The sequence below is a fragment of the Diabrotica virgifera genome, chromosome 5 (genome assembly GCF_917563875.1).
Source record: "Diabrotica virgifera virgifera chromosome 5, PGI_DIABVI_V3a".
Taxonomy (NCBI): Eukaryota; Metazoa; Arthropoda; class Insecta; order Coleoptera; family Chrysomelidae; genus Diabrotica; species Diabrotica virgifera.
Genome location: NC_065447.1, coordinates 166,185,893 through 166,257,981, shown reverse-complemented (window position 1 = coordinate 166,257,981; position 72,089 = coordinate 166,185,893).

The window sequence follows — 72,089 nt, the reverse complement described above, 5'->3', positions numbered from 1 at the left end:
ATTCCTTCTTCCAGTTTTTTATTTATACGACCACGCATTATTTCACAAGATTATATCACAAGAATAATTTAAGAATTTGGCTTATTAATTCTATTGTTCTGTATTCACTGCAATCTTTAGCGTTTGTGTTTTTAGGGATAGCGCAAAAGGTTAAGAGTAACCATTGCTTTGGTGTGTGTCCTGTTTTGTACACTGTGTTAAACAAGTCTACGATAATGTCTAAAGTTTCATCATTAATGCAATTTAAGCTTTCTACTAGCATTTGGTCTGCATCCATCAAATTATGCTTTACCATTTTTGCTGTTTTTTAATGCCGATTTAATTTCCTCTTTTAATATCTTTAAAACCATATCATCTGCTACTTCGACTTTCATCTGCTCTGTTCTATTGTGTTTGAACAATATAATTCATTTACGTATTCCGTCCATCTCTTTAATTTTTCGTTAGTACTCCACACAAGTTTTCCATTTGTATCTTTTAGTATTCCCGGTATTCTTTTTCTGTTGTTCTGAGTTAAATATTTAATTTTTTTATGTGTGTGAAAACTATCATGTCTTTTCTGGTGTTCTTCTATTTCTGTGCATTGTTCTTTTGCCTGATTAATTTTGCATTTTATTTGTTTATCCACATTTTTGTACATCTGATTGGTATTGTATTGTACAAAAGATATTGGACATATTGTTATAAGAATCACTTAGTTTTTTTGGACGAAAACAAAAGACTAATAAATGAAAAAATATTATCGTGACCGTTATCAACACAAATACATGTAAAAATTTTATCAGATGCTAGATCAATTTATTTAGGACTCATCGCCGTTACAGTACAAAGGAAATTCCTACTTAGTTTACGACTTTAGACACAATTAGAGGGTCAAGGTTTGAATATAGATGACGTGATTTGCGTTGATTGTGACCGAACTGCAACTACCACCGATTAGAAAGGTGGAAGCGGAATGCCAAATTCTTTTGTCGTTAATTGTAAGCTGAGTTTTGTTTTTGTGTTGGTATCATACACAGTATGGTCCAAATGAGAGGAATAAATTCGTTATTTCGTAAACCGGCGAGTTTAAGGAAAAATCCCGAAACAGGTCGATTTTTGTTTTTGAATTATGATATTTGGACATACCTAATATATATCATCCGAGTGACGTCATCCGTCTGGGCGTAATGACATAATCGATGATATTTTTAAATGAGAATAGGGGTAGTGTGATAGCTAATTTGAAAGGGTATTTAATTTTCTATTCAGTAATATAAACAATAACATAATTGCAGTAATGAAACACAGACTTACTCACAATCATTTAATTATACTTTGACGACCGGTTTCGATCTCTACATTGTTCAGATCATCTTCAGGTCGGCGTTAGAAGTAGTTAAATGATGCCGATTTAACTACTTGTAACGCCGACCTGAAGATGATCTGAATAATGTAGAGATCGAAACCGGTCGTCAAAGTATAATTAAATGATTGTGAGTAAGTCTGTGTTTCATTACTACATTTAATATGGACTCATATATGCAACTCATTCAATAATAACATAATTTTTTATAGAGGGTGTAAATACACCAGAGAAGACCTTAACACTATCAATTTCTTTACATGGTTTTTAATATTACCTGAAAAATACCTAATTTTACCATAATTTGTTAATAACAATTAAACGCAGCATATTTGGGCTTCCAGACCACTTCCATTGGATTCACCGACCCAAGAAACCTATAATACCACCATCAAATCACGGCGAGCTAGAATTTCCCACGGGACCCCCTATGTTGCGACTAGACTAATAGCGCGCTCTAAGGCCCAAGATCGGCTCAAGAACAGCGAAAAGGTTCGCGCGGTAGGTAACCTCTCGGTAACCTACAAATTATAATTTATATACGTATACGTTATCTTCATTTTTCATTTTGGAAGATTGTAATACTCACAATAAAACACTGAAAAACGTTTGTTTTCTATACTTCCACAAAATTTATTACAACTATGTTATTACTACAGCTATTTCGGCAAAGTGCCTTTCTCAAGTGATCATTAGACAAATAGCAGTAAACAATGGCTATAACGAACAAACAGTTAACAACATTTTAAACCAAAAACTTCATAAGAAAGCCTTGAAAGCCTTAGTGTATCCACCACCACAGAAAGAACCCAGTACCTTCTGCTCTCTCACATATACTGGCAAAATAACAACAAAAATAGCCAGATACATAAAAAAGAAAGGAATAACACCAGCTTTCAGAAATAAGAACAACTTAAGCAAACATATTAAAAACAATAAAAGCCGAAAGAGAAAGCAACTACAGAGTGGTGTGTACAAACTAACTTGTGGTGACTGTCCGAAAACTTACATTGGTCAAACTGGCAGAACTTTTGACAAACGGGTAGCAGAACACAAAAGGTCTTTCAACAATAGAAAAACAGACACTTCTACATACGCACTTCACCTTCTAGATCATAATCATTCTTTCAATGAAGAGTTTCAAATTCTACATATTCAAAATAAAGGCATTAAGCTATCACTTTTAGGATCAATGGAAATTAATAAATTGAAAAATACAGATATAATTCTGAATGACCAACTCGAGACAAACAGCTCCCCACTCCTCAACCTCTTCAGTTAAAACTTAAAAAGGCAAACACATTGTAAAATATATCACTTGAGAAAGGCACTTTGCCGAAACAGCTGTAGTAATAACATAGTTGTAATAAATTTTGTGGAAGTATAGAAAACAAACGTTTTTCAGTGTTTTATTGTGAGATAAAACGAACTTCCATCAAGTAACGGTCGAATCCATCAATTAGAGTGTAATACATTTTTGTCATATATTTCTTATAATTAAATCATCATAAAGTGCCTCGGATCACTTTTACTCTTTCTTCGATTTCTTTAACGAGTATAACTTTAACCGAATTACAATCAAAAAAGCTTCGAAAAATAATTATTTTGAAAATTGCAATTTGAATTAGGCACTAATTTACAATATCTTGAGTTCTAATTATTGGATTTAAGTTTGGTAAACGCCATTTTCTTATTTTTTTGTTAAGGACCAATTTTATTTGAAAATGTTATTATATGTCTTTTAGTTTATGAGCTAGAGTCTTATAAACCATTTATAAATAATTAAATTGTTTATAACCATTTTTTGTCCACTCGGATCGAAATTAACCCTAAAAATTCGTAATCAGTCGCCAAAAATCCATACGAAACCGTTGAGTTTCCCCACCAGAAATCAAAAGGTTACGGTGACCTCTATTTGGCGCCTCTTCCGTTTTCTTATTGAAAAACGTATATCAGCTCAACAGGCCTAAACTAATCCTTGGACGAAAATGTTCCTCCGCCAATTCTTGTCCATGGCTTTGTCGTCTGGTCTAGTTCTAGTATTTTCTTCTAGTTCTTCCCTGCCTTCATTATCCTGCTAGACTCCTGTTCAATATGTTCTGTTTTGCCCTTTCTTTGAGAGTCTTTGTGCATGTCCAGTTATTATTTGCTTCTTTATTTGCGACGTTATAGACGGAGTGTTAGTATTATGAGCACTGGTGCTACAAGGATACAGTAGAACTCCAACTTTCACAACTCTATTTCGTAAATCAGTTTTATGCATTGCCAACCATTACCAGTTTTGCTGTACCCATTTTTCTAGCATCTACATCATCATTCCTTCTAAGTTTTGGCCTACCTTTTCGTCTACTTTCCACTGGTTGTAACATAATGATTCACCTAGGAGGATTGTTCTGCTGCTATCTTGAAAGATATCTTGCACATTATAGTATTACTATTTTTTTGAGAACTATTACTAGTCTGGGCTGATAACCGGAGAATAGGCTATTTTTGGGAAAAGTTATTTACCAGCAATTTTATTTCTGGAATCGAATTATAAGATCCTATATATTAATAATATAGGTATGCAAAGTCCTCAAATAGTGTGCTACTTTTTTTATAAACAAAATGGCGCCCGAAAATCGTGTTTTTTTTTTTCAATTATTGCTCTAGAACTCCGAAGATTTTAACTTTACAACAAAAATACTCAAAGAAAAATTCACCGTGATTAAATTCTGCATAGAGGCGTGTTTTTTTCGATCTGCTCCGACGAAAATTTTCCTCGGAAAATGCGGGTTTTCCCAACAAAATCTTTAATTTTCAAATAAAGTTTTAGATAAGTAATTATTTACCAATAATTAAATAATTTGGTGACTTAAAAGTCTTCTTGGTTTAGATTATAGTTCCAGAAGCTGGTGAAAATTAAACGAATATTTTAGCAACAATTCAATTGTTAATTAATAATTTACGGTCGCAATAATAACCAAAATAATTATGATACACTAATCAAACTTTGAAATCTTATAAAGCTAAGATGCCTATTTAACATTTTGTCGACAAAATATAAATTTTTTATTTTTTTGCATAATGTTTAAATGTTTAAAAAATAATAGTTATAAACAAATTAACGTTTCTCAGAAAGTTTTTATTATATTATAATTTTAAAAAATAGCTAAAATGCGCATTTCAAATATCTCGAAAATAAATGCTTTAAAACTTTTTTGCAACCATTTGCAAAAAAGTTATGAAACAGCAAATAAACATACGATTACTACGGTGTTAATAATTTTTTTTAATTCTTTCAAAGCGTAGAAGTGAGTTTAAAGTAAAAGCTAATTATTTATAAAACAATATCGATTATCAGCTTAATGGTTATATTTTAATTAAAGATTATAAATATATTTTTTTGTAATTTACACGCGCGAAAGTAGAATAATACAGTACTGTAGCTACCCGCCCACATACACAACTCACGCGAGTTTAAGCGTGTCAGTCGCTTCGAGTGAACATTTTATCTCCGGCTCTGTATCAAGCCTACTTTCGCGCTAAAAATTACAAAAAAAAAGTATTTTTAATCTTTGATTAAAATATAACCATTGCACTAGTTTTTGACATTCTTTGTGAGTAATTAGATTGTACCATAGACTCACTTTTAAGCTTTGAAACAATTAAAACAAATTATAAACAATGGAGATATCGTATATTTATTTTGCTGTTTCCTAACTTTTTTGCAAATGGTTGGAAAATTTTTTTAAAGCATTCATTTTCAAGACCTATGAAATACGCATTTTAAGTATTTTTTAAAATTAGAATATAATAAACAATTTCTAAGAAATGTTAATTTGTTTATAACAATTTTTTTTAAACATTTAAAGATTATCCAAAAACTGAAAAATTTATATTTTGTCGACAAAATATTAAATAGGCGTCACACCTTTATAATCTTTCTAAGTTTGATCAATGTCTCATGATTATTTTGGTTGTTATTGCGACTGTAAATTGTTAATTAACAATTGAATTGTTGCTAAAATATTCGTTTCATTTTAACCGGCTTCTGAATTTATAATCTATACCAAGAAAGCTTTTATTTCACTAAGCTATATAATTATTGATAAATATTTACTGGCCCAAAAAATTTATTTGAAAATTCGAGATTTTGTTGGGAAAACCCACATTTTCCGAGGAAAATTTTCGTCGGAACAAATCGGGAAAAACATGCCTCTATGTAGAGTTAAATTGGGGTGAATTTTTATTTGAGTATTTTTGGTGTTTTGGTGTAAAGTTAAAATCTTCGGAGTTATAGAGCAATAATTGAAAAAAATAGGATTTGTCGGCGCCATTTTGTTTATAAAAAAAGTAGCACACTATCTGTGGACTTTGCATACCTATATTAATAATATATAGGATCGTATAATTCGATTAAAGCAATAAAATTGCTGGTAAATAACCTTTCTTTGTACTTTACTAATTAGGCCAACGTATTATAACTATTTTTTTTCAAATTTTAAAGATTATGCAAAAAAAAAGAAAAATTTATATTTTGTCGATAAAATATTGAACAAGCATCTTGTCTTTATAATCTTTATAAGTTTGATCAATGTATCATGATTATTTTGGTTATTATTGCGATCGTAAATTGTTAATTAACAATTAAATTGTTGCTAAAATATTCGTTTAATTTTCACCGGCTTCTGGAATTACAATCTATACCAAGAAATCTTTGATGTTACTAAGTTATTTAATTATTGATTAATAATTACTTACCTAAAACTTTATTTAAAAATTATAGTTTTTGTTAGGAAAACCCGCATTTTCCGAGAAAAATTTTCGTCGGAGCAAATCGTGAAAAACATATCTCTATGCAAAATTTAATTGCGGTCAATTTTTATTAGGGTGTTTTTGTTGTAAAGTTAAAATCTTCGGAGTTATAGAGCATTAATTGAAAAAAATACGATTTGTCGGCGCCATTTTGTTTATAAAAAAAGTAGCACACTATCTGCGGACTTTGCATACCTATATTATTAATGTATAGGATCTTATAATTCGATTCCAGCAATAAAATTGCTGGTAAATAACTTTTCCATGAATTTTGCTAATTAGCCCCGAGTATACATCTTTACTACCAGATATCTGTTTGTTTTTGTGACTTCTTATAGCGGTACCTCCTTCTCCAAAGTACCGTTTTCAGAAATACCACCGAATATTCTATTTAGAATGCTTCATTCAAATAAAAATAAGAGGTGTTTTATCTGTCTTGGAGGTAGTCCATGTTTCTAATCAGCACTGTCAGCACCGGAAGTATTATAATGACTGGCTGTTTTATAATAATTGCATAATTTTCCTGACTGACCTTCTCGAACATATTTCTTCTACCGTTTTCCCTTCGTAAATTATTCGTAATTATTTCCTTTTCTACTTCTTATGATTTTATTTGGTATACTTAAGTTTTTCATTCGTATGTATAATTGGATTTTCTGAATCCTGTCATACACCTATTTAGAGACTATGAGTACAGCATACACGTATAAAAATTATATTCATAGGTTTTGATATTGTATAACCTACTTGATAGTCCTCGACAGCTTTTTTTGTATATGTATCTGCCAATCCTTTTTTCACTAATCTTGCAAAAATTTTGAATACTACACAGAGCAGAATAATTATTGGGTAGATTTTGCAAAATTCTATTATTTCCTTTCTTTGGATTTAGTATTAATGCCGCTTCAGACCATTTTGTTCGTATCGTTTCTTCTTTTATTAGACATTAGGTTGGGGATTCCCAGCTATGATAAGTTTCAAGCGTAGTCTTCTGCTTTTGGTGCCTATTCGTTTCGAATATTGGCGATCATTCTGGCTATAATTATTTTATTAACTGATGCTTTAAATAGATTTGTTGTTGTTGTGGAAAACCATTTCCTTACGTTCTTTAACCATGATATTCTTCATCTCCCAATTCCTCGCTTTGGGAATACTTTCCCTTGAAGAATTACCTCCAATAATCTGTATTTAGTGCCGTTTCTCATTATGTGTCCGAGATATTCCAGCTTTCTCTTTTTATTGGTATACGTTCTTCGTAATACGGTCTCGTTGGTTATCTTGTCCGTCCGTCCATTATATCCTTAGGACTCGCCTGTATAGCCACATCTCGAAGGCTTCAAGTTTTTTCTCCATCGCTTCAGTGAGTGTCCAGAATTCAACTCCGTAGTGTAATATTTAGAAGATATAACTTCGTGGTAGCCTTACTGTTATCTCCAGATTAAGGTTGTGGCTGTTAAAGAGTTTGGCAATGTTATGGAATGAACTCCTAGCCTTCTCTATTATATATTTTACTTCTTTTGAGTGATCCCATTGTTCGTTTGAAAAAAATGTTTGTCGAAAAATTCCTAAAGATTGGCTTAAATCCTCATTTGTTGTACTACCAAAAAAACACAGAGCCACAAAATGCAGCGACTATCGCACCATCAGCATAATGAGTCATGTATTGAAAACGTTTCTTAGAATCATTCATCAAAGAACATATAGAAAAATTGAGGAAAGAATCTCAAGTACTCAATTCGGTTTTCGCTGTGGCCTTGGAACGCGTGTTGCAATATTCGCAACCCAAGTTTTAATTCAAAGATGCAGAGATGTAAATCATGACGTTTTCATGTGCGCGATTGATTTTGAAAAGGCCTTTGATAAAGTTCGCCATGAAAAAATGCTACATATTCTCAAAACTACCGGTCTGGACGGTAGGGACATTAGAATAATCGCAAATTTGTATTGGGGCCAGGCTGCATGTATTAGGGTTGCGAATCAGTGCTCTGAAGAAGTAAAAATCAAGCGCGGAGTTCGACAAGGCTGTATATTGTCACCAATGTTGTTTAATCTTTACGCTGAAACAATCTTAAATGAAGTCTTGGAAAACGCAAAAGAGGGAATACTCATTAATGGTATGCTTATGAACAATATCAGATACGCAGATGACACCTTGTTGCTGACTGGATCAATTGAACATTTTCAAGCGTTATTGAATCGAATGGTGGCATTCTGCGCGATATATGGACTCAAACTCAACGCAAGAAGAACAAAGTATATGGTTATTAGTAAACAGGCAGCCGTAAATAATAATAACTATAACGTAACAATCGGTAATGACTCAATTGAACGAGTAAGTAATCTTGTATATCTGGGTACTCATATTAATGAAAGCTGGAACCCTAGTACAGAAATAAAAAGTAGAATTGCCAAAGCAAGAACAAGTTTTATGAAATTTAAGAAAATCCTGTGCAGTCATGATCTAAATTTGGAACTTCGCATAAGAATGGTCCGATGTTATATATTCCCAGTACTACTTTACGGGGTTGAAGCATGGACACTGACAGAATCGCTTTTAAAAAACCTAGAAGCATTTGAAATGTGGGTCTACCGCCGTATTCTGAAGATCAGTTGGGTAGAAAGAGTCACAAACGAAAGGGTTTTTGCAACGTTTGAATAAAAGTTGCGAAGTAGTGAACACGGTTAAAAGGCGCAAATTGGAATACTTTGGTCATATAATGCGTCACCCAGAAAAATATGACATACTTCACCTTGTCATGCAAGGTAAAATAATGGGAAAAAGAAGTGTGGGCCGCCGTACAACTTCTTGGCTTAAAAACCTACGCCAATGGTTTGGGAAAACTAGCACTGAACTATTTCGTGCGGCTGTAAATAAGACAATGATTGTTAATATGCTGCGCAACATGAGAGCCAACGATCGACAAGCGGTCTCGGCACCTTAAGAAGAAGAATTGTTCGTTTATTATTGTTTCAAGATAGGTATACTGTTTCACTCGCTCGACTGGTGTATTCTTGATGAGCAGTTGAGCGTCTCTAATTTTATTTTTGCTGATGACCATAAATATAGTTTTTGGATATGTTTACTTGTAGTCAAAATCTTTCATTTACTTCATTCACTTTGTTTGTATTAGTTGCTGTAAACTGTCCAAACCGTCTGCAAAAATAACTGTGTCGTCTGCATAGCGGATCTTGTTTAGGCGTTTTCCATTTTAATTAGGAGTATTCCATGTTTGCAATTTTCCAAGGCTTCACTAAATATTTTCTCTAAATATAGGTTAAATAATATAGGCGAAACTATACATCCTTGTCTAATGCCTCGTAGAATGTGGATCGCTTCCGTTGGTTCATCTCCAAGATTTGTTCTTATCGTGGCTGATTTATTTCAGTATAAATTTTGTATTATACGTCGGTCTTTATCATCCCTTTGTGCTTTTGTTAGAACATCCATCATTTTCGGTGTTGAACTGTATCAAACGCTTTTTGGTAGTCCACAAAGCAGGTGTAAATATCGCAAGTCATATCTCTGCATCTTTGAAATACATAATACCTGTAGACTAAACAGTGCATCTCTTGTCCTACGCCTTTCGTGAATCCAAACTGTGTGTCTTGAATTCTATCTTCGCGTAGCTTGTATATTAAGTAGTATAAAACCCTCAAGCGTAGTATAAAACCTTTAATAGTCGTATTCATATAAATTTATATATTATTTTTTAATTATCTCATCATCTTCTACCCTCTCCTAAAGTTATCTCATCAACGTTCGTAGTTAATTATTTTTTACATATTTATCAATTAAATTAAAAGTAATGTCACAGTATTAAACGAAAAATATCAAAGCAGTAATCGCTGAATCCTTTAAACCAGGGGCAAGTGTCTAATAGGAAAAATTAAAATAAAAAATTGCCCCTGAGGGCGTATGGAAATATCCCGACATTATATATTCCCTTATTTTCTGGGTGGAGGATGATAAATTACGTTACTGTAAAGATAATAACGGATCAGAATTTCCAACAATATAAAAATAAGCTGTGGATTATTTGCAGCAGGATAGAGGTGGGCAATTTGATGGTAAAAAATAACTATACCTCCTTACTAATATAAAGTTTTTGTGTAGTGATGAAAGCGGTAAAAAGTACAGTGTAGTGTACAACAGGCCCTACTAAATCAAAAAAATTACAGATGATTAGAAAATATAAATCACGTGAATCACATCGGTAAAATATCAAAACTAGTGAAGAAAATAAATTTACGCAGTCTAGAAAACTACCCCTAAAAAATGAAAAAGTATATACCACAAGAAATAGAAGGCTGTAAGTGTAATAATATCTGTTTTTCGAAATGTTTGACTTCGAAATGTTTTTATTTAAAATTAATATTTTATTCGTTAAGTGTTATAATTTAAATTCTTAATAATTATCGCGACATATCATATTACTATTATTAGTGCGGCAGATTCGTGCAAATATTATAATAATTGTGCATTTAATGATAGAAACATATAATTTGGACCACATATACTACACATATAAAGGTTTAAATTTAGATACGAGGCCATCTCATATTTTACCTTTAACAAAAATGGCGGGCATTCAAACTGGCGACGATACATATTATGTGGCTTATAGCACGATAACTTTTGAACGAAAAGTCCGACTTCAACCAAATTTGGTATATGGATTCTTATTTGGTGTATAAGATTGAGCTCTTAAACCGGAAGAATCGGTTTACCAGAAGTTGTGTCCTTCCTGATTTTTTCTGTAAAAATATGTTGTTTTTTTTTTCAATTCTTTCACCCTGTATATATTAATTTTTCAAAAAGGTAATACCGGCATTAATAGGAGCGTAAAAATATTTTTTAGTAAATATCTTGAACTTTTTAGTTATGTTAATTACCATTTAATAAATGCATAACTTATCTTCACATGTACCTATGTGCGGCAGATTCGTGCAAATATTATAAGAATTATTGTGCATTTAATGGTAGAAGCATATAATTTGGACCACATATACTACACATACAAAGGTTCAAATTTAGATATAAGGCCATCTCAGATTTTGCCTTTTACAAAAATTCAAAATGGCGACTATACGTATGTGATTAATAGCACGATAACTTTTGAACGAAAAGTCTGATATCAACCAAATTTGGTACATAGATTATGTTTTAACGTAAAAGATCAAGGTATTGAACTGGAAGAATCGGTTTACCAGAAGTTGTGTTTTTCCAGATTTTGTATGTAAAAATATGTTGTTTATTTTTTCAATTCTTTCATCCTGTATATATTAATTTTCCAAAAAGGTGATACCGGCGTTGAAAAGAGCTTATATCTTTTATTTAGGAATTTTTTTAACGCTTTAGTTATGTTAATTACCAGTTAATAAATGCATATCGTATCTATACATGTACCTAGGAACCTATGTGCGGCAGATTCGTGCAAATAATTTAAGAATTATTGTGCATTTAATGGTAGAAGCATATAATTTGGACCACACACTCTACAAATATAAAGATTCAAATTTAGATATGAGGCCATCTCAGATGTTGTCTTTTACAAAAATGGCGGGCATTCAAAATGAATCTGCCGCACATAGGTACATGTGAAGATACGTTATGCATTTATTAAATGGTAATTAACATAACTGAAAATTCAAAATATTTCCTAAAAAATATTTTTACTTCCTTTTCAATGGCGGGATTACCTTTTTAAAAAATTAATACATACAGGGTGAAAAAATTGAAAAAAAAAACAACATACATTTATATAAAAAAAAACAGTAAAAACACAACTTCTGCTAAACCGATTCTTCAGGTTCAAGACCTCGATCTTATTCATCAAAAAAGGAACATTTATGCCAAATTTGGCTGAAATTGGACTTTTCGTTCAAAAGTTATCGTGTTATTAACCACATACGTATAGTCGCCATTTTAAATGCCCGCCATTTTTGTAAAAGGCAAAATCTGAGATGGCCTCATATCTAAAATTTTAACCTTTGTATGTGTAGTATATGTGGTTCAAATTATATGCTTCTACCATTAAATTCACAATAATTCTTATAATATTTGCACGAAACTGCCGCACATAGGTACATGTGAAGATAAGTTATGCATTTATTAAATGGTAATTAACATAACTAAAAAGTTCAAAATATTTACTAAAAAACATTTTTAAGCTCTTTTTAATAGTGTTATGAACTTTTTGAAAAATTCATTTATACAGGGTGAAAGAATTGAAAAAAAAAACAACATATTTTACATAAAAACCAGGAAAAACACAACTTTTGGTAAACCGATTCTTCCGGTTCAAGACCTCGATCTTATACATCAAAAAAAGAACCTATATACCAAATTTGGTTAAAATTGGACTTTTCGTTCAGAAGTTATCGTGCTATTAGTCACATATGTATAGTCATTTTGGCTGCCCGCCATTTTTGTAAAAAGCAAAATCTGAGATGGTCTCGTGACTAAATTTGAACATTTAAATGTGTAGTATATGTGGTCCAAATTATACGTTTCTATCATTAAATGCACAATTGTTTTACATATCGGCTGCACATATGTATTGTCTACATTCTAAAGTCCGTTCGCTCAACTCAGACGCATTTTAAAAGATTAAGGGCCGGTACTTTATGTCCCGGTTAAACCTCGGTTAGCTAACCGGGGTTTAATCGGGACAGAAAAGTACTTCATAGAGCCTCTTGCGTTGTAATAAAAGCAATTATAATTATCATTATAATTACTTATGAATATAATAATAAGTATAATTGCGTTTATGTCTATGTTATGCATATATTTCTGTCCCGATTAAACCCCGGTTAACTAACCGGCTGTTAACGGAGACATAAAGTACCGGCCCTTAGAGTAGAAAACCTACGGGACAAAAATTCCTACCTGACACTGTTAAGAGCACAAATAAACTAAGTTGCCATCTAACAGTCTGTATGTAGAGACATATTATATCTACTTGTTTAGCAACCAACGTGATGGGGGAGTCATGCTGTACCCGTTGGCTTAGTTCTTTTTAAATGTTATCCATCCTAAGGAATTTTGAGTAAAGATGCTATTATAACAAACTTTTATACCATTTAAAGGGTTCATACCTTGATATTTCTGTGGTGGCTCAGCTTGTGATCAACCAATTCTAAATACTGATGATAATTTTAGTAAAAAACGAAAACCTTCTGTGACCTATAGAGGAGTCACTGAAGGTGGATATGAGCTATTACCTCCGATTTCGTTGAACTTCAATCGATTTTCATGAAAATTGGTGAGTAGTTAGAGAATACCTCAAGGAACATGATGTGTCGTGATGCCAACTTGGGCTTTTATCCTGGGGTGGATGCCACCCCTTCTCGAAGGTAAAAATTATTTTAATTAAAATAATACCATAAATCGATAGAGGGACAAATTATAAGTAAAATTTGTTATATAAAGTTATTAAAATAATTCAAAACTTTTTGAGTTATTAAACAACAAAAATTTTAATTTTTCGTGAGAAAAATCCATGTTTTTAACCGATTTTTCATAAATAACTCAAAAAGTGTAAGTTTTTAGAAAAAAGTTATAATTATCAAAATTGAAGCTAATAAAAAATGAAATAAATGAGTTACTAAAAAACATTTTAGTTTTAATTTAAAGTGAGTTATAGGTAATTGAATGTATATTTTTTCGGCGAGTCTCCAAATCCAAATATTCAATCTGAAATAACGGGAAAATTATGCATTTTATAAAATAAAGTAATAAATATTTGTCAAATTACTTAAAAATATCTATCAAATGAGTCCACCAAAAAGTTGATAGCGTTAAAAGTTTATGCACCTAAAAATTTTTCAAAATTTACCTTTTAAAAATTTTTCCAAAAAATGGTGTTGTTTTTTTTTAATAACTCTGTCAGTTTTTACGATATCAAGTTCGCCTAAAAACCATTTGAAAGCTAATTTCAAGGGATAATAAACCAAGTCAAACTTATACTTTTAGCCCTCTTACTTTTTTTAAAATAAAAGGTTAAATAGTCCCGATTACATGGTTGTCGCAGCAAAATTTAAGATTTAAATGTTTCTATCTCGGTTATTTTCGGTTATTTGGGAAATAGTAAAAACGGTACAATATTTGGTACAGAAAAAACTAAAATTTGATTAATTATCATTTTTTACGTATATTGAGTATTTTTGGAGTTATTATCAAAAGAAAATGAAAATTACAATAATTTTAAAAATTCTGATTTTCTTAAATTATATCTTTTTTTCAAAAATATGCATTCGAAACCGGTCAAAATTATTTAAATCATTACTATGCTAATATAAAGAAATTATAGTAAGGATTACTATAAATTTTAATTTTTGTGGAAATGGCGTATGTTTTATTTTTCACTTTTCCCTAAAAAATTCGAAAGGGCTCTCTTATTTTCATCATAATTTGCTTAATTTTGATGCTATTAACTTTTCCTGGAGCTTATTTGATAGGTATTCCGAAGTGCTTTAATAAGTGTATAACACGTACATTTTATAAAATGGATCGTTTTCCCGTTATTTAAGCTTGAATACTTAGATTTGAGTACTCGCCTAAAAACATATACATTCAATTACCCCTAACTCACTTTCAATTAACATTAGTTTAGTTTCTTAAGCTAGGAATTTATTTCGTTTTTGATTAGCTTCAGTTTTGGTAATTAAAACTTTTTTGTAAAAACTTATAGTTTTTGAGTTATTTATGAAAAATCGGTTAAAAACGTGGATTTTTCTCACGAAAAATTAAAATTTTTGATGTTTAATAACTCAAAAAGTTTTTATATTTATATATAATATATATGTAACATATAATATATTAATATATAATATATTATATTAATAACTTTATATAACAAATTTTGCTTAGAATTTGACCCTCTATCGATTTATGGTATTATTTTTAATAAAATAATTTTTACCCCCGAGAAGGGGTGGAATCGACCCCCAGGATAAAAGTGCAAGTTGGCGTTATGTCACCTTTGTTCCTTGAGGTATTCTCTAACTACTCAGTAATTTTCATGAAAATCAATGGAGGTTCAACGAAATCGGAGGCGAAAACCTTCAGTGACTGCACTACTAGCCCTTAAAGGGATTTTTATAAAAAAAATTTATACCTTCTACAAAAGATTGTCCATTCAATTTTTCTGATTGATGGTATACAGCCAGCTAGAGGAAAAATTCTTTCTTTTCCTTGTGGATTTAATAAACTTAGATACTCTTTTATTAAAAAAAAAGAATTATTGGAATTAGTGGGACTGTATACAAAACTCATACAACTCATACAATTTATCCAATTTTGTGAAATTTATTTTCTCAAGGTATTTTTATTTTGTACTATAAATAATTTTCGTATTTGTTTTCAATACAGGGGCAAATAAATCATTATTGATTGACGTAAGATTTATGTTATTTATGTTGGTTTACTGTTAATATTGTCTATGAGCATAATATGCTTGGTTGTATAGTAATTTCCAGCCTTGTCTAATTTGTTAAAATGTAACTAACTTCCCAAAAAAAATATTACTAAAATTACTAAACAGTTGTGTCTGAGATGAGAGAACCGACTATAGTTATTAAATAGTTATCAATATGAGTTCATTAATATCTAAGCTCTAGAAGGGTAACTTTTTCATCAATATCAGAGATATTATTTCTGAATACTCCTGGTAGCTATACTGAACAATAACTCAAAAAAGACATAAAACAGAAAATTCACTCATGGGTGACAAATGAGAAATTACGCAAGAAAAGTGAAAATATGCAGAGGCTAAAACTAAAGTAGTGCATAAATAACAAGATGGGAAACTTTGGTAACAGAAAAGTGTTTTAGATGCATTTTTTTAGAATACAGCGAAAACTAATAAGTATTTTTGAAAAATTTAAACGCAGAATGAAAGATCGCATTATTACCGATGGCTGAAAATCCCTGAAAACTTCAATAATGTTTATTTTAATAAGTTACAGAGGTGAAAAAAAAGAGAAAATTTATTGTGATTTTTAATTTCAAATATCTCATTCAAAAGAAACTTTTTGGTTAACTCAAGGTACTTTAGGCGCTCGGTAATAATGCAGTCTTTCATTATGCGTTTAAAATTTTCAAAAATACTTATTAGTTTTCTCAGGATTCTAAAAAAATTAATGCATTCAAATAGCATTCGACCAAGATTTTGCGCTTACCCCCTTAAAACACAATATAAAAGAAACACCATATCTTTATATATAAATAAAAATGTAAATCAAATAGGAGTATTACAAAGTTATAACAGATAAAATGTGAATCACTCGTCATTTTTTGAAAGAAAAGATGGCACACTTTTAAAAGGTACGCATAAATGATAAAATGGAAACAAAGAAAAATGTATTCAAGAAATTTTTGGATACAAGAAAAAGAGTAATACATGTGACAGTTGAGTCAGAACAGAGCCAATAATAAGCAGAAAAATGGAATAAATAAAAGAATCTAAACGACTTAAAAATAATAATAGTCCGTTCTTTAACGGTAAAATATTGCAAAATTTCTGAATTTTAAAGAACCGCTTGGATTGACATGAAATTTGGCATACACATAGCTAACAAGTCAAAGAAAAAAAGTGATATTGTGCCGATATGTGCTTTTGCCTGGGGGTGGTTTTCACCCCCTCTTGGAGGTGAAAAAATATTCGTCCAAAGAAAGTCAGGAAATGGATAAACTGGCTAATTTTAAGTAACTTTTTTTCTATAGAGTTTTTTCACTAAGTCAATATTTTTCGAGTTATTTGGCAGTGAATATGTTCATTTTTTCAACAAAATAACCACGCTTTTAGACGGGTTTTCGCAAATAACTCAAATAGTAAGTATTTTGTCGAAAAACATTCTCAGCAAAAATATAGCCTGTAAAAAATTAAAAAAAATGGTGTATATATCACGTCTCTACACCTAGTAGGAGCAGAGTTATAGCTAATGAAAAATAGGTTCATATTCGTCAAATTCCAAATGGAATATTTTAACGTGAAATAACCAAAAATGAAGCACATTTCGGGGAAAACTCATTACAACTTATTTAAAGTGTTTAAAAGAGCTTCATTTTTGTTTTATAAAAAAAATTTCTAGCATCAAAATTAAACAAGTTACGCTCAAAATAAAGTTAGTCCCTTTTGGTTTTGGTAAAAAAATCGAGAAAATCACCCCTAATTAGTATCTTAAATGAACTTAATCGTTACGACTTCACAAGTTTCTTGACTCATGTATATATTGTTTATATGATCTGTAAGTTTCATCGGTTCAAAGTCCTTATTATTGAAAGGGCTGTAGTTAAAAGGGGTTGAACGAGTCACTGATCACGAATGTATGCAAATTTAGAAACACCAAATCTTAATCAATTTTTGTCCAACAGAAAAACAAAAAAATACATGATATTCAGAAAAGCAAATCTGACTTTTTTTGTTTTTCGAGATTTTTGGTATCTCTAAAGATTTTTGAGTTATTTTGAAAAAAAGCATATTTTTCAAAATTTAAATTTTTAAAAATTTTACTTTGAAACCAAATTTTTTCAAAAATGAGCACTTTGAATCGATGAAACTTACAGATCATATAAACACAACATAAGTAAAATATTTTGTGGAGCGGTAACGATTAATTTAATTTACGTTGCTAATTAGGGGGTGGTCTTCCCGATCTTTTTTTTGCAAAAACAAAAGGTACCAACTGTATTTTGAGCGTAACTTGCTTAAATTTAATGCTAGAAACTTTTTGTAAAAACATAAATAAATCTTTTTGTAAACAATTTAAAAAAGTTATAATAGATTTTCCCCAAAAAGTGCTTAACTTTTTGGATATTTCACGTCGAAATATTCTATTTGAAATTTGGTGAATATGAATCTATTTTTCATTGGCTATAACTCTGGTTCTACAAGATCCAGAGACCTAACGCGTACACCATATTTTTTACTTTTTTATATGCTATATTTTTGCTAAGAACTTTTTTTTCGACAAAATACTTACTTTTTGAGTTATTTGCGAAAAACCGTATAAAAATGTGGTTATTTTGTTGAAAAATAAACATATTCACTTGAAAATAACTCGAAAAGTGTTGACTTGGCGAAAAAGCTTTATAGAACAAAAGTTACTTAAAATTAGTCAGTTTACCCATTTCCGGACTTATTTTGGACATATATTTTTTCACTCCCAACAGGGGGTGAAAGTCACCCCCAGGACAACCGGCACCATATCACTTTTTTCTTTGACATGTAAGCTATACGTATGCCAAATTTCATGTCAATCCAAGCCGTTCTTTAAAATTTAGAGCAAAAACCGTAAAAGAATGGACTATAAAGCTATCTTCATCTTGGTTTCCGTATCCGTGACGAATGTTAGCGATCATCATGGTAGTCCTCATCTTATCAGAGCGAAAGTGCACTAATACACAGATGTTCTATTGAACCAGGTTCTGAGGTTTTTTAACCAGGATATTCTTCTTCCTGGATCTCGCTTTCTAAATATTTTTCCTTGCAGCATGGCTTGGAGGAGGGCATATCTGGATTAACTGAGTATAATGTGTCCAAAGTATTGTAACTTTCGAGATTTGATGGTGGTCACGACCTCTCGGTTCTTCTTCAGCCTTCTGAGGAATTCGTTATTTGTGACTTAGTGAGATCACAGGATCTTAACTATTCTCCTATATAGCCACATCTAAAATGCTTCCAATTTTCTGTGCATATTTTCGTTCAAGGTCCACGATTCAATATCATAAAAAAGGACAGAGAAAACGTAGCAACGCAATGTCATCCCTCATCCCAAAGGCCCTCATCCAGTTGAAGTTGGATCTAGCTTTTCCGCTGCGCGCTCCATTATCTTGGTTTTGGGTCAATTATATTTATTAAACTGGGATTTTCTTATATAAATTCTTTATTCTACAATTTCTTTCTACTGGGGTTTGGTTGACGTACAGTTGACTTTCGGTTATCTTTTTCTTGCTAATTATCAAGAGTTTTGTCATCTTTGCGTTAATATTAAGTCCATATTGTTGACTCTAATACGTGATTTTTTATAAGGACTGGTAGGTCTTTTAGGTTCTAGGTTGTCCGAAAGTACTATAATGTTATCTGTATATTTCATGTTGTTCCAATTTCTTTAGTGCCTATTAGTTTATTTCCTATACAACACATTTTATTTGGAACTCTTAACGTCTTATTATTTTTCTTATATCAGCTCTTTTCAACAGACTGTATGTTTTGAATATGTTCTTTCTTGTTTGTAATTCAGACGTCATTATTAATCTTACAGTGGATTTATACATTATTAACCTAGCAGCAAAGTTAACGTGTAAGTTTCGGCTTATAGTGTTTATTCAAGCTTCCTGATTAGCATTTTCTACTTTATTTCTCACTTCTCAAAGGAATCAAAATATGTTAGCATATACAGTCGGAAAAATGAAAGAATACCCATGAACGAACATCTAAAACACGCTGTATTTTCCTGTCACCGTGTCATACAAATAATTGGCCAGTGCAAGTACATGTAATAATTATTATTACATGTACTTGCGCTGGGCAATTTTCTTTGTGACACGGTGACAGGAAAATACAGCGTGTTTTATATGTTCGTTCATGGGTATTCTTTCATTTTTCCTACTGTAGATACTTAGTGACACCTGTCCAGCACTGATGCAACGGTGTTAAAGTTGTTCTAAAACAAATTATTGAAATAATATTATTTTTGTAATATACATATTATTTCGAGGTTCTTTACGTCAGTATCACAATGGATGAACTGTGGATACATCACTGCAATTCGGAATCAAATCAGCAGTCAGCTGAGTGGACAGCATCAGGAAAAAGCTGTCCAAAGAGACCAAACTCGTAACAAACCGCCGAAAAGATTGTGGCCTCTGTATTTTGGAACCTGCTAGAAACTATTTTCACAAACTATTTGAAACATGAAAAAGCAATCAACATCGACTACTACATTGGTTTATTGAAGCATTTGAACACCGAAATAGGTAGTGTACCTACAGTGTCATAAGTCGATGACAACGATGGCAAAAATTGCTTTCGCACCAACCGTATAGTCCATTATTAATAATTAATAAGATTATTAATAACCGATCTAAAAAAATTGCCCGGTTGCAAAAGATATCTCTTCGACGAGGAAGTAATCAAGAAAACTAAAGATTACTTTGAATAAAGTTACAAAGCAAATATAAATACAAAGGCGCCATCATAAAATTATAAAAGCATTGAAATAATTGTATCGCCGTTAAAGAACATTTTTTGATAAATTTAGAATAATTTTGACAAAAAAAATATTTTTATAATGGCACTCAATACATATAGTCCAGGAAATGAAGCTTTTCACCTCGCAATTTTTACAGAATGGATAGATTTGCTTGAAAGTTTGAGAATAAGTAGTGGATAGTCCGAGGATCAAAATCTATATGATGCCGAAAGCGCTTTTACCATGGGGGTGGTTGCCACCCCATCTGGAAATTTTTTATTATATCATGACTGCAAAAGTTGATAAAAACATTCATTCTAAGCAAAAAATGTTTCATAGATTTTTTTGATAAAATTAATAGTTTTCGACTTATTCGCTATCGAAAGTGTACGTTTTATATCGAAAAAATCAATGTTTTTCGATATATACTCATTTACGGTTCACTCAGTTTTTGCCGTAGAAAAAAATGTTTTAAACCAAGTTGTGGGTAATTAAATAATCTACAATTTTATATTAAAATATTTTTTCGTATCTCTGATGCTAATATTTCTATTCTGAAGAAAATGGGATTTTTGACCAAACTACAAAAATTTGTTATTCGCTTTTAACTCCAGTTTTTTAAAAACTAATCATTCTAAGCCAGGCAAACTTCTAGAATCTATTATTAATACATAAATAAAGAATAATAAATAAGGCCAATGACTAAAAACAGCACTAATTTATATTATTATGTTTCCAATGGGATTTCCCTTTTTGTTTTTCAAAAAAAATTATTGATTTTTTAACCGTAACTTCTTTATTTTTTATCTTAGAAAGTTTGGTAAAAAAGAATTTTGTAGATTTTTACAAGATCTATAAGCCTATTACTTTACTTAGACCTAAGTCTTTCTACCTTTAGGTGTAAGGCTTATAAGCCTATTAATATTAAATATTCTTAAAATCCTCAGTCGCAAAAAGAGGTGACTTTGAAAGGGTTGGTAAAGATGGTTTTTGGCATGATATTACAAGTTTTAATTGTCAATAGCTTATTCAATTTTTCCCGCAGAAAAAATTTTTGCAAACCAAGATCTTGAGAATTAAATAAGCTACAATTTCTTATTCAAACATTTTTCTTTATCTCTGATGCTAATCTATGTATTCTGAAAAAAATACCATTTTTTCCAAACTACAAAAACTCGTTATTCGCTTTCGACTCCATTTTTTTTAAAAATAATCATTCTCGTAAGCCGGTCAAACTCCTAGAACCTATTAATAATACATAAATAAAGAAGACCAAATAAGGTCAATGACTAATTTTAATTAGGGTAGTGATTAGGTGCTTACTTCCGATCACTTTTTCGCTGAAAAAAAAATAGAGACTAACATTCTTTTCATTGTAAGTTACTTCATTTTTGAGCTAGAGTCCTTTTTTTATTTCTGGAGATAGATATTTTTAACTACTTTAAATTAGTTTGAATAAGTTATCCTCGAAAAATACATAGTTTTCCCGTCTTTTGACTTTGAAACTACAATATTTAGCATTTGACGAAGAAGAGCTAACATATAATAAAGTATAGCTCGATTACTATTGGTCTCAATGAAAATAAAAACGAAACAGTTTTGTTTATTTTTTCAAAAGGTACATTTTTGTTAAGTAAAGTTGTTTTGGTAAAACGAAAACTTTTGGAGTTATTAGCAGAAAACTTGTTAAAAACATTGATTTTTTTTATATAAAACAACATTTTCGATAGCGAATAAATCGAAAACTATTAATTTAATCAAAAAAATATATAGAATGTTTTTTGCTTAAAATGAATGTTTATAGCAACTTTTGTGGTCAAAATATAATAAAAAATTTCCACCCCCGTCATGGAGTGGCCACCACCCCCATGGTAAAAGCGCCTTTTGGCATCATATAGATTTTGATTCTTGGACTATCCACTACTTATTTTCAAATTTTCAAGCAAATCGATCCATTCTGTAAAAATTGCAAGGTTTTGTCCTATTTTAAGCTTCATTACTTTGACTAATAACTAAAAATCATAAACTAAATTAACCGCAAGTTTATTAAAGTATTTAAGTGGTTAAAATTAATCCCCCGATAAGCCTAGGGAATTTACATAAAGTATCTAATTAGTAACAGTTCCCAGAATAACTTATAGAACTCCCACCTTTATTATTTCCCTATGTATCTAGTAAAAAATTTAATTCATTTTCTCGTATATAGTCGTTTTGCAAGAATTTCTGACGGGTTGCATAAAAAAATAGCAGTAGAAAAACAGACTGGTAATTACATGATGAGCGGATGTAAAATGAAAGCGGTTAATATGTACTTGTCACATGCTGTACCTTTTTCATGTTTTTAAAACCAAAATGTAGATGATGGTTTATTTGTGTATTTAGTAAATTCTGCAGGATTGTGCAGATAACTGCTGCAAATTTAAATCACATTTGTGGGAGATACACAAGATAATAAAGCAACCGGTTAGCTGTTTCAATGGTCATTTAGGAAAATATGAAAGAGAATAGATGACATTTTTTTCTCTATATTTCAATTGAAGCTTTTTTCACGTGCACTCATAAATTTATTGTTGTAATGACTTTTTCTGGTACATAGATTACAGTTTATGTCTTAAGAGCTAAGGCGCAAAATTTCTTTCCAATTCTTTTTAAATGCATTGTTTCGAATCTTGAGAAAACGAATTAATATCATAGACCAGGGGTCAACAATTAGTTCCCCTGAGGGTCAGTTTCGAAAACATATGACACTTCCGGGGTCCGGATTTATACTGCCTGTATCTGGCTGTTCTGATTCGTATTCTTTGCGGATTCTTGTTAAAAAATATTCCCTATAAACAAATCAGAAGGGTGCCGGGCGAAATTTTTGGGCAGAAATTTTTTACCATTTTTTTTTAACAAATTCAAAACATCACCTTTTTTGTCCCCGAAAATAAGTTTTTAGCATTTATGGGCCATCTTAAACAAAAAAGATCTATCATTTTATTAAAACTTAAGGGTTTTCAAGCATCTCAGATGCTTATTTTCGCATTTTTCAGATTTTAAATCGCTTATAACTCGAAAACTATTAACTTTTCAGAAATATGACAAGAGACATTTTTTGTTTATAATTACCCAAGAAATCTAAGAATACATTTTTCGAGGCAAAAAAGTAATTTTGAATTTGCTTAAAAAATTGTTTCACCCGGCACCCTTCTGATTTGTTTAAAGGGGACATTTTTGAATAGGAATCCGCAAAGAAATCAAGTCAGAATCATTTTTCATACGAAAGTGTCCTCACACATGGACTAATATGGAAAGGAAATCTAATAATATCTGATTGTTTCTTGGTTACTGTATACTTTTCTGTAAGTATTCCTGATACAACAAATAAAATATAAATTCATTGTGTAATGTTTTGATGTTACTTTGTATCAGTATATTTTGAAAACAGCAGTATTGTAAATTGTTACTGGAAATATTTTAAAAGTTAGCAATTTATATTTTGAATGCTAATGCAGTTTTTAGACATCTTCAATTTTGTAGAAAGGAAACTGAGGAATTTAAAATAAATAATCATAGTACAAAATGCTAATTAACATGTTATCTTTTCTACATTAGTTTCAATGCAAGGTGTTTGTTGCAAACTTATTAAATCTGAAAATTATTTTAACTAAATGCACATCTGAAAGTAGAGAGAAAATGAATATTATAAAAAAATGCACATGCCAATTTTTTATTACAGTTTATTTAATTTCAAAATTAATGATTAGGAAGAATACATTCTTACTAAAAAAAACTCTTTATAAAATTAAATTATCAGAGAGAATAATGACATTTTTTTAAGTACAAACTCTCTGAAGTTTGGAGTGAGATTAGTGCAAGTGAGTGTCATTAGGGAGTTGAGATATTCATCTGTTAAGTGAGATCTCTACCGATTTTTAATAAAGTTCATTCTTGATAAAGCGGCTTCGCACACATAAGTTGAGCTAAACATAGTACACAATTTCATGGCAAAACATTTTCAAAATTGCCAAACACTAGGTATACTCTGAATTTATTAACGGTCCGCACAAAACTAGCCCACGGTCCGGATGCGGACCGTGGGGACTATTTTTATGGGACTTCTATACTGTTTTTACTCTGTAACTTATTTTAATAAGATAGAGAGGTAAAAAAGAAGAGAAAATTGAGTGTGACTTTAAATTTCAAATCTCTTAAAAAACTGTTTGTTTATTCTAAGAGACTTTTTATCGTCTGAATGATGTAATCTTTCATCCTGCGATTAAATTCTTCAAAATTATTTATTATTAGTAATTCCAGGATTGAAAAAAAATGAACACCATGTCCGTGGTGATATTTTCCAAATCGAACATTCGCTATCTTTGTGATACAACGCACTCAGTCGAACAGAATGATCCGCAACGATCTCGGAACCAGATAAGACCTTTTTGTCTTTAATGTACTGGCACAGAGTTAATCAGATGTCAACCAACATGTATGCCTGCTCTCTTGACTATACTAAGGCCTCTGACAATGTTAGGCACGGGAAGCGACTGGAAATCTTAAAAGAACTAAACTTTGATTATCAAGATGTATAAAGAAAATAATATAAAGATTATATTGGTATTAACGGCAAGAATAAAATTCGAAGGTTTCCTGTCAACGAAAATAAGTATTCAGAAGGGTGTACAACAGGAATGTATTATCTTCCAATACTATTCAATTTATATTGTGAATATGTTTTCCGTTAAGCATTGGAAGATGAGTTAGTTGAAATATGGATAAATGAAATTCTTATCCAAAACATCAGAGATATTGACGATACAACTATAACAGCCAACCATTTGAGAGATATCCAAAGATCAAAAAAAAATATTTATCTTTACATTTTTTGCATCTATAGATCACCTGACTCTTCCGTGGAACTATTTTTTCAGAACCTGCTAAATTTGTTAGATGACTTGACTCACAAAAGCAGAAAAATTCTATGCGGAGACTTCAACATAAATTATGCTGCTGCTTGTGCTACCCAAATGTTCTTGGTCAACATATTTGAATCATATGGTCTCTCAATGCACGTTAATTCTCCTACAAGGATTACAAAAACTACATCTACCATAAACGATTATACTGTCTCCGATTTCTCACCCCTTGATGTCTGCTCTACAGTTATTAATGCGGAACTATCGGATCATGGGGCAGTATATACGAAATTAAACATCTTCAGCAAACTCTCCTCGAAAACCCGACGTTTAGGTAGGATTTTTTCTGCTCGGAAATTTCATAAATTCCAAAATTTATGTTTAACTTCTGACTAGCATTTTCCTTCTACGGACGTGGACAATAATTTTAGTGATTTTTTAGAGCAGCTTGTCTGTATCTTCAATAAGGCATTTCCTTTAATTACGATTAAGCCCAAACATCGCAAACCCTGGGCTACCAAAGGTATCCGCATATCAGCCAAAAATATGCGTTCACTACTGTATATCAAGAAATTTACTACCAACGTCTCTGTCACTCAATATATCACCAATTATAGAGTCACTTACCTAAAACTCATAAAATCAGCTAAAAAAGCCTACTATTGGTCCATAATAAACGATCTTCGAAATAAAACCCACGCAGCTCAAACATTTACCCTTTTAAACCTTAAAAATCTAAACGAATACTTCATTAACGTGAGTAAAAATATAACATCAACTAGGGATGGCGGTTTATGACAAAACACCGGTTTTCGGTTATACCGGTTTTTTTCTTACGGTTTAACCTGGCGGTTATAACCGGCCAAAAAATTCGGTTTTTTTTAATCCAATAGGTTACAAAGTCACATTTACAATACACTTTAGTTTGCGATACCTACTCCATTCGACTCGATATCAATATGATCAAAATTAGTACTATCGAAAGAACATGTATTACTTTTAACACGTTTGTATATTTGTAGAATAGGTACATTTTAACTCATTTAATACTTCCTGTATGAGTGTATCGTTTTGAAAACGTAGCGAAATTCTTGGAGATTCGTATTCGTAATCAGTAATTCGATATTCATAGTCAGAGCATTATTTTTGGCAATCAGAAAAAGTCATTCACCCACTTTTAATGTCAAGAGTTAAGTGTGAAAAATAGATGATGTTTGCGTCTAATTCAACCAGATCACTTCTTATGTAAATATTATGATTAAAAATACCTTTTCAAAGAAATATTATAATAAAACCTGTATTTTATAAAATAAAATAAAATTTGAATTATGGTTTTCTTTGGAATAATTACTTGAGAATAATAATTATGATTGGGATCCAAAATAATACCTAACCTAATCCTAATCACCGTAAAAACCTAATAACCGGTTTTTACTTTAAAAAGAAAAAACCGGTTACAACCGGGACACAAAAACAACCGGTAAAACTGGTTTTTTGCAAAGTAAAAAAAACGGTTTTAGGTTTAAACCGGTAGGTTTTTCCCATCCCTAACATCAACTATTCAGTCTCAACAAGATCCCATTTCCTATCTCCCTAATTCAGGAATTGTCTCGAATTCATTCTTTATAAGACCAATATATAAATATGAATTATATATAAATCAACAAGATCCCATTTCCTTTCTCCCTAATTCAGGAATTGTCTCGAATTCATTCTTTATAAGACCAATATATAAATCTGAATTGATCCAAACGATCAATAGTATCAAAAGCAAATCATCTTGTAGTACTGACGGACTATCCATAAAAATCTTCTCAAATCTCACAGATAATATGTTAGAACTCCTCGTCTCACTAATCAATGATTCCTTTGAAAATGGTAAATTTTCAGAGTGCCTAAATACAGCCATTATTATTCCTCTTCATAAAGGTGGCGAAAAATCTAATGCCTGCAACTACAGACCAATTGACCTACTACCGGTACTCTCCAAAATTATTGAGAGGCCCATAAAAACCCGACTTATTAGTATAGTATAGTTAATCCAAAAGATGGCATAACCCAGACATCCCAAGTGAAAATTATCCTTCAACACCAAATTGTTCTATATGGTCCACACAATGCCCAGAAAAAAGTCACACCATTTTGAGAGTCGGGTTTGGGGGGGAGAGGGGGGAGAAATCGGTAAATTCGTAGTTTTTTAAGTTTTTCGCCAATATTTCTAAAACTATGCGGTTTAGCATGAACAACCCTCTATACAAAATTGTTCTACATTAAATTTGAAATAAAAAAGGCCCTACGCATAATCTTTCTAAAATTAATGGTTCCAAAGTTACGGAGGTAGTATAGTATAACTGGTCCAAAAAAAGGCCTAACCCAAACATCCAAAGTAAAAGATTCCCTCCAACACCAAAATGTTCTATATGGTCCACATATTGTTCAGTAAAAAGTTACACCATTTTGAGCGTCCGGTTTGGGAGGGAGATGGGAGAGAGACCGGTAAATCAGTAGTTTTTTTAAGTTTTTCGTCAATATTTCTAAAACTATGCTTTAGCGTAAACAATGATATATATACAAAAATGTTCTACATGAAATTTAAAATAAAAAATACTCTATACATAATTGTTATAAAATCAACGGTTCCAGAGTTACGGAGAGTGAAAATTCGAGGTTTTCAATACTTTTTATATTTTTTGGGCAATACTGTATGTGATATAACTATACCAAAAACCCAGACATCCAAAGTGAAGGTTATCCTCCAACACCAAATTATTCTATATGGTCCACATAATGTTCAAAAAAAGTCACATCATTTTGAGCGTCGGGTTTTGGGGGGCGAGGGGGGAGAAATCAGTAAATATAAAAAGTATCGAGAACCTCCACTTTTCACCCTCTGTAACTCTGGAGCCGTTGATTTTATAACAATTATGTATAGAATTTTTTTGTTTTAAATTTTATGTAGAACATTTTTCTATAGAACATTTCTTACGCTAAAGCATAGTTTTAAAAATATTCACGAAAAACTTAAAGAAACTACTAATCTACCGACTTCTCCCCCATCTCCCCACCAATCCGGTCGCTCAAAATGGTGTAACTTTTTACTGAACAATATGTGGACCATATAGAACAATTTGGTGTTGAAGGAAAACTTTTAATTTGGATGTCTGGGTTAGGCCTTTTTTTGGACCAATTATACTATACTACCTTCGTAACTTTGGAACCGTTCATTTTAGAAGGGTTATGCATAGGGCCTTTTTTATTTCAAATTTAATGTAGAACAATTTTGTGTAGAAGATTGTTCATGCTAAACCGCTTAGTTTTAGAAATATTGACGAAAAACGTAAAAAACTACGAATTTGGAGATTTCTACCCCCTCTCCCCCCAAACCCGACGCTCAAAATGGTGTGACTTTTTTCTGAACATTATGTGGACCATATCGAACAATTTGGTGTTGGAGGATAACTTTCACTTTGGATGTCTGGGTTTGGGTCTAACTATACCATACTATATGTCCTTTCTCTTTGATAACAATATTTTATCACAAAATGAGTTCGGCTTTTTAACTAATAAATTACTGCTGATGCCATGTTTTCTGTACTTCACGAGGTTTACCAAGCACTAAAGAATAATCTTTATGCTGCCACTGTTTTCTGTGACTATGCCAAAGCTTTTGACTGTGTAAATCATGGCATTTTGATTAAAAACCTAAATTTCTATGGAATTCGAGGTATTTCTTTAAATTGGTTCAAATCTTACTTAGATAATAGGAAACAACTGGTTAGAGCAAATGATACTTACTCTAGTCTCAAAAACATTGTATGTGGACTACCACAAGGTTTAGTATTGCGTCCTCTACTTTTCCTTATCTTTATAAATGATATCACTAATTTAAAAATCGATGGAAAAATTTTTCTTTTTGCTGATGATACCAGTATCACTTGGAGCAACTCAACTATTGCAACTCTTCATGCAACTATAACTTCTGATCTTCTTACGATAAAAACCTGGTCTGACTCTAATTTACTCTCTTTTAACGTGGATAAAACGGTAGCATTATCATATAAAGGTGCTCTTCAACCCCTGCTTGTGAATAACAGCCAGATCTCTACCGTTGATTCTGTAAAATTTCTTGGTATTCTTTTAGAGAGCAAGCTCAAATGGTCCCTTCATATCGATTTGTTAAGTAAGAAACGCCTCAGCCTGCTATGCCATAAGATCTGTTTCGAAGGAACTTAATTTAGCATCTTCTAAAATAACATATATTTTTCTTTGTTCTAGTCTCATCTTCGATATGGTCTTCCTTTTTGGGGGTCTAGTACAGCTGCCCAATTTAATGTTATTTTCAAATTACAAAAAAGAGCAATAAGATATCTGTTTGGCCTCAGAAGAACAACCTATTGCAGAAGTTACTTTAAATATCACGAAATTTTAACCCTTCCATCTTTGTATATTTTAGAAACTGTTTGCTTAATTCGTAAACACCTGCATGTCTTTCCAGCAAGGCCTTATCATGACTACTCCACCAGAAATTCAACTTTTGATGTCTATTTACCGATCCCGTCTTCTGAGTTAGTAAAGAAATCTATAATATATTCCACAAAAAACTATACAACCATCTCCCTTTACAACTTAAATCTGCAACATCTTTCCACAAGTTCCGTAAAATGACAAATGCTCATTTATCTAAAAGACCATATTATTCAGTAGAAGAGTTTCTTAATGACTAACTAAAAAATTACAGTAATGTACAAGTAACTAAAGTATATTTATATATATTTGGGTGTCACATACAGCAGCTTAAACTTATCAGTTCCCTTGTTTGTGTTTTATTATATCTTGTATGTTCAATTTTGCAATTTATAGTAATTTTGCAATATATTGGTTTTGTTCTTTGCTTCATTTTTTAACTTGTTTATATTTTTTTTATTGACGATTTATCTAATTTCAGAAAATTGTATTTGTTATTGTTATATATATTTTTTGTGACTCTATGTTATTAAGCTTTGTCCATAAAATTGTATAATTTTCAGTGACAATAAAGCATATTTCTATTGTATTCTAAGACTTTTGATAAAATACCTATGGTTAGTATGACGCATGGATTATAAAAAAGTTAACAAAAATTTTGGATATTAGTTTTAAATAGTCAGGTCTTTGTGGGGGTTTCTAAGTACAAAAATCTTGGAAGTATTGTTAACGAGGCCAACCAATCTTCAGAAGAAATTAAATTCGATCACACGTTAAATAAGCACGATTTGCGTTCGTCAAAGAAAAAAAAACTGTTGACAGCACCGTATGTGTTCCATACTGCTGTTTCACATTATAAGAATTTAAACGTGCGAGGGTTAGAACGCACGACAACATTCCAATGGTGGCTCATGTAATCATACGGGCTGTTTCACATTATAAGAATTTTGAACGTGCGAGGATTTTCTCGTGCGATAGTTTTGACGCACTTGTCCTTTTCACACAATAAGAATTGAGTCGTACGAAGATATTTTGCTGTGTTGTTTGGTATATTAGTTTTATTAACACTATATTATTATATAGAAATATATAAAGATAGAAACTTGACGAGAAATGCTTGGAATGGTGTATACCGTGCACTTAACAGTGAATTTGACGAATTAGGTTATAAAGAAAAAAACACTTTCGGTAAGCACAGCAATAGTATATTACTTTATGAGGCGGAGAAGCATGACTTTTCTTGACGCGCCCGATATTACGCGCCGAACGAAGTGAGGCGCGTAATAGAGGGCAAGTCAAGAAAAGTCGCTTCTTTGCCGAATAAAGTATACTATTTTTTCTTTAAACGTAGCAATTTTCAACCATAAATAGTACAATTTATAAGCTATTTTTACTCGAAATTAACTGTGACAACTATCAAAGTCGTCTAGATGTTAGAAATTAAAATAATTAAGTCGTCGGTGGGATTTGCGTCTCCCTGGTTACAGTTGTTTGACAGTTATTTGCAATTATTAAAGACAGCTTATTTTTGTTGCAACCGCAAGCGCAAATTTAGTGCGAGAATGGAAAACCTAAACGAAATTAAGTCCGCGGGTAATGATGCAGTAGCACGTTTGGGGCCCTCCAAGTCCGGAATAAAGTATCGGTTAGCGTACAAGCACTTCCAAGAGTGGTGCGATACAAGAGGAGTACGGCAAGTTACCGAAGACGTTTTACTGGCATATTTTAATATAATGGAAAATGAAAATAAATGGAAATCTTCTACAATGCGGTCACGATACTCTATGATAAAATCCGAGTTAGTTATTAAAAAAATGTGGATATAAGCAAATTTTTAAAGTTACGTGCCTTTCTGAAAAAGACAAGCGAAGGATATACTGCAAAGAAGTCTAAAGTTTCCACTAAAGACGAGTTTGATAAATTTTTGTTTGATGCGCCAGATAAGTTGTATTTAGGATTAAAGGTAAAAAAAATTATATTGCAAAGCATGTAGTATACTCTACTAAATTATAAAAATATTTCAGATTGCTTTGTTAATTGGGGTTACCGGCGCCTGTCGATGCGACGAAAGGGTAAAAATGAAGACTGTGGACATTGAGGATAAAAAAATGTAATAATTATCAAAATTCCAGACAGTAAAACACGACAAATTAGATCTTTTACGATAATTGGTCAACACTACATTAAACTGTATAAAAAGTATGCATCACTGCGGCCTGAAAATTTCACAGAAAACCGATTTTTTATCAAGTACCAAAATGGAAAGTGTTACCGAAGCGTCATGAGAATACATTCGATCAGCGCAGTAGCCCAAAAAGTCGCTAGTTATTTAAATTTAAACGATGCAATCGCATACACGGGTCACTCTTTACGACGAACTTCAGTAACACTTTTAATTGATGGAGGCGGAAATCTAGAATGCCTCAAACGACATGGGGGCTGGAAATCAACCACGGTTGCCGAAGGATATATAGAGGATTCAATAAGAAATAAGAACGATAATGCTCAAAAAATTTTAAACCCTCATGATTCGCCAACATCGGGAATGATTGCTGAAAGTTGTGCTCGACAATCAGTATCATCAACAATTACCAATGCGTATCAAGAGTCGGGAACATTTTTGCACGGTTTCAATTTTGAAAAAGCCTCATTAACTAATTGTACTTTTAATATTACTATAAATAAAAATGATGTTTAATTGTTGTTAATGACATTTGTATTGTTGCTTTGTGACATGTTTTATATTGTTGCCATGACAACATTTTTCCCTCCGCCGTAAAGAAATGGGAAAAAAACTGCTGCCGGCGGAGACATCAAACTTTGACAGGATCAAGTTAGATAAGTAATGTCATCATTATTTGACGTTTGAAGAAAAAATTAATTATTTGTTACTGATAACAACAGTAATTAAAACTGCTAAATTATAATTAACTTTATTTTACATAGTTGCAATTAACGTTGAGTATAGCGGGTGTTCCATCAATATGTGTGAATATAAAAATCTATAAATCGTATCTTTTTGCGTTCATAGGATGGGCCCAATGAACTCGGTTCCTCTTATTTCTCTTTCTTCGACAATAAAGTAACCACAACGCTGTAATGTGATTTCGCTCCTTATAATATAACTATACCTTTTATTCTACGAAATTATATTTAGTTTTATAAGGTAAACGACTCGGAAGACTGGAATAGGGCGGCCGTCGCGTCTTGCGTGCAATTATCTAAAACCAACATTTAAAACGAGGGGAACAAATTTTAAAAACGAGGGGATGACTTTTAAATTCTGTACATAAAAAACATAGATTGTAATGTTGTTCTGAAGCTATTTCCTTGTGTCATTTTTGTAATAAACTATTCTAAATGGAAAATAAGCCACAATTTAACTAAACAATGATTTTATTAACGTTTCTACGCCCAAATCGGATGTCAAAACGTTAATAAAATATTTTTTTAGTTCAATTGTGTCTTATTTCCCATTTAGAACAGTTTTTTACATATATTGTATGAACTAATTAGATGAGCTAATCCAAGATCCCACAAATAACTTATAGTCTGGGCTGATTATCGGAGAATAGGCCATTTTTGGGAAAAGTTATTTACCAGCAATTTTATTGCTGGAATCGAATTATAAGATCCTATATATTATTAATATAGGTATGCAAAGTCCTCAGATAGTGTGCTACTTTTTTTATAAACAAAATGGCGCCCGAAAATCGTGTTTTTTTCAATTATTACTCTAGAACTCCGAAGATTTTAACTTTACAACAAAAACAATCAAATAAAAATTCACCATAATTAAATTCTGCATAGAGACGTGTTTTTCCCGATCTGCTCCGACGAAAATTTTCATCGGAAAATGCGGGTTTTCCCAACAAAATCTTTAATTTTCAAATAAAGTTTTAGATAAGTAATTATTTACCAATAATTAAATAATTTGGTGACTTAAAAGCCTTCTTGGTTTAGATTATAGTTCCAGAAGCTGGTGAAAATTAAACGAATATTTTAGCAACAATTCAATTGTTAATTAATAATTTACAGTCGCAATAATAACCAAAATAATTATGATGCACTGATCAAACTTTGAAATCTTAAAAAGATGAGATTCCTGTTTAACATTTTGTCGACAAAATATAAATTTTTTATTTTTTTGCATAATCTTTAAATGTTTAAAAAAAATAGTTATAAACAAATTAACGTTTCTCAGAAAGTTTTTATTATATTATAATTTTAAAAAATAACTGCGCATTTCAAATCTCTTGAAAATGAATGCTTTAAAACTTTTTTGCAACCATTTGCAAAAAAGTTATGAAACAGCAAAGTTAACATACTATTACTACGGTGTTAATAATTTTTTTTAATTCTTTCAAAGCGTAGAAGTGAGTTTAAAGTACAAGCTAATTTACTATGAGATCTCTCACGCGAGAATTTTAATGTCACCGTTGCATGTGGTTGTCTTTTTAAAGACAGATCACATGCTATGATTTTTTTTGTGACGGATATTCTTGAGTTGGGGTTGATTTCATGTAATCGAATGAACTATCTTTCAGTAAAGTCGTCCCAGGAACGCAACTCATAAATATTGGCAATATCATTTTAAAGTCTTCTACTTTAAAATGTATCATATGTATCTGAATTGCCGATATAAATGAGTCAAATTAAATAAATTATTAGAAGAATTTTTTTACTAAGCAACAACATTTTTGTTTATATTAATAGTATTTTGTATTTTGACAACGGCACCCGATTTGGGCGTCGAAACGTTAATAAAAATCATTTTTTAATAATATTGTGGCTTATTTCCCATTCTAAATAGTTAAAATTGTAAAAATGCCACAAGAAAATAGCTTCAGAACAACATACAAGCTAATTATTTATAAAACAATATCGATTATCAGCTTAATGGTTATATTTTAATTAATGATTATAAATATATTTTTTTGTAATTTACACGCGCGAAAGTAGAATAATACAGTACCGTAGCTACCCGCCCACATACACAACTCGCGCGAGTTTAAGCGTGTCAGTCGCTTCGAGTGAACATTTTATCTCCGGCTCTGTATCAAGCCTACTTTCGCGCTAAAAATTATAAAAAAAAGATTTTTTAATCTTTGATTAAAATATAACTATTGCACTAATTTTTGACATTTTTTGTGAGTAATTAGATTGTACCATAGACTCACTTTTAAGCTTTGAAACCATTAAAACAAATTATAAACAATGGATATATCGTATATTTATTTTGTTGTTTCCTAACTTTTTTGCAAATGGTTGGAAATTTTTTTTAAAGCATTCATTTTCAAGACCTATGAAATACGCATTTTAAGTATTTTTTAAAATTAGAATATAATAAACAATTTCTAAGAAATGTTAATTTGTTTATAACAATTTTTTTTAAACATTTAAAAGTTATGCAAAAAAATGAAAAATTTATATTTTGTCGACAAAATATTAAATAGGCATCACACCTTTATAATCTTTCTAATTTTGATCAATGTCTCATGATTATTTTGGTTGTTATTGCAACTGTAAATTGTTAATTAACAATTGAATTGTTGCTAAAATATTCGTTTCATTTTAGCCGGCTTCTGAATTTATAATCTATATCAAGAAAGCTTTTATTTCACCAAGCTATATAATTATTGATAAATAATTACTGGCCCAAAAAATTTATTTGAAAATTCGAGATTTTGTTGGGAAAACCCACATTTTCCGAGGAAAATTTTCGTCGGAGCAAATCGGGAAAAACATGCCTCTATGTAGAATTAAATTGGGGTGAATTTTTATTTGAGTATTTTTGGTGTAAAGTTAAAATCTTCGGAGTTATAGAGCAATAATTGAAAAAAATACGATTTGTCGGCGCCATTTTGTTTATAAAAAAGTAGCACACTATCTGTGGACTTTGCATACCTATATTAATAATATATAAGATCTTATAATTCGACTAAAGCAATAAAATTGCTGGTAAATAACCTTTCTTTGTACTTTACTAATTAGACCAACGTGTTATAACTATTTTTTTTTTCAAAATTTAAAGATTATGCAAAAAAAAAGAAAAATTTATATTTTGTCGATAAAATATTAAACAAGCATCTCATCTTTATAATCTTTATAAGTTTGATCAATGTATCATGATTATTTTGGTTATTATTGCGACCGTAAATTTTTAATTAACAATTGAATTGTTGCTAAAATATTCGTTTAATTTTCACCGGCTTCTGGAATTACAATCTATACCAAGAAATCTTTGATGTCACTAAGTTATTTAATTATCGATTAATAATTACTTACCTAAAACTTTATTTGAAAATTATAGTTTTTGTTAGGAAAACCCGCATTTTCCGAGGAAAATTTTAGTCGGAACAAATCGTGAAAAACATGTCTCTATGCAGAATTTAATTTCGGTGAATTTTTATTTGGGTGTTTTTGTTGTAAAGTTAAAATCTTCGGAGTTATAGAGCAATAATTGAAAAAAATACGATTTGTCGGCGCCATTTTGTTTATAAAAAAAGTAGCACACTATCTGCGGACTTTGCATACCTATATTATTAATATATAGGATCTTATAATTCGATTCCAGCAATAAAATTGCTGGTAAATAACTTTTCCATGAATTTTGCTAATTAGCCCAGAGTATTAGTAGAACAACGATTATAAAAACAAATTAAGACTTTTAATTAAAAACATAAGAAATAATAACTGACAAAATAGAAATTGCAAATGAATTAAAAACGCATTACAGTACATTGGGACAAAAGTATGGACAAAATACCCATCTGTAATGATACATTTTAATGATACATATCAGACATCGTATCATGTACCGACCTCAGCCACAAAGTGTAAATAAAACTAATATACCAAACAACACAGCAAAATATCTACGTGCGACTCAATTCTTATTGTGTGAAAAGGACAAGTGCGTCAAAACTACCGCACGAGAAAACCCTCGCACGTTCAAAATTCTTATAATGTGAAACAGCATAATATTCCAAGATACGACATAAGATCTATCTGCACTGATCTGTTTATAAACAATATAAAACAATTATAAAATCATCTGTAACACTGTACGATCTGTAACAATTATAAAAAAAACAAGAGTGCCCGATCTAATTTTGTTCTGACTATAATTAATTAATAATTAAAAAATTACTTTTTTATAAATTAAAAAAAAAACTTCGACCCGTGCAGATATTATTTCAGATTTTTTGAATCATTCTAAACAAAATAGGTCTTTTGTAATTTTTCTCTTAAATTGATCGTTTTCGGGATATAAACAGTTTAAAATTGAAAAAAGAACGAAATATGACGATTTTCGAGGCTCGAAAACATAAGTAAAAAATATAATTTTTAAAATTACGAAGTACCTATATTCAAGTTCAAACCTTATTCTATCAGTTTATGATAAGTATTTTAGACTTTTAGACTTGTTTAATTTTAAAGTATTGTTTTTAGCTGTTAATAATTTGTTTTCCCATAAGGGGCCTGAGTAACAAATAAAAATATATTTTAGCATAAAACATGACAAAACATATTATTAGTGCGGCACATTCGTGCAAATACTATAAGAATTGTGCATTTAATGATAGAAGCATATAATTCGGGCCATATACACTACACATATAAAGGTTCAAAATGAGGCCATCTCAGATTTTACCTTTTACAAAAATGGCGGTCATTCAAAATGGCGACGATACATATGTGACTAATAGCACGATAACTTTTAAATGAAAAGTCCAAATTCAACCAAATTTGGTATGTATATGGGTTCTTTTTTGATGTATAAGATCGAGCTCCTGAACCGGAAGAATCGGTTTATGAAAAGTTGAGTTTTCCCTGTTTTTTATGTAAAAATATGTTGTTGTTTTTTAAATTCTTTTACCCTGTATATATTAATTTTTCAAAAAGATAACACCGGCATTGAGAAGAGCGTAAAAATATTTTTTAGGAAATATTTTGAACTTTATAGTTATCTTAATTACCATGTAATAAATGCATAATATAACTTATCTTCACATGTACCTATGTGCAGCAGATTCATGCAAATATTATAAGAATTATTGTGCATTTAATGGTAAAAGCATATCATTTGGACCACATATACTAAACATACAAAGGTTCAAATTTAGATATGAGGCCATCTCAGATTTTGCCATTTACAGAAAAGGCGGGCATTCAAAATGGCGACTATACATGTGTGACTAATAGCACGATAACTTTTAAACGAAAAGTCTGATTTCAACCAAATTTGGTATATAGGTTATTTTTTTGATGTATAAGATCAAAGAAGAATCGGTTTACCAGAAGTTATGTTTTTGCTGATTTTTTTTGTAAAAATATGTTGTTTATTTTTTCAATTATTTCACACTGTATATATTTTGAACAAAAATATTTTGAACCTTTAGTTATATTAATTACGATTTAATAAATGCATAACGTATCTTCACATGCAGATACCTAGGTGCGGCAGATTCGTGCAGATAATAATATAATAACTATAATTTGTACCACACATAATACATATACAAAGATTCAAATTTAGATATGAGGCCATCTCAGATTTTGTCTTTTACAAAAATGGCGGGCATTCAAAATGAATCTGCCGCCCATAGGTACATGTGAACATACGTTATGCATTTATTAAATGGTAATTTACATAACTCAGAAGTTCAAAATACTCTTTTCGATAGCGGTATTACCTTTTTGAACAATGTATATAAGCAGGGTGAAAGAATTGAAAAAGAAACAACATCTATTTTTACATAAAAAACAGTAAAAATACAACTTCTGATAAACCGATTCTTCCGGTTCAAGACCTCGAGCTTACTCATCAAAAAGAGAACCTATATACCAACTTTGGTTGAAATCTGACGTCTCGTTCAAAAGTTATCGTGCTATTAGCCACATATGTATAGTCGCCATTTTGAATGCCCGCCATTTTTGTAAAAGGAACAAAAACTGAGAAGGCCTCATATCTAAATTTGAACCTTTATATTATGTATAGTAGGTATATGTGGTCCAAATTATATGCTTCTACCATTAAATGCCCAATAATTCTTATAATATTGGCACGAATCAGCGGCACAAAGGTAGAATACATATGAAGATACGTTATGCATTTGCATTTATTAAATGGTAATTAACACAACTAAAAAGTTCAAAATATTTCTTAAAAAGTATTTTACGCTCTTTTCAATGGCGGTATTTACTTTTTGAAAAATTAATACATACAGGGTGAAAGAATTGAAAAAAAAACATATTTTTATATAAAAATTAGGAAAAACGCAACTTCTAGTACACCGATTCTTCCAGTTTAAGACGTTATGTTTTATATCTTATATAAAAAAAAGGAACATATGTACCAAATTTGGTTGAAATCTGACGTCTCGTTCAAAAGTTATCGTGCTATTAGTCACAAATGTATAGTCGCCATTTTTAATGCCCGCCATTTTTGTAAAAGGCAAAATCTGAGATGGCCTGATATCTAAATTTGAACCTTTATATGTGTAATATATACAGGGTGTAACAAAAATACAGGTCATAAATTAAACCACATATTCTAGCACCACAAATAGTTCGAATGAACCTAACTTACCTTAGTACAAATATGCACACAAAAGAAGTTACAGCCCTTTGAAGTTACAAAATGAAAATCGATTTTTTTGAATATATCGAAAACCATTAGAGATTTTTTGTTGAAATTGGACATGTGGCATTCTTATGGAAAGAACATGTTAAAGAAAAATTATAGTGAAATTTGTGCACCCCATAAAAATTTTATGGGGGTTTTGTTCCCTTAAACCTCCCCAAACTTTTGTGTCCGTTCCAAATAAATTATTATTGTGGTGCCATTAGTTAAATTCAATTCAATATTTTTAAAACTTTTTTTCCTCTTAGTATTTTTCCGATTAGGCAGTTTTTATCGAGTTGCGGCTTCTTTTTTAATATGTTTACATAAAAATTTTATGAGGGTTTTGTTCCTTTAAACCTCCCAAATGTTTGTGTACGTTCCAATTAAACTATTACTGCGGTACCATTAGTTAAGCACAGTGTTTTTAAAACTTTTTTGCCTCTTTGTATTTTTTTGATAAAGCATCTTTTATCGAGATGGGGCTTCTTTTTTAATATGGTTCAAAATATACTTAAAAATGTAAATCATAATAAATAAATTTTCATATTATTACAAAGTCTCCATAATCGTACTTTACCATATACAAATATGTGGTGGATTTGACAAATATTCAAATATCTCGATAAAAACTGACTTTTGGAAAAAGTACTAAGAGACAAAAAAGTTTTTAAAAACTTGTGTTTAACTGATAGCGCTACAATAATAATTAAATTATACCGTACACAAAAGTTTGGGGGGGTTTAAAGAACCAAACCCCCATAAAATTTTTATGAGGTGTCCAAATTTCATTATCATTTTTTCTTAAAATACTACTGCCATAAGAATACGACATGTCCATTTTCAATAAAAAATCTCTAATAGTTTTCGATATATTGGGAAAAATCGATTTTCATTTTGTAACTTCAAAGGGTTGTAACCTTTTTATGTTCACATTTTTTTACTAAGGTAAGTTATGTTCAATCGAACTATTTTTGGTCCTAGAATATGCGATTAAATTTATTACCGGTATTTTTTGTTACACCCTGTATACGGTCAAAATTATATACTTCTATCATTAAATGCACAATTGTTTCACATATTGGCTGCACTATATCGGGACCTGATAGAAGAAGGTTTGAATTTGAATTTAGATACTTAATAATTACAAAAATAATATTTTTTACTTATGCTTTTGACCCTTCTTGAGTTTTAAATTGTCTATAACTCGAAAACGATTAACTTAGAGAAAAATTGCAAAAGACCTTTTTGTAAATATATAGTTCAAAAAATCTTAAATAATATCGGCTCGGGTCGAATTTTTTTTATTTTATAAAAAAAGTCATATTTTATTTATTAATTAATAATTATAGTCAGAACAAAATTAAATCGGTCACCCCTTGTTTTTTTATATTTGTTGACATAATAAATTAAATACAATAATTTTTATCCATTAAACAGATCAGTGCAGATCGACCTTACATAGGATCGTCTACTATAAGTAACGCCTTAAAAATATGGTTTAAATGTGGACGCATTCTCAGAGTGTCCTGGACAGATTATCAGGACAGTGGACAGGGAAATAAGGCAGTGCTGGAAAGACCGAATATTGAACCTAAAATTATATTTACTGTAAAGACGAGAAAACGAGCTTCTTATAATGCAAAGAAAGATAGTTGGATGAAGAAGCATGGGACGTAGAGAAAGGACCAGGCAACACTCCTTATGTAAAAGTGGTCCCGGTCAAATTTGATGAAAGTTTGGTCAATGATATTTCTTGATGTGTAGATTAAAAAAGTCCATGGCACCTGGGTCTGAATAACTACTATTCTCGAGTTACAGCCTTCTGAAATTATTGGATTCGGGTGCTCGGTTTACGTTAAGTGCACTAATTTACGGTCAAGTGAACGAAAATATTTATTATTAGAAGAAGAGAAACTCATGTTCTTCATACATACTTGCGTGTTTTATATGAATTTGTGGTCAAAAATAGTTGGATCGTATTTTAGTCTTCAGAAAACCTCCGAAAAGTCTTCAGAAAACTAAAGAAGTGCGGTATAAAATGTGCTGTTAGATCGATATAAGCATTATCATATTTTCATGAATGCTTCTCAGTTATGCAATACCAGCAAAACTGCAGTTCGGCTTTATCTTTAGAAAACTACTGAACAGTGGCGGATCTAGGGGATAGGGGTAATTGCACCGGTAACATGTTCCAGAATTAATGAAATAACTTTATTTAACGAAAATGAACGAGATGGAGCCATCAAAACACATTTATAACTAAAGAGCGGATAGTGTGACGAAAAGACGTAAGCCCAGAGCACGGGTGCCCATATAAAAATTTTTAGGGGGGTGGCAAACGTGAAGATGTTGCACATTATAGTTTGTATACTTTGAATAACCATATATAATTCAAAGCACCCGAAAAGCCAGGGGGTCACGGCCCCCTCTGCCCATGTGTATGGGCGCCCATGGCCCAGAGTACGATTTAAGGACCAGAGAAGATGAGTTACGGGTGTTAAGAGTACGAAATTTGAAAACCAAGGCGGAGGATAGAATGGAATGGAAGCTGATTCTCGAACAAACCGAGGTCCACCAGGGGTTCTACAGCCAATGATGAGCTTTTTAATACAAAATAATATGGAGAATAATTTTGTAGGGTTATTTTTATAACAACTATAATATTCATACTTAGGTATAATCATATAGAAGAAATGGTCAATGGAGAAGGCTTCATAATGATGATTTTGCTAACTTTCCTGTTTTCGACTTAGACTACCTAAAAGACCTTACGATTGGGATATATCAAATTAAACTGGCACCATCTTACATACAAGATAAAATAATAAGAGGAAATGACGAAGACTTTCAAATTGATGAGAATATGGATAAACCGGGATTCATAAGAGTTCGAATGTTTTCTAGGTTTCGGCAAGCTACAAAACACCAAGTATTCATTTCCTAAACGATTGATGAAGATAATGATGAAGGTGAGCCTGTAGGAGAACCGATTAACGGGTACTACTGTACCTGTCAATCTGGTGCGAGAACTGTAGGTATTTGTGCTCATATCACCAGTGTGTTATGGTTTTTAGGCTTTGCAAGACATAAACCCAATGTTAAGTATACTGATAGGTCGTTAGTTAACACGACGTATGATGCATCTAACCGAAATCAGCAAAATGTTAACATACGAATAGTCGAAGATGATTTAAACCCGATTTTTCCATAGACAACTGTAATTAATATTTAACATTTACAAACTACCATTTACTTTGTTTTTTTTTGTATTGAAATCAAGTCCATGTTCTCTACCTGTCTTATATCTGATATCCGGGACAAGTTCAGGTCAACTAATGTATTTTTTTGTTTCAAAAATTTTTTCTTTATTTATTCTGGAACATGTTACGAGTGGAATTACACCCATCCCCCCTAGATCCGCCACTGTTCAGCAGTTTTCTAAAGATAAGACGAAACTGTAGTTTTGCTGATATTCCATAACTAAGAAGCATTCATGAAAACATGATAATGCTTATATCGATCTAGCAGCACCTTTTATACCGCACTTCTTTAGTTTTCTGAAGACTTTTCGGAGGTTTTCTGAAGACTAAAATACGATCCAATTATTTTTGACCACGAATTCATATACAACACGCAAGTATATATGAAGAACATGAGTTTCTCTTCTTCTAATAATAAATATTTTCGTTCACTTGACCGTAAATTAGTGCACTTAACGCAAACCGAGCACTCGGATCCAATAACTTCAGAAGGCTATAACTCGAGAATAGTAGTTATTCAGACCCAGGTGCCATGGACTTTTTTAATCTACACATCAAGAAGTATCATTGACCAAACTTTCATCAACTTTGACCGGGACCACTTTTCTATAAGGAGTGTTGCCTGGTCCTTTCTTGGCTACGAAATCTTCGTGAATGGTTTGGAAGGACAGTCGGGATAACCATGATGGTCGAATAGTCCGTGCAGTAATTTCGAAAGGGCAAATAGTCATGTAGATCGGCATCATCCAGAGTAGACACCTAATGCAAGAGGAAGAAGAAGAGGAAATGAATTGCCAATAACACGAGCATGAAAATGTTTAACATCAATAGTTATTTTCGTCTCGTATTCTTAAAAGGGCGAGAGAAATAATTTCCCCATTAATTGATATACAAAATATCGAGATCTTGTTCCTTTGATAAAATTATTTTGCTATTATTGCAGTAAGTTTATGAAAGGGATCCCTGAGGTACGTTATACGTATAAAAAAGACGAACAAAAATAAAACAAAAATGTTACATTAGAAACCAGTGAACCAAAATACAATATTAAAAGCGTTGATTCGAAAACATATAAATCAAGTCAGTTGATACCTTCCCTATAGAAGAGCCAAGTGATATTTTTCAATTTCTCAGTCTCTACAAAGTGAGACAGTTTAAGTAATGTTTGGGACTTGGCACAAGCGTAGGTTTTATATAAATTGTTGACCCAAAGCCAGGTCATGTTGTTAATATTAGAGTAGAAATAAATTATAATGAAAATTTTAGTGAGACTATCCTTTATCGATCGAAGAATTAGTTAATAGCGTTGCAGACCGAATGCGGATATCTACGGACGGATAACATTTATACAGGGTGATTGATTATTAGGGTAAAGCTCATTAGCTCCGCTATAGTAATAGATAGCAATAAAAGTTAATAACAAAAATTTTAGCCATCTTTGAGCTTTCACATTACAAAATTAGTTAGAATGTTACAGGGTTTTCGGTAACACAGTGGCCGACCAAACTTATGTTTTTTTAAATGGAACACCCTATATTTTATTTTAAATTCGAAATACTGTTACCTACTACATCACAAAAATATAAACGTTTGTTATGTTATACAGGGTATTTAGAAAGTTATAACCAATTTTATATGAAAATCGTAACAAGTTCAACTCCCTGTATAAATAAAAATGAGCAAAACAACAATGGTTTATTAATGCCATATTTTTTAACGTATTGTCGAAATTTTCAAGAATGGTCGATATTGCTAATTTTCTTTATATCAAATACAGGGTGAGTCAAAACGCAAGTACATTATTTTCTCAGTAATTTTAAATGGAATACCCTGTATTTTATATCACTATTGAAAAGTACCATTACCGTACTTTAATTTTTAGATAACATTCCCTATGTCTAAATTTACTAGTTTTCGAGATATTTTCATTTTTCAATGGACCAGTAGCGTGGCCACCCAAATCACCAGAATTTAATAAACTGGACTGATTTTTTTGGGGTTACGTTAGTAATGAAGTTTATAAAATACCTCCAACAAAAAGGGATGAGATGAACAATAGAATACAAATTGTATTTCGATGTGTTAATTAACAAATGCTTTGTAGAGTAAGTAGCTCATTCAATGATCGTTTTTAGGCGTACATAAATGTGTTAGGAGGTAATTTTGAACATCTTATGTAATTGAATATTAAAAATATTTTATTAAAAGTAGCTTCTAATTTTTTCAAACATGTTTTTTTTTCAAAATATACTACTGATAAATTATGTTTCGTTCTTTATTTGTTACATTGTTATATATACATACAAAAGTAGTGTTTAATTGTCTTCACAAAATATTGTATTTTGTGTTTGTGTGTTTTTTTGTAAAATTTATTACTAATTTTATTTGTTTATTTGTTGCATTTACATAAAAAGATAGTTTTTAATTGTTTCAAAAATGTTGCATGTAGTGGTTGTGTTTTTGTTTGTAAAATGTATTACTAATAAATTATTTTTATTCTTTATTTGCTACAGTGTTACATTGATTACCGGATTGATAATCGGTAATCTTCAATTGTCAATTCAGTCATGGCTTACTTAAAATTTAGATAAATTTTTACACCTAAAATAATTTGCTCCGAAAAATGAAAATATCTCGAAAACTAATAAATTTGGGCATAGGGAATATTATATAAAAATTAAAGTACGTTAATGTTACTTTTCAATAATGATATAAAATACAGGGTGTTCTATTTAACATTACTGAGAAAATGATGTACTTGCGTTTTGACTCAGCCTGTATTTGATATAAAGAAAATTAGCAATATCAATAATTCTTAAAAATTTTGACAATAAATAGAAAAATATGGCATTAATAAACCATTGCTGTTGTGCTTATTTTTATTTATACAGGGAGTTGAACTTGTTACGATTTTCATACAAAATTGGTTATAACTTTGTAAATACCCTGTATAACATTACAAACCTTTATATTTTTGTGATGGAGAAGTTAACAGGATTTCGAGTATAAAATAAAATATAGGGTGTTCCATTTAAAAAAACATAAGTTAGGTCTGCCACTGTGTTATCGAACATTCTGTAACATTCTAACTAATTTTGTAATGTGAAGCTCAAAGGTGGCTAAAATTTTTGTTATTAACTTTTATTGCTATATTATATTACTATAGCGGAGCTATTGAGCTTTACCCTACTAATCAATCACCGTGTAGATGATGTTTTAATGATTTTAATTTTTATTCGTGTAGTAAGATTTTTCATCACGTGTTTAATTCTGTCTAATCAGATTATTATTATAGTGGGAATTTTCTATTTAGATTATTATAATGAGAATATGTTTAGGTAGATTGTTTTTGTTTATTTACAATGAATTTCCTAGTTTTGAAAATTGTCACATTTAAGAAAATGAACCATAATAAACTTTTAGTTCTGCATCTATTGTCAAATTATCACGACGGTATCACAAAGCTTTAATTTTAAGCGCTCGACTGTACTTCTGTCGACTGTATTTATAAATAATTTTAAGCGATATTTTATTGATATCTTTGTCTGAATATTTACTAAACTGTGCTGTTTACTTTGATAAGTTGAAAAATTAGTGTCACATTAATTGGGATAATTTTCACTGAATATTTTTATAGAAAGACTTGAATTTTGTAATATAAGTAGTAAGAAAAATAATCTGTCGTATATCACACGATGGTAAGAATTAATAAGAAAATAATGCTCCAATTTTTTTCTTAAACCCATTTCCAATCGGCAATAGTCTTTCGAGTCCTCCGGGCTCTCGTGTCTATTGCCAGGCAACAAATTTTCGAAAAATTGTTGCATTCAGCCCTATTCTGTAACTTTTAACAAATCGAATAGAAATGTCCAAGTCGAATCGTAATTACCCGAAATCGGAATTTTTGATATCTATCGTGCATTTTCGTGTTTGGATTGGCATTCTGTAACTCACATCGTAAGCAGGTTAGATCGAAATCGGCAATTTCTATTTCACGCGGTCAAGAGGATGTGGCAACCCCGCATTGTCAAGCGAAATTAGTGTTCTGTGGCCTGTTCTAAATTTGAAATACCACACCGTTGCCTATCATGTCTAATCTGATTAAAATCTTTTGCTTTTTTTGCTCTCTATTTGGCTATTTTATATATCTTCGTTTCGCTTTCCCTGGTATCAAGTTGATCGTATAGGTTTGAATACGCTTCTGCTTTAGCTTTTGCTACTGCTACTTTCGCTTCCTTTTTCGCGACCATATAGTTTTGAAGATCTGTGTTGTATCTGGTTTCTTGCCACTTTTTATATACCTTTCCTTCCTCTTTTATTTTTCCTTGAACTTCGTTTGACCACCACCAAGTCTCTTTATCCTCAAACTTTTTCCTGACGTTTTCCCCAGTATTTCAATAGCAGTTTATCTAATACTACTGGCCAATTTTCTGGCCATTTTAATTGTAGTAGGGCTTGCTTTCATGTTCCAACATATTTTCTCTACTATTCTTTCTCTGAATAGACCTTCTTTCTCATCTTTTAGCATCCACCACTTGATTTTTTGTGGTCCTCTCCGATATTTTAGTTTAGTTTCACTTTTTACTTGGATGTCCAGAACAAGCAGCTTATGTTGTTGGCTTACTGTCTCACTAACTATTACCTTGCAGTCCTTGCATTCACGTATGTCTTCTTTCCTTATCATGAAATAGTCATTTGGGATTGATGTTGTCCACTTTTGTACGTAATAAGTTGAGTCTCTTTTTTTTTAAGAATATGTTGCCATATCTAGTGCTGTTGCTAATTCAAGCATTTCTAGCATTTCAAGCATTCAAGCATTTCAAGCATTTCTAGTGTTAAGTTAGATGACGTGGAAATTGAAGTTGTTGACAGCTACGTATAAAACTTTTATCAAAATAAAACAAAATTCATGCTAAGTAACACAAACACGAGAGCCGGAAATATCGAAGTAGATCTAAATTTTCAATGGCCAAAACTTCGAAGTGGTCAAAAAGTTAAAATATCTAGGGACATTGGTTAACACTAGTAATAGCACATCAAGGGTAATAAAAAGCTCCATAATTGTAAAATAGATGCTGTTATGGTCAATCAAAATAATTAGCTAACAAACGTCTGTCTCAAAAAACTCGTATAAGACTGTATAGAACAATGATAGTCTCCCTTTTCACATATGGATCAGAGTCATGGACCTTAACCCATGGGCAAATAGTTGAATCCTTTCTATCGTTTTGTGAAAGAAAGGTACTACGTAAAATATTCGGAGAGATCTATGAAAACGAAATATAGAGGCGTAGATATAATTTTGAACTGACTTGAATAGGATAGGAAATGAAGTGGAAAACATATTAGCTATTAAAAGACGGAAACTTGAGTACTTAGGACATGTGATGAGAGGGAAAAAATACTTACTATTACAATTAATTATGCAAGTCAAAATTCGAGCAAACCGAAATGTGGCAAGACGAAGAATATCCAGGCTTAAGAAGGAAATAGTTTGAATGCAGTAGTACAGCACTACTTCGAGCGACGGTCAACAGAGTCCGCATAGCCATGATGATCTCCAACTTTCGATAGAACATAGATCTTAGAAATTAAAACTTCGAACATAGACCAAGAAAAACGAAAAAAGAAAATTGTGCAGCGCACAATTAAGTAAATGATTAAGAAGATGTAAATGTATTTTGAAACTCATATTTATAATTTATAGGTTTTGAGATGGTATTCAATCAAACAGACAAAACACGCTACTATATCATATTTAATGCAATAAAATTTGACCACTTTTGTTTCAGTATTTGAAACTCTGTCAGTCAAATCTGAGTATGTATATATGATGTGTAAATTAACTCTCACTGTAGCTTCGGGAATATTTTTTGTATGCAGGTTTTGATAGGGAATTGAAATGGATTCATTAGTTAATGCAAAATTGCATGCTCAGAATTTTTAGCTAATTGACAAAGTTTAAAATTTAATTGCAGATAAAAATTTCCCAAATGATTTTACACAAAATTTTCAAAAAGCCTAAAGGGTTTAATTTTGAAACATCTAGGTGAAAAATTGTATACATATAAGGAAAAAATTATTGGCAATGCTGGCAACATTGAATAAAGAATAAACAAAAATATATGAAACGCCAAATTAGAAAAAGGTGTAATTTAACTTGGGGAAGGATCACTACAGGAGCAAGTGCCCAATTGCGGCAAAAATGTTACCCCGTTGGATTAAGCGCTACAACTAACACAGCCACACTAAGAAGTTGCAGTTACCTGAGGAAAGGAACGCCAAGATGTTTAAAACATAAAAAGAATGTTGATTAATGCGAGTTCAGATTATAGGTATAGATAACGAAAAAATTATGGGCAATGCTCGCAACATTGAATAAAAATACACAAAAATATATAAAATGACGTAATGCAACCGCAGACACGTGTTTCTGACTACTTAGTCGTCATCAGTACGGTATAGCCAAGTTAGGCAAAGGTGGAATTTTATCTTGGGTAAGGATCAATAGGTACAGGAGCAAGTGCCCAATTGCAGCAAAAATGTTAGAATCCAAAGGGGGCTTCTAACGAAGAAAAATCCCTTGTCAAAAAATAAATTTGTGTATTTTTACTCCTAAAAAAATTGATATAACTCTATTTGTTGTGGCTCTTTTCCAAACGTACGGCCCTAGAAAAAATATTGTTCCTAACTCATGCGGAAAGTGTTTTTCCCGCACTCGACTGCTTACCCGAACTCCGCTATCGCGTCGTTCGGGTCATCGGCAGTCTCGTGCGGAAAAGTATCACTTTTCGCACTAGTTAGGAAAATAACTATTTCGTAAAATGCGTCGGAAAGGAGATATTCCCAAAAAACTGTTATTAGGCGCCATTTTTTCAATATGGCGGCGCGAGCGGCAAAGGTACGTGGTAGCAAAGTTGAAATTCGAAAAGAGCATACTGAAATTCATAAAACTACCAATTTTCAAAACACCCGGAAAACTCTCCACGTAAAACTACCAAATGATTGGACTATGTAGTTAACTTAATTTAAATGAAAATAATAAAAAATTACAAAATAACTACTACAAAATTTTGATGCGGTTATTACTAAACAACATTTAGTACACGAGGATCATAACACAAAAGAAAATTAGTTGACTGGTTATAACTAAATCCTGCTTTAAAGGGCTTTCTAGATAAAACGCTTTAAATATTATTTAGAGTAAAAACTATCACAAGTGGATGTAATTAAAAAACTCAATTATCTATGTAGTACTCGAAAGTTGCGTTAAATGCTGCAAATGTATTTAAGTGGCCACTTATCTCTACAAAAATTCAAATAAGCACGAAGCTGTTATAATTGCTGAAGCATTCTCTATCTAAATACACCCCTTTTAAAAAGGCACAATAAGGGGCTATATTTTTAATTTTCCCTCGAGTCGTTTTATTATACGACTGGCATTTGAACAAATTGAAACGAGACGTAGAAACAATGAAGCGAAAAATCTTTTTGTTAATTTTTCTCCGTTCGGGGCGATATAAGGACATATTCAAAAAATAAATTAGTTCATTAATAGCACTGGTGTATAATTACGCTTTTTTCTTGAACACGGATTTATGCTGTTATTGTAGAGTGTTTAATTTACGTTTCGGGGTGATCAATAATGTGCTGTAGCTGTAATACAGTCGGAAAAATGAAAGAATACCCATGAACGAACATATAAAACACGCTGTATTTTCCTGTCACCGTGTCACAAAGAAAATTGTCCAGTGCAAGTACATGTAACAATAATTATTACATGTACTTGCGCTGGCCAATTTTTTGTGTGACACGGTGACAGGAAAATACAGCGTGTTTTATATGTTCGTTCATGGGTATTCTTTCATTTTTCGTACTGTACACAATGTTCAAATCAAATAGGTACTTTGTTTGTGATTACTAGAGCTCGGGAAATATGAACTTAAAAAACCCTAAAATATGCATGCAAATATGCACAAAAAACAGTTGAAATATGCACTAAAATATGACTTTATGCATGTAATGCATATAAATAAAAACGCAGCAATATTTTTATTGCAAGTATTTAATTTATTTTATGCTAGTCACAAAAATATTTATTGAAATTTCGACATCATTATATTTGTGTATTCTTTATATTCATCATCATCATCATCATCATCATCATTCTTATTATATTGTTAGTAAAGTTAAGACTATATTATTAAATGATTTTCTAAATTTTCTAGAGAAAAAGTGTACCGTTTATCTGCTATCTGATAATAATTGTTTATACGCGAAAAAACTTTTTTATATTTCACCCTTGTAGCTGGCCTCCACCTTGTAGAGATTAAAATACAAATAGCGCTAAATTACGAGGTAATTATGAGATTTCATACACCGTAAATTAAAAATTTCGGGCTTGTTACACTGGGCAGAAATTTATCATTTTTGTGGGGGTACCTCCCACTACGTAAAAATAGAGATATTGAATTGATGTTTGCGGCGGAATTACGAGCTATTTATGAGCTTTCGAAGTGACATAGCTTAGATTTTTGAGCTTATCCCCTTAACTCTCGAATAACACTTTAATTGATTCAACTCAAGAGAAAAATGTCGAGAAAAATTAAAATATACTCGTATGGTATCGAGAATATAATTCGTATAGTGTATAAATTATAAGAATAAACTTTCAAAATGCGCGCATTTCGATTATTGAACTACAACCCCTTCGCAAGAAAACCTCCCCATCTTCCCGGCTCAAGAGATAATTGTACCTACAATTAAAAAAATTAATTATTTTGCGACTACATATCGTTTACTAATTTATAAGCTTGCAAAATATGCGCATTTCGATTATTGAATTGCAATGTATTTTCTATAGTGCCGTCACTGAAGGAAAAAATCAACTATTACCTTCGATTTAAGTCAACCTCCATCGATTTTCAAGAAAATTGGTAAATGGTTAGACGATACCTCAATAAACAAGAGTGAAGTAGTGCCAACTTGCGCTTTTACCCTGGGGGTGGATGCCACCCCATTTTCGGGGCTGAAAATTACTTTATTAAAAATAGCCCCACAAATAGATAGAGGGACAAATTCTAAGGAAAATTTGTTATATAAAGTTATTAAAATGAATCAATACTTTTTAAGTTATCAAAGATTTTTATTTTTCGTGAAAAACTGCATGTTTTAGAGCGGTTTTTCATAAATTACTCAAAATATGCACTTTTAATAAATATATGTACTTATAAAATTTATCCAAAATATGCAAAAATGCATTTAATATGCATTTTGCCTATTTCCCGAGCTCTAGTGATTACCCTTAATATTTTTTTGGCGATATTATAAGGAGGTCGTCATAAGTCTGGCAACGCTTATGAGTCTGGCAAAGCTGTCAAAAAAAAGGTTAAGAAAAGCATGTTTGTGCTTCAGACAGTTGTGTCGGTGTCATGATAGAAGGTGGGCGTCGAACTACATACGTGGCTGGCATGTGTGCAGGAGTACCGTAATGTTCATTTTGGAGAATGGATAGGCACACTAGCCGGATCAAAGAACAATCTGACCCAAAAAAAAAGGAAGGATGAAAATTTGGGAATAGGTAGTTGAAATTGTCTATATGTAAGAAAAAGTTTACAATTCTACACGCCCTCCATTTTGCAGAAATGGAGCGGTAAACCCTTTTCTCGGGGGTGAAAAATATACATTCAAAATAAGTCCGGAATTGGATAAAATAGCTAATTCTAAGCAACTTTTGCTCTATAGCATTTTTTCGCTAAGTCAATACTTTTCGAGTTATTTGCGAGTAAATATGTTCATTTTTAACAAAGAAAAAAATGTTTTTGGACGATTTTTCGCAAGTAACTCAAAAAATAAGTATTTTATAGGTAATATATGTTTAACAAAAATATAGCTTAATAAAAAAGTAAAAAAATGGCATGAAGTCTGTAGACCCAGTAGAAGCAGAGTTGTACCTAATTAAAAGTAAGTTCTCCTTCGTCAAATTTCAAATCGAATATTTCAACGTGAAATAACCAAAAAACGGAGCACTTTTAGGGGAAAACTCATTACAACTTTTTAAAGTGTTTAAAAAAGGTTTACTTTTGTTTTAAAAAAAGACTTCGAACATTAAAAGTAAGTGAGTTACGCTCAAAATAGTATTGGTCCCTTCTATTTTTTGGTAAAAAGAATCGCCAAAATCACCTCCTAATTAGCATCCAAATAAAATTAATCGTTACCGCTTCACAGGTTACTTATGTATTGTTTATATGATCTATAAGTTTCATTGGTTCAAAGTGCCCCTTTTAGAAAAAAATTGGTTTTAAAAAAAAATTTATTTTGAAAAAATACCAATTTTTGTTCAAAATAACTTAAAAACTATTAGTAATACCAAAAATCTCAAAGAGTAATAAAATTATTGTTTTGCTTTTCTGAATATTTTGGATTTCTTGTTTTCCTCTTAGACAAAAATTGGTTATGCTATGCCTGTTCAAAATTTGCATAAACTCGTGATTAGTGACTCGTTCAAGCAATTTTAACTACAGCGTTTTCAAAAATAAGCACGTTGAAACGATGAAACTTAAACATCATACAAGAAATACATAATAAGCAAAATAACTTGTGAAGCGGTAACGATTAATTTTATTTGGGATGCTAATTAGGGGGTCATTTTCGCTATTCTTTTACCAAAATATAAACAGGACCAACAATATTTTGAGTGTAACTCACTTACTTTTAATGTTTGAAGTTTTTTTAAAAACCAAAAATAAATATTTTTAAATAAACTTTAAAAAAGTTGTAATGAGTTTTCCCCGAATAATGCGCCGTTTTTTGGTTATTTCACGTTGAAATATTAGATTTTTAATTTGACGAAAAAGAATCTACTTTTGGTTAGCTACAACTCTGCTTCTACTGGGTCTACAGACTTCATGCGTACAACATTTTATTCACTTTTTTATTGGCCATATTTTTGCTAAAGAACATTTTTTTTGACAAATACTTATTTTTTAAGTTATTTGCGAAAAATTGTAAAAAACATGTTTTGCCTTGTTTTTCTTTTGCTTGAAAAATGGCTTTGACAGAGCCAATTACCCAGACTTGTTTGTGATTAATTGCAGATTCATAGCCATAAATTTCTTATTTCATAACGTAAGTAGGTACTACAATATTATTTTTTTGATACAACATATATTATATTATATTTTTTTAATGTATATTTTAATCTGTGGTAATCACTTTTTTTACTTCTTTTTTTTTGTTATTATTTTATTGTTCTTTTTTAATATATTATTTTTTTTTTAATTTTTTCAAACCAAATTAACAAATTATTCCTAGTTTACAACTTGTATTTACATAATTTAACATGTTGATAGATGATATTAAAAATTTCAATATCATTTGTAAATATTAAAACATTAATATTAAGGTTTGTTGGGAAAAAACATTTTAAATTTTCTAATTCCTTACAAATTTATTTTTTCCTTGTTAAAAATGAACATGTTCGCTCGCAAAACACTCGAAAAGAATTGACTTAGTAAAAAAGCTCTATAGAAGAAAAATTATTGCTTAGAATTAGTCGTTTTTGTCCAATTCCGAACTTATTTTGAATGTATATTTTTCACCCCCCCGGAAGGGGATGTACCCCTCCATTTCTGTAAAATGGAGGGGATGTAGAATTGTAAACTATTTCTTATATAACAATAGACAAATTTTAACTACCTATTCCGAAATTTTCATCGTTCCTTTATTTTTTTGAAATTTTCGTAAAGTTTTGTGTCCTTTGATCGGGCTACACAAGGAATCGTTGAGTGTCCCGCACAGTCATGTGACCTGACACCCTGTGAGTTCTTCCTGGGAGGCCTTCTCAAGAACCACGTTTTTGCAAGAGGACTACGCACCTTTCGCGACCTCCGAACTACAATTGAAGAAGAATTTGAAAATCTTCGTGGACAGCTCGACCTGCTTCGCCTGACCTGCCCCTACGTTGTGAAACATTGCAATAAATGCATTAATTAAGATGGGTATCATTTTGCACACTTACAGTAACTTTTTTTGAACCCTTTTTGTAATTTCTTTAATTAAATTAATTTTACTGTGTATTTTTTTCTCTTAATGCAAATTTGTTGCCTGACTTATGCCGATCCCTGTATATTATGCAAATTACACTAAAACAAATGGATATAAATGGACTAGTCAACAAACTAAAAGTAATCGTAACAACATCGGTTAATAGAATATGCTCAAACACGAAAACAGCCAAAACCTCTAAGCCTCCAACCTAATACAATTAAAATACTCCAAGTAAGACAAGCCACAACAGATCGAACTTTGGACAGCCTCAAAATTTTAAACAAGAACGAGAATAGAGAAATTAGTAACGTTCATAGAAACTATACCAGCAATATAATAAAAGATACACTGCGAGATATAGGCCAGGGTAATAAGACAAAAATATACCCTGTTCGTGACACTTCAGCAGCCAGGGTGCTGAAGCGTTTTTTCGACAGGTAATATCTATAGGAACAAATTATAACTGTTTCCTGCGTAGGATCTGGCGGTCATTTTTATTTATAAACAATTAACTGTCAAAAAATGGCACTTTCTCCCTTTTTTTTCAAATCAACTAGTCCAGAAAGAAACTGCGCATCCGCTAGGAAAAATATTCTAATTCGTATTTTTTGCACAATCTTACTCAAAAAGGACTCCTTTTAACAAATTTGCATGTTGCCAGGACCAAAAGATGGTCAAAAGTTTTTTAAACGTTTTTTTTTTGTTTTTTCCAAAAATTATTTTTTTTGTATCGAACAAAGTTTTTTTAGGTTTTTTGGATCATTCCAAACAGAAAAGGTCTTTAGTGACTTTTCTCTAAAAATTATAGTTTTTGACATATAAGCGATTAAAAATTGAAAAATTGCGAAATCGGCCATTTTTAACCCTCAATAACTATGTGAAAAACTTAAAATTTTAATGTTGCCAAGGTAGGAAGATATTCTTTAAACATCGATTCATGAAATCCCGAGGAGTTTTTTGCAATACAATATTCAAAACTCCTTTGTTTTTTAATTGATAATTAAGCGTGCGCGACACTATTTTCCACCGACAGTATGGTGCAAATGAAAGGAATAAATTCGTTATTTCGTAAACCGGCGAATTTAAGGAAAAATCCCGAAACAAATCGATTTTTATTTTTAAGTTATGATATTGTGGCATATATGGTATACTTGTGACGTCATCCATCTGGGCGTGATGACGTAATTGATTATTTTTTTAAATGAGAATAGGGGTCGTGTGGTAACTCATTTGAAAGGTTCTTCAATTCTCTATTCAGTAATGTAAACATTTACATAATTATTTATACAGGGTGCCCAAAAATTTTTTATTAAATTAAATTATTTGACAAAAAAAGAAGAAGAACGACACCCTGTAAAAATAATTATATAAATGTTTAAATTACTGAATAGAAAATTGAAGAACCTTTCAAATGAGCTAGCACACGACCCCTATTCTCATTTAAAAAAATCATCGATTACGTCATCACGCCCAGATGGATGACGTCACTAGTATACCATATATGCCATAATATCATAACTCAAAAATACAAATCGACCTGTTTCGGGATTTTTCCTTAAATTCGCCGGTTTACGAAATAACGAATTTATTCCTTTCATTTGCACCATACTGTCGGTGGAAAATAGTGTCGCGCACGCTTGATTATCAATTAAAAAACAAAGGAGTTTGAATATTGTATTGCAAAAAACTCTTCAGGATTTCATGAGTCAATGTTTAAAGAATATCTACCTACCTTGGCAACATTCAAATTTTAAGTTTTTCATATAGTTTTTGAGGTTAAAAATACTTATAACAAAAAAACACTTATATGTCAAAAACTATCATTTTTAGAGAAAAGTCACCAAAGTCCTTTTCTGTTTGGAATGATCCAAAAAACCTAAAAAAACTATCTTCCATGAAACAAAAATAATTTTAGGAAAAAATCAAAAAAAAAACGTTTAAAAAATTTTTGACCACCTTTTGGTCCTGGCAACATGCAAATTTGTTAAAAGGAGTCCTTTTTGAGTAAGATTGTGCAAAAAATCCGAATTAGAATATTTTTCCTAGCGGATGCGCAGTGGCTTTCTGGACTAAACGGAAAACAGTGAAACTAATGATTTTTTTAGTACAAATATCTTCGAGGTTATGGAAAAAGCTTTAAAATGACGTATTACAAAGTTTGATATACTCATTTATTGTTAATATAATTGCGAAAAAGTTCGGAATTGCAAGAAAAATGTTTTCTCAATAACTGTTGTAAAAATTAGTGTACAGCTTTCAAATTTTTGTCAAATGGGGGTTCTTTGGTGCTTAATATGTGATAAAAATTTCAAAGCGATTCATTCAATTGTTTAAATTTTATTCAAGTTGTTTATCCCAGAGAGCATTTTTTTTTGCAATAGCATAAGTCAGAAAAAATGACTTTAGAACCACTCCACAGGTGTCAAATGAAAGAGTAGGTATAAGCTACATTTTCAACATGGTTTAAAAAAGTAAATAAAAAATGCATTTATTAGTAATAAATAATTATGCAAAAGTATCGCCAATTTTTCTTTATACACTTTTTGAATAACTTTTTCCAAAAAAATTAACTTTTTTACCCTGTTTTAAGTGCACATCTACCAAGTAATGTTATCTATATCATAATTGGTAAAAAATTGTAATAAATATGTATAATTTCTTAAATAACAAAATAAAAAGTTTATACGGAAAGATTTACGATACTTTTGCGTAATTGTTTATTACTAATAAATGCATTTTTTTATTCACTTTTTTTAAACCAAGTTAAAAATATAGCTCATTCTCTTTCATTTGACACCTGTGGAATGGTTCTAACGTCATTTTCTTCTGACTTATGTTATTGCAAAAAAATGCTCTCTAGGATAAACACTTTGAATAAAATTTAAACAATTGAATGAATGGCTTTGAAATTTTTATCACATATTAAGCACCAAAGAATCCTTATTTGACAAAAATTTCAAAGCTGTACACTAATTTTTACAACAGTTATTGAGAAAATATTTTCTTTTGCAATTCCTAACTTTTGTCGCAATTATATTAACAATTATATCAAACAAGTATATCAAACTTTGTAATATGTCATTTTAAAGCTTTTTCCATAATCTCGAAGATATTTGTACTAAAAAAACCATAAGATTCTAGATCCTACGCAGGAAATAGTTACAATATGCTTTTGTAGGTACTACCTGTCGAAAAAACGCTTCAGTGCCCTGGCTGTTTAAGTGTCATGAAAAAAAACCTTATTAACCTGGACTAATAACTGAAACATGAAAATAATGAAAGCAAAAATCTCAAAGTGGCGCATAAATTAATGGAAATAAAAGGAAGGAATGGTGGAAAACGTCACCCTCCAAGACAGAAAGGAAATAAGTCAAGCCATAGAAAAAAAATTCCTACACCAAATTATTATACTCAGTGAAAACACAAATGCAACAACAACGTACTAAATGGGCTATAATTAACACCGGGTCAGAAGAAATACTGGAAATAACTGATTCTGAAATAAGAATGCTCCAAAACCAACCAAAAAGTAATAAATGTCCGGGAGTAAATAAAATTAGGATTAAAATGTTAAAAATTTCTGACAGAAAAATAGAACACATATTTAATATTTTATCGCCATAGTACTGCGGCCGATATGTGAAACAATTGCACATTTAATGATACAAGCAAATAATTTGGACCACATATACTACACATATAAAGGTTCAAATTTAGATATGAGGCCATCTCAGATTTTGCCTTTTACAAAAATGGCGGGCATTTAAAATGGCGACTATACATATGTGTTTAATAGGACCATAACTCTTGAACGAAAAGTCCGATTTCAACCAAATTTGGTATATAGGATCTCTTTTTGATTTACAAGACGGATGTGGTGAACCAGAAGAATCGGTTTACCAAAAGTTGTGTTTTTACTGGTTGTTTATGTAAAAACATGTTTTTTTCTTCAATTTTTTCCCTCTGTATGTATTAATTTTTCAAAAAGGTAATACCGCAATTGAAAAGAGCGTAAAAATATTTTGTAGAAAATATTTTGACCTTTTTAGTTATGTTACCATTTAATAAATGCATAACGTATCTTGACTTGTACCTATGTGTGGCAGATTCGTGCAAATATTATAAGAATTATTGTGAATTTAATGGTAGAATCATATAATTTGGACCACACATAATACACACATCAAGGTTCAAATTTAGATAAAAGGCCATCTCAGATTTTACCTTTTACAAAAATGGCGGGCATTCAAAATGGCGACTATACATATTATGTGACTAATAGCACGATAATTTCTGAACGAAAATTCTGATTTCAACCAAATTTGGTATATAGGTTCTTCTTTTGATGTGTAAGGCCAAGGACTTGAACCGAAAGAATTGATTTACCAAAAGTTGTGTTTTTCCTAATTTTTATGTAAAAACATATTGTTTTTTTACCAATTCTTTCACCCTGTATATATTAATTTTTCAAAAAGGTAATACCGGCGTTGACAAGAGCGTAGAACTATTTTTTAGCAAATATTTTGAACTCTTTAGTTATGTTAATTACCAATTAAAAAATTCATAACGTAATCTTCACATGTACCTATGAGCGTATGTGCGGCAGATTCGTGCAAATAATATAAGAATTATTGTGAACTTAATGCTAAAAGCATATAATTTGGACCACATACACTACACATACAAAGATTCAAATTTAGATATGATGCCATCTCAGATTTTGTCTTTTCCAAAAATGGCGGGCATTCAAAATGAATCTGCCGCATATAGCTACATGTGAAGATACGTTATGCATTTATTAAAAAGTAATTAACATAACTAAAATGTTCAAAATCTTTCCTAAAAAATATTTTTGCACCCTTTTCAATGGCGGTATTACCTTTTTGAAAAATTAATATATACAAAGTGGAAGAATTGAAAAAAAAACAACATATTTTCACATAAAAAACAGTAAAAACACAACTTCTGGTAAACCGATTCTTCCGGTTCAAATCCTAGACCTTACTCATCAAAAAAAGAACCTTGGTGCCAAATTTGGCTGAAATCGGACTTTTCGTTCAAAAGTTATCGTGCTATTAGTCACATATCTACAGCCGCCATTTTGAATGGTCGCCATTTTTGTAAAAGGCAAAATCTGAGATGGCCTCATATCTAAATTTAAACTTTTGTATGTGCAGTATATGTGGTCCAAATTATGTGCTTCTTAAATGCACAATAATTCTTATATTTGCACGAATCTACCGCACATATGTACATGTGAAGATACGTTATGCATTTATTAAATAGTAATTAACATAACTAATAAAAAGTTCAAAATATTTCCTAAAGCATGTACTTACGCTCTTTTTAATGCCGGTATTACCATTTTGACACATTAATATACACAGGGTGGAAAAATTGAAAATAAATTATTTACATAATATAAAATAGTTTTAAATAAGAAACCAGATAAAACATAACTTCTGGTAAACCGATTCTTCCAGTTCACGATATCGATCTTGTAAATCACAAAAGGAACCTATGTAGCAAATTTGGTTGAGATCGGACTTTTTATTCAAAAGGTATCGTGCTATTAGTCACATATTATGTATAGTCGCCCATTTTGAATTACCGCCATTTTTGTAAAAGGCAAAATCTGAGATGGCCTCATACCTAAATTTGTACCTTTATATGTGCAGTATAAGTGGATCAAATTATATGCTTGTATCATTAAATGTGCAATTCTTATAATGTATGCACGAATCTGCCGCACTATAACCCATTTCCATTTACGGCCCCAAAAATTTTTCTAAGAATTGTTCTCTCAAAAATACCAAGTCTTTCAAGAAGTCTTTCATCATTTTGAGATAAGGTCCACGTTTCAGCGCCATACCTAAACTGGTCTTATTAAGGTCTTGTATAATATATTGAGCTTTACTGCACGTTATATATTTTTATTATTTAAATGTTTCTCGAGACTGAACAATTCTGTTTGCTGTTGCTGTGCATCTTTTTATTTCGTCGCTTGTCGTGTTTATTGCGTTTACTAGCGATCCAAGATATGTGAATTTCTTGACTTGCTCAAAGTTATGGTTGTTAAATTGAATTCTCTGTTGGATATTTCGGGAGTTTTTAGAAACCAATACTAGTATGGTATAGTTAGACCCAAACCCAGACATCCAAAGTGAAAGTTATCCTCCAACACCAAATTGTTCTATATGGTCCACATAATGTTCAGAAAAAAGTCACACCATTTTGAGCGTCAGGTTTGGGGGGAAAGGGGGGGAAATCTGCAAATTCGTAGTTTTTTCCGTTTTTCGTCAACATTTCTAAAACTAAGCGGTTTAGCATGAACAACCCTCTACACAAAATTGCTCCACATTAAATTTAAAATACAAAAGGCCCTATGCATAACCCTTCTAAAATGAACGGTTCCAAAGTTACGGAGGTAGTATAGTATTATTGGTCCAAAAAAAGTAACCCAGACATCCAAAGTAAAAGTTTTCCTTCAACACCACATTGTTCTATATGGTCAACATATTGTTCAGTAAAAAGTTACACCATTTTGAGCGTCCGGTTTGGGGGGGAGATGGGGGAGAAATCGGTAAATTAGTAGTTTTTTTTACGTTTTCCGTCAATATTTCTAAAATTATGCTTTAGCGTAAGGAATGTTCTATAGAAAAATATTCTACATAAAATTTAAAACAAAAAAGGTTCTATCCATAATTGTTATAAAATCAACGGTTCCAGAGTTACGGAGGGTGAAAAGTGGAGGTTTTCGATACTTTTTATATTTACCGATTTCTCCCCCCTCTCCCCCCAAATCCGACGCTCAAAATGGTGTGACTTTTTTCTGAACATTACGTGGACCATATAGAACAATTTGGTGTTGGAGAATAACTTTTACTTTGGATGTCTGGGTTTTTGGTATAGTTATATCATAAATATTGCCCAAAAAATATAAAAAGTATCAAAAACCTCGACTTTCACCCTCCGTAACTTTGGAACCGTTGACTTTGTAACAATTATGTATAGAATATTTTTTGTTTTAAATTTCATGTAGAAAATTTTTGTATATAACATTGTTTACGCTAAAGCATAGTTTTAGAAATATTGACGAAAAACCTAAAAAAACTACTAATTTACCGGCTTCTCTCCCATCTCCCTCCCAAACCGGACGCTCAAAATGGTGTAACTTTTTACTGAACAATATGTGGACCATATATAACATTTTGGTGTTGGAGGAAAACTTTTACTTTGGATGTTTGGGTTAGGCCTTTTTTTGGACCAGTTATACTATACTACGTCCGTAACTTTGTAACCATTCATTTTAGAAAGAATATGCATATGGCCTGTTTTATTTCAAATTTAATGTAGAACAATTTTGTATAGAGGGTTGTTCATGCTAAACCGCATAATTTTAGAAATATTGGCGAAAAACTTAGAAAACTACGAATTTACCGATTTCTCCCCCTCTCCCCCCCCCCCAAACCCGACGCTCAAAATGGTGTGACTTTTTTCTGGACATTGTGTGGACCATATAGAACAATTTGGTGTTGAAGGATAACTTTCACTTTGGATGTCTGGGTTATGCCATCTTTTGGATCAACTATATTATACTATACTAACTTATTTAAAAATACCAACTTATCCCAAATAAAAAAAAAATAAAATGGTTCTTCTGAAAAAAAACAAGAATTTTGATTTGTGGCTTTTCTCTATATTTGCTAATCAAGATGCATAACAAAGGTACATACCAAAACATAGTTTTAAGCACTTTTTATGAAAAGTTAAGTTTTAGCCGTTGTTCTAATAAATTAATTCTCCTCGGGAAGTATACGCTCTGAGCTTCGCTGGTGTCGCTCCTGGCGGATTACTAATTCAAATTTCACCGGTAATTTTTAAATTTATTATTTAATTGTTATCGCTTAATATTTACAACGCAAAAAAGTAACTAAATTGTAATCGATTTTTTTAAGATTTTACTAATCATTTTGACGTTCTATTGATAAAATATGAATTTCTTACTTCGGATACTTTCACAATTATCGTGTAGATGGCGCCAAGGTTAATACATTAATTTATAATTACATATTACGGAACATTAAAAAAACTTAAATTCAGTATTTAAAACGTAAGTATATTTAAGATAAAAATATATACCACAGCTTTGACCAACTAATATTTTTTATAATTAATGTTTTTAATTTTAATTTTAAATTAATCACTTTGACATTTATGTCAAATTTCCGGTAAACGTTTACAGACTTGCCACTACTGACGCTCGCGAATTTGTAAATATCCCCTCTACGTACGAGCTCACAGCGTATAGCACACTTGGACTCATAGAGCATTTCAAGACTTTGACGTTTATGAAACCGCAGGGCGTTAAACTGTCAAACATTGTATTTGTTTATATTTGTACCACATTGCTTCTTAAGTTTTTTACCGCTAACAGTTTATTAGTGGTATTTTGCTAACATTTTGTTGTAGATTTTGTGTAGTTTTAGTTGTAAAAGTCAGTGGCGGCTCGTGGCCTTGGAGACAGGGTTGGCAAGGTTTTTTTGTCTCCTCATATAGGTATACCATCAAACTAAAAGGCTTAAATCATCATAAGAGATTTTGTTGGTTTTTGCTTTTTTTTATTTGATGTATTTGTTTCTTGTTTCTCTTGTTTCATGGTGTTTCGACAATACGTGTTGATTATTTTGAGACAAGGTAAATCCCGTTTATTTGAGGCAGAAATTGGTGGTAATAAGAAAATTGATGAACAGTTTGTTGTAATGAATTGCAGTACTTACCACTCTCTGAAAATATTTGGATTGGCATAATTTTTAAGTATCTAACTTGTAATAATAAATATCTTGGAAATTCTTTGGCGAAGGTAACTTTTAAATTTTGAATCGTCAAAGAGGTCAAAAATTTGCAAATCTTCAAAATTCGAAAAACGAGTATCTATTTGCATATAATAGTAGGTATCCAAAATTTCAAGATATACTTACTCGTTTTTCGAGATATGTATCATGTCGTTGTCTTTTTTGGGATGGTTCGGAAATATCAAGCGAATCCAAAACGTCACTGCGTATATTGGAAACTACTACTATCATTACGAAAATATCTGAGATTTTGAACCAGCTTTCGTATTCTATTTTTGGAATAAATAATGTCAGTTGACTGATTTTGAACAACAAGGAATATCTTGGGCAAACTCTGTCTAAAAAATATTTAAAAGAATATTAAAAGAGTAATTATTATTTAATAAAGTTCTCAAACCGATTGCTTCACGGATCGAGGTATCGCCACTTTCAAAATCATCGCCTTCGATAATAAAATCAAAAACTTCCAAAAGCTGTTCACGAAAATCTGCTACAGATACTAAAACTACCAGAGATAATCTGCTTGGATAAAACTAACCGAGATTTGAAATTTCATCGCGTATGACAAACTATTCGCTTTTTTTCGAAACAAATTTGTTCTAAAGCTGTAATCCGTTTAGGTGAGCTAAACTGGCACGAAAAGGCGATATTATTTATTTTTTTACACGTATCATGTAAAACTAAATTCATTATATGCGCATAATAGTGAGTAAATAAAACTTGTGATGAAATAGTTTTAACTTTTGCCTGGAGACCATTCAATTCACCACTCATCACAGCAACGCCGTCATAAGATTGCCCCAGTTTGCCCTTCCAATTTATTTTTGATATCAAAAAATTTAAATCTGTTCTTTAAAACGCCAAAAATATATTCTGCCTTATTACTTTTACTCACATCTCTAAAACCTAAAAACCTCTCATAAATATTACCACGTAACGCGTATCGAACAATAATAATTGATAATTGTGAATGACATGATAATCAGAAGTTTCATCTACTTCCAGCGAAAAACAAATGGTTTTCTAAATCTCAGATTCAACAACGTTATTCAAAATGTATCTATTTGATTATATGTATTACATAGTTCGTTCTGTATTACAAATACACTTCGAATCAGAAAGTAAACCGGTATTTCTAAAACAATTTTATTAATTCTCTATAATTACTTTGATTTTTAACAAATGCTTCGATCCATCATGTCCACTAAATGATAATTCCTGGCAAATTAAAAACATTACAGTATCAATTAAACAACGTAAAACGGTGTGATTATTTTTGACAATTTCTGCGGATGCATGCTTCCAAATAAAACACCGACCGGCAGACCGAAATGTGCCGTACCTGCCGCTTAACCTGCCATGCCATATCTGCTCTTGTCCACGGAGAGAATGTAATGTTCGCTTGCTCATCGACTTGTTATTTCGTTGAGTTTTACGTGTAAATCGTCAAGCTACGGATGAGTTGGGGACGGCTAGCCGAAAAGTCAGATGAATGGCTCGGATCATTCATTTTTTGAGAAGTCTGTTATGCGCAGGGATCACTTAACGCTCGGATTGATCAAATACTTTTAAAAACCATGAATAAAATTTAGTCTGTAGTATCTGACAGATTTTTTTTTATTTCACAGATACAAATATTAAAAAGATCTATATCTATAAATGTGTGGGTCGGCACTTCCGACCCTGCCGACCCTGACCGTCCGCCACTGGTAAAAGTTCTGGAACGACTTTTTATTTAGTTTTAAGCAGTGAATCAGGAAACATAGAGTAAATATTTTCGAAAGTTGTTGGTAGACTATACAAATGTTGCTAGTAGGTACAAGCAAAAGATTGGCAAAATAAATAATATAGGTCCACTTTCCCTCTGTGGGTCTGAGTCAACTTACGGTGAAGAAAGTTTAAGTGTTAGTAACATGGACTATTTAGAATTTTTATAATACGTTTTATAGCACTTAACCATTGTTTTTCTCTCAGATGATAACTTAGTTGTTTTATGCTTAAAATGTAGCACTGATGATATACGATAATACTAAACTTTATCATAATTACTTCGCATTCCACACTTCAAAACATAACAGAAATGAGCCACATTATCCTTTTAAATTAATTCTTTCAGTGAAAATGTTAAATCAATCCTTGTCCAAAACAGAATTACAAAGAAACGCAACTAAAATGATCTAAAACACATTAAGAACTGAGAATAACATTTATGTTTGCCACCCAGCCGCCATATTGATTTAATTTTGACAGAATATTGGAATGCCCTATTTAGTATGATATAATTGATCCAAATAATGCCATAACCCAGACATCCAAAGTGAATGTTATCCTCCAACACCAAATTTTTCTATATGGTCCACATAATGTTCAGAAAAAAGTCACACCATTTTGAGCGTCGGGTTTGCAGGGTAGAGGGGGAGAAATCGGTAAATTCGTAGTTTTTTAGGTTTTTCGTCAATATTTCTAAAACTATGCGGTTTAGCATGAACAACCTTCTAGACAAAAATGTTCTACATTAAATTTTCAATAAAAAAGGTCCTATGCATAATCCTCTAAAATGAACGGTTCCAAAGTTACGGAGGTAGTATAGTATAATTGGTCCAAAAAAAGGCCTAACCCAGATATCTAAAGTAAAAGTTTTCCTCCAATGCAAATTGTTCTATATGGTCCATCTATTGTTCAGTAAAAAGTTACACCATTTTGAGCGTCCGGTTTGGGGGGCAGATGGGGGGAGAAATCGGTAAATTAATAGTTTTTTACGTTTTTCGTCAATATTTCTAAAATTATGCTTTAGCGTAAAAAATGGTCTATACAAAACTATTCTATATTAAATTTAAAACAAAAATGGTCCTATATATAATTGTTATAAAATCAACGGTTCCAGAGTTACGGAGGGTGAAAAGTGGAGGTTTTCGATACTTTTTATATTATCTGGGCAATTGATGATGATTTTGGGTGGTGAGGTTGACGTTTCTTCAAGTGCTTATCACTAACATATTATCGGCCACTGAAATAGCAAATTTTATTTACAAAACACAATCCTGATAAAAGAAAATTTCTATAGATTGCTCAAAGAATAAAAAAAGTATCGAAAACCTCCAGTCTTCGCCCTCCGTAACTCTGGAACCGTTGATTTTATAACAATTATGTATAGGACCCTTTTTGTTTTAAACACGTAGAACATTTCTGTATAGAACATTGTTTACGCTAAAGCATAGTTTTAGAAATATTGACGAAAAACGTAAAAAAACTACTAATTTACCAACTTTTCCCCCACTTCCCCCCCCTTCACAAAACGCTCAAAATGGAATGGTGTAACCTTTTACTGAACAATATGTGGACCATATAGAACAATTTGGTGTTGAAGGAAAACTTTTACTTTGGATGTCTTTGTTAGGCCTTTTTTTGGATCAATAATTATTGTATACTACCTTCGTAACTTTTAAACCGTTCAATTTAGAAGGATTATGCATAGAACCTTTTTTATTTCAAATTTAATATAGAACATTTTTGTATAGAAGGTTGTTCATGTTAAACCGCATAGTTTTAGAAATATTAACGAAAAACTTAAAAAACTACGAATTTACCGATTTCCCCCTCTCCCCCCTCCCAAACCCGATGCTCAAATTGGTGTGACTTTTTTCTGAACATTCTGTGGACCATATAGAACAATTTGGTGTTGGAGGATAACTTTCACTTTGGATGTCTAGGTTTGGGTCTAGTTATACCATACTAAGGGATGGGATGTAAGGGATAGTGATGCGCAATACATAGCCTCTCCTATTCAAATGTCAACCTCACCTGCCCGTGAGATGATCTCAATCATGATCATCCGGTACATCCTGCTAGATAACAAACGAGGCGCTGACGTCCGAGTGATTGCCGGTATAAGCAATCCCCCACTTACTGACCAACAGCTTCGGGTGGAAAAGTCGGTAAGTGGAAGGGCACCTTCTTGTCCTAGAAATGAGAAATCATTTCTAAAGGCGGACGAACCAGGCATGGTCAACGGCGTGGAGATGCATAAGGCAACGGGAAACCAATGCATTAAAGGCTCATAGAGCATCCCTAGTTAATCATCATGACTAACAACATAACCAAACACTCTACTGATCATGAAATTCGGAAAACAAGATCCGGCAGAGGAGGAAACTCACAAGACTGCAAGGCCTCCCCGGTCGTCAACATGCGAAAACCTTGCAAAGTAGCGACGTGGAATCTTAGAAGTCTACATCAAGCTGGAAAAGTACATAATGCCGTTAATGAAATGGAAAGGCTGAATATAGACATTTTAGTAATCAGCGATGTCCAATGGCCCGACTCAGGAAAGATGAAAATCAACAATAAAACAATATACTATTCAGGAAGTCAAGACGGTTCACACAGATATGGTGTCGGGATAATACTAAACAAACACATGGATAAAGCTGTAGTAAATTTCATTCCATACTCCAACAGAATTATCCTCTTACAATTAAATCAGAATAAACCCAAATTAAACATAATACAAGTTTATGCTTCGACTGCGGACAAACCAGAGAGCGATATTGAAACTTTCTACGAAGACCTAGACAATATTTTAAAATCCATTAAAACGCAGGATGTTACAATTATAATGGGAGATTTTAACGCAAAGGTTGGAGACGAAAAAGTAGAAGAATGTACAGGAGGATATGGTCTGGCAACAGAAACGAAAGAGGTGACAGGCTTATCGAATTTTGCCAAAACAATAATTTTGTCATAACTAATACATTGTTTAAAATGCCAAAGAGAAGACTATATACCTGGAAGTCACCAGCAGATCAAGAAGGGAGAATTGTAAGAAACCAAATAGATTATGTATTGATTAGACAAAGATACAAGAACGCAATTATATCTTCAAAAACCTATCCAGGTGCCGACATAGGATCAGATCACAACCCAGTAGTGACCAAAATTAGGCTCAAAATGAAAATAATAAAACGCAGAACAACAGATGTAAAAATCGATACAAGTAAACTAAGAAACCCACTCATAAAACAACGCCTGACAGATGAAATTAATAACCGTTTAATGAATGTTAAAGAACAAATCCAGCAAAATACTGAAACAGAGACAAAATGGTTATTAATAAAGACAGAAATAGATAAATGTCAAAAAGAAATTCTTACACCAACCAGATACAAAAAGAAACAATGGATGAGGGAGGAAATCTTAGATTTAATGGAAGAAAGACGTCAGCATAAAAACAAAGATAATCAGATGTACAAAAATGTGGATAAACAAATAAAATCCAAAATTAAACAGGCTAAAGAACCGTGGTTAAAAGAACAATGCGCAGAAATAGAAGAACACCAGAAAAGACATGATAATTTTAACACACATAAAAAAATTAAGGAATTAACGCAGATCAACAGAAAAAGAAAACCGGGAATACTAAAAGATACAGATGGGAAACTTGTGTTGAGTACTAACGAAAAATTAAAGAGATGGACAGAATAAATAAATGAATTGTTCAAAGACAATAGAACAGAGCAGATGGAAGTCGAAGTAGAAGATGATACGGTTTTGAAGATATTAAAAGAAGAAATTAAATCGGCATTAAAAAATAGCAAAAATGGTAAAGCAGTAGGTCCAGACCAAATCCCAGTAGAAAGCTTAAAATGTATAAATGATGAAACCTTAGACATTATCGTAGACTTGTTTAACACAATGTACAAAACAGGAAACATACCAAAACAATGGTTACTCTCAACCTTTTGTGCTATCCCTAAAAATACAAACGCTAAAGATTGCAGTGAATACAGAACAATATCAATAATAAGTCACATTCTCAAATTATTCTTGAAAATAATACATGGTCGTATAAACAAAAAATTAGAAGAAGGAATAGATGATAGTCAGTTTGGGTTCAGAAACGGACTAGGAACCAGAGAGGCGTTATTTGCTTTTAATGTGTTAGCTGAAAGATGCATGGACATGAATGTGGATGTGCATGTTTGTTACGTTGATTTTGAGAAGGCTTTTGACAAAGTAAGACATGAAAAATTAGTCCAAATTCTAAAGACAAAAAACATAGACAAAAGGGACTTACGAATAATAACAAACCTTTACTGGAATCAAAGAGCACAAATTGTAATAGATAACGAACCCAGTCCAGAAATTTATATCAGGAGAGGAGTTCGGCTGGGATGTATTATGTCTCCATTACTCTTTAATGCATATAGTGAAGCCATTTTTGAAGAAGCATTGCTATCTCAAAGTGAAGGAATAATAATTAACGGAAGATCTATTAACAACATAAGATATGCAGATGACACCGTGATTACAGCAAGCTCTGCTGAACAACTCCAACTACTACTGAACAAAACAAACAATTTCTGTAAAGAATATTAGTCCAAGTAATAAAGCTTAAAGTAGTACAAAACCTCGCAATTTTTACAGAATGGATCTATTTTCTTGAAAATTTGAGAATACGTAGTGGATACTCCAAGGATCAAAATCTATATCATGCCGAAAGGCGCTTTTACCATGGGGGTGATTTTGCACCCCATCTCGGGGGTGGAAATTTTTCATTATACTTTACTCCCAAAAGTTGGTAAAAACGTTCACTCTAAGCAAAAAAGGTTCTATACATTTTTTTGATAAAATTGATAGTTTTCGATTTATTCGCTATCGAAAGTGTTAGTTTTATATGAAAAAAATCAATGTTTTTAATAAGTTTTCGGCTAATAACTCCAAAAGTTTTCGTTTTATCAACACAACTTTTTTTAACAAAAATGTACCTTTTGAAAAAATAAACAAAACCGTTTTTTTAAATTACCTTTTGGACCAATAGTAATCGAGCTATACTTTATTATATGTTGGCTCTTCTTCGTCAAATGTTAAATATTTTAGTTTCAATGTCAAAAGACGGGAAAACTATGCATTTTTCGAGGACAACTTGTTCAAACTAATTTAAAATACTTAAAAAGTATATCACCAGAAATAAAAAAAGTCTCTATCTCAAAAATTAAGTGACTTATAATGAAAAGAATTTTAGTCCCCATTTTTTTCAGCGAAAAAGTGATGGCAAGCAACCCCGTAATCACCACCCTAATTAAAATTAGTCATTAACCTTATTGATCTTTTTTACTTATGTATTATTAATATATTGAAGAAGTTTGACCGGCTTAGAATGATTACTTTTTAAAAAAATGCGAGTTAAAAGCGAATAACGAATTTTTGTAGTTTGGAAAAAAATGACCTCTTCCTCAGAATAGCAAAATTAGCATCAGAGATACGAAAAAATGTTTTAGTATGAAATTGTAGATTATTTAATTCCCAAGAACCTGGTTTGCAAAAATTTTTTCTACGGCAAAAGTTGAGTGAGCTATTGACAATTAAAACTTGTAATAACATGCAAAATCTTCCTTTACCAACCCTTTCAAAGTCACCGCTTTTTGCGACTGAGGATTTTAAAAAGATTTAATATTAATAGTCTTATAGATCTTGTAAAAATCTACAAAATTATTTTTTTACCAAACTTTCTAAGATAAAAAACAAAAAAGTTACGGTTAAAAAATCAATATATTTTTTTGAAAAAAAAAAGGAGAAATCTAATTGGAAACATAATAAAGTAACTTTGCGGTGTTTTTGGTCATTGGCCTTATTAATTCTTATTTATTTATATATTATTAATAGATTCTAGAAGTTTGACTGGCTTAGACGGTTTCGTTTTTAAACAATTGGAGTTAAAAGCGAATAACGAATTTTTGTAATTTGGTAAAAAATTATATTTTCTTCAGAATATAAAGATTACCATCAGAGATACGAAAAAATGTTTCGATATAAAATTTTAGGTAATTTAATTTCCAACAACTTGGTTTGAAAACAATTTTTCTACGGCAAAAATTGAGTGAATTGTAATATCGAAAATCATTGATTTTTCTATACAAAACTAACACTTTCGATAACGAATAAATCGAAAACTATTAATTTTATCAAAAAAATGTATGGAACATTTTTTGCTTAGAATTAATGTTTTTATCAACTTTTGCAATTAAAGTATAATAAAAAATTTCCACCACCGAGATGGGGTGGAAACCACCCCCATGGTAAAAGCGCCTTTCGGAATCATATAGATTTTGATCCTTGGACTATCCTCTACTTATTCTCAAAATTTCAAGCAAATCGATCCATTCGGTAAAAATTGCGAGGTGAAAAGCTTCGGTTCCTGGCCTATATGGACTAAAAATGAATATAAAAAAGACCAAATACATGATAATAACTAAGAAAACAAACATATAAACAAGCATACATTTGGGAAATGTACCGATAGAAAGGGTTGATAAATACAAATACCTAGGAACCTGGATTTCAGAGAAAAATGATCAAACAACAGAAATAAGGACCAGGATAGAAATAGCAAGAAATGCGTTTGTAAAAATGAAAACAGTTCTCTGAAACAAAGACCTTAGCTTAGAACTGAGAGCAAGAGCTTTGAGATGCTACGTGTTCTCGATACTACAATATGGACTTGAAAGCTGGACATTAAAGCAAGAACACATAAATAAGCTACAGTCATTTGAAATGTGGTGTTACAGAAGAATGCTTAGAATAGCATGGACACAG